The sequence below is a fragment of the Xiphophorus hellerii genome, chromosome 2 (assembly GCF_003331165.1).
Source record: "Xiphophorus hellerii strain 12219 chromosome 2, Xiphophorus_hellerii-4.1, whole genome shotgun sequence".
NCBI lineage: Eukaryota > Metazoa > Chordata > Actinopteri > Cyprinodontiformes > Poeciliidae > Xiphophorus > Xiphophorus hellerii.
Genome location: NC_045673.1, coordinates 26,498,137 through 26,549,330, shown reverse-complemented (window position 1 = coordinate 26,549,330; position 51,194 = coordinate 26,498,137). Strand labels below are relative to the sequence as shown.

The 51,194-nt window shown below is 40.4% G+C and overlaps 2 long non-coding RNA genes across 2 annotated transcripts; one reads left to right on the top strand and one right to left on the bottom strand.

Moving 5' to 3' along the window:
• The first annotated feature begins 22,717 nt into the window (after positions 1–22,717).
• LOC116729752 (uncharacterized) lies at positions 22,718–30,866 on the top strand. Its single transcript, XR_004341200.1, has 3 exons — positions 22,718–24,977; positions 30,145–30,456; positions 30,540–30,866. It is a non-coding gene; the product is annotated as an uncharacterized LOC116729752 (long non-coding RNA).
• LOC116729756 (uncharacterized) lies at positions 30,105–32,682 on the bottom strand. Its single transcript, XR_004341201.1, has 2 exons — positions 31,197–32,682; positions 30,105–30,662 (listed from the first exon to the last, which is right to left on the bottom strand). It is a non-coding gene; the product is annotated as an uncharacterized LOC116729756 (long non-coding RNA).
• Between the last annotated feature and the right edge of the window lie 18,512 nt (positions 32,683–51,194).

Genomic DNA, 51,194 nt, shown 5'->3' with positions numbered 1-51,194 from the left:
CAGTGTAACGTCTCCCGTTTTTAGCTTTTGTTAAACATCTTCCAGCTCCTTTTTGCTGCTTGTTGTGAGTCAAGCGCAAATCATCTGGGATGTGTGACTGATAGGACTGGAGCCGTGGGCATTTATTCTGCAGTGCACTGCGCCTTAGAGTCTAATGAGGTTCTCTGTGCTGCTTGTATTGCAGGCTTATCAATTGTTTCGGCTTGGGCCATAAATCTAAACTCTACCACATACGCACTAACACGCATCTTTGCATTTTCACCAGTGTATTTGTAACTCTCACCTTAACCTAAGCCTACGTTTAACTCAGTTTAACTCACCCAGGGGTGCCCAAAGTCGGTCCTGGAGGTCCAGCATCCTGCATGTTTTAGTTCTCTCCCTGGTGGTGGTAACAACCTTTTCAGCACGTCAATGTTCTTCTTAGACTCTCTAATGAGCCATCATTGGATCCAGGTGAGTTAAACCAGGGAAAGAACTGAAACATGCAGGATGCCGGCCCTCCAGGACCGACTTTGGGCACCACTGGTCTAACCTTAACTCCTAACCCCAGAAGCGGGTTTCTGTCACAAATGGCATAAGTCGCATTGGTCTTCGGTGGTAAGTGAGTCAGAAAAGGTGATAAATAAGCAAGTGTACAGAGACACACACACACCCTCATACACAGAAGGCCAGTGCTGCTTTGCGCATGAGTGAAAACATCTAAAGGCGCATCTGTTTGTGTGCTGGGAGAACTCGAGCATGCCTTTTGATCCCAGTCACTAAACCATGACACAGCTGGCCTGTGAAGCCCTCCGCTCCGTTCTCTAAACCCCTGTCTCACTCAACTTGCTGATCCTGCATGGTCTGCTCGGGCGACACCCTCCTTACCCCAAGCCCCCCCTCCAACTCTCGCCTGGCCCTCATCAGATGTGACCCAGCCGAGTGCGGTGGAGCTTGCCTGGTTTAACGCAGCGGGCACCAGCGGACGCTATTGTGCATAATCTTGCAGCACAGCAGGCAGCCGGCAGACGCCGCATGTCGGGAGCCTTTGAAGAGAAGTCTACAGAGGCCAAGTTTGTGGGGATAGCTGGAGTTTACACAGAAAAGGGGGCAGGCAGAGAGGGGAGAGAGGAGGGATGGGCGTAAGCAGCAGTTTAATAAAGATATTTAATACCTCAGCGAGGTCCCACTTTGAGTCCTTGGGAGTAACAAGGAGATGAAAAAGAAGACCCCGCAGATATGATTGTGTGGGATTTTATGCCCTGAGCAAAGTGGAAAGGGGGGGAGGAACGTGAAAGAAGTAAACGCGGATCTAGAAAACTGTGCATGGGTTAAAAAGAGTAGTCGAGGCTTTTTGTTGACCATGTTGAAATTCCTTCATATTCTTTACTGGAAACACTTGATCGATGCCTGAACGTAAAAGTAACATCATTTGTTTTGTCTTGCAAAATGTTTAATAAACTAATCCGTGTTGACACATTCTCTTAAAAGGTCAGTCTTTTTCCTTAGGGTAGGATGTGGAACTGAAGCTTGATTTAAAAGATTTTTCCTGCTGGTCATGTAGAGATTTTGAAGGTTGGCCTTCAGAGAACTTCCCACAGTATATGTCTATAGAAGGAAATCAGGGAAACTGCTTATTTCCCCCTACCAGGCCAGGTCACATCTTTATGTTGGTGCATTTGGAACTCTATTAATAACAATTAACATTATACTGTACATCCCCTTATCCAAGCTATTTACTGCTGTATTTCCCTGCCTGAAAAAAAATCTGCCGTAACGCTTTATAAAGAGGACCCAGATGCACGCAGGAGATAGGAAGTGTAGATATAAAACAAAAAAAGAATCCATTTACAAAACCAACATGTAAAATTTAAACAAATATCCAAAGAGGATGGGACAGAAGGTTAGTTTGCGATTGGAGACTACCGTTATACTTCACAGTTTGGATGACGATCTGACTTGCAAGCTTTCCCTGTTTTTTAATCCAAACTTAACGACAGTCATTGCTGCTACAGACCTCAGATATTTTCTTAAACCACAAGGCTTGTTTCCAAAAATCTGGGTCTTTGTCCCTTAGTCTGTTTGCTATATGGAGTGTTTTAAGCGATTTGTGGAGTACTGGCTTATTCCTAGCTGAGAGGCCTTTCGGTTCATACTGGCACGGGTCTTGTTTCACTGTGGTTAACGCGTTTCTCTTACCAGCCTCAGCCAACATCTTTACAAGGTCTTTAACATTTTTGCTGGGGTTGATACACACATTTAGGGAGAAAAGTCAAATCAAGTCTGTTTGTATAGCACATTTCAGCAACAATGCAACTCAAAGTATTTAACATGGAGCATCAAGTGTAGGTGCATAAGCAGCCACACAGAGACCGATGTGTGTTTTTGCTTTTGACTGGATCTACAGCAACATCTCTGAGTCCCAGCGGAAATACTTGCAGTGCTGACACGCAACATCCTCTATGCAGACAACAAAGCAGTGAATCTGCTGAGGGACTTTTATCCAGATGTTAAAAACTGACCTAAACAGTCAGGTCATGAGGCCTGAACGGGCAGACGTCTCTAAACAAGAGGGGTCAAACTGATTTCTTAGGCTGGTCGCCCTGCATCAAGTGACACAGGTGCTTCTCACTTACCAAGTAATATTGGACTTCCTGCTTCTGAAATTAGAATCTGCTGAAGTAATACCACCTAATTTAGCACCTTTGTATGTTTCCTAAAGATATGAAGCAATGGTGATTGACTTTCTAGCTGCTGCCTTGAACATTGTGGTTGCAGTCTGCAGCTCTCACACATGGCTGCAATTATTTCATAAACTCCCCTGTGGATGCCAGAAGCTTCTGGACGACCGCTCTGATGATTAACCTGTGAGGTACAGTCACGCGTTGTTGTTCGAGTTGCCTATGATTTATTCCATTTCTCTGCGATGTCTGAACGACTCTTCAGTTCCTCACCCTCCTCACTCTCTATGTCCCTCTCGTTGGAAACCTTTGGGTTCCAAACCAGCCCCGAGTCACCAACCCATCGAGTCGCCGCCTCTCTGTTACGGAAACACCTCACCCCGGAAACCCTTACCAGTTCCACGGTCGTCCTCTGCAGCTCCGCTCCCAACAATCCACACCTGCCTGAACCGCTGTCCGACGCTGTCCTCTGCTTGACCTTGAGAAACACCATCCGCTCTTCATTGCATCATCGCCGCCTCCTCCAAATGGATGTATTACGTTCGTTAGTACTGACTTGGTATGTGCTTACACTGAAACCGGCATTGTGGAAACAGAGACAGCAGTGAATGCTTAGTTCAAGTTTCACACATACTCACACTAGGCTACCTCAGTCTCAGCAATAGATCAGCTTAACCCCTCCAGGCCATAACTGAAAGTGTTGTCTGAAAGGGTTTTCTGAAGATGCCCTAACAGGAAACCTTCAGGCGCTCTCCAATCATTTGACACCATTTAAATATTGTATCTTCTTTCTTGCGTCATTGCTAACAATAAGAAACTTTGCACAGTAACTGAAAATTGTTGTGCTTGTAGTTCACCCCTCATGTTGAAATCCCAAATTTGTCAATGAAAGCAAGAAGCCGAGCTAATTCCGCAAGTCTGATTATGACTTTTGAGTTACACTCACTCTCTACATTCTCTCGAGCGACATAGACACAGAATTTACAAATTTCTGTCAGGGTCTGAGCGGCCCCCCCGGAGCTCAAAGAGCCTCGTTGTCTCGTGTCGTAGCCGTGGGGAGAATTTTCAATGTTCAGCGTGGGACAGGAGCAGGGCATTGTCCAACCCTCCTCCATATTCATAGAAGCAGGGCGGAATCTAATAAACGTGGGCTCGGGCGAAATCGGTTGTCTCACACGGGAAAGGCAGTTAATTGTCCGGCGTCGCTGGCAAACAATGCCTCGGCTATTGCGGTGTGGAAATGCACCACCGTGGCTCTCAGCTGCGACGAACGCGGACGAGGGCGGCTATATCCGTGTGAACGTGCCTGAGGGTATACTTTGCAACATTGTCTTGCTTTCACATTTCCACTTGGCTGTAGTTTTCACTGTAGCAGCGCTCTGATCCAGTAGCTTTGGTCCAATGTGCAAACATAATTTTGTCAAGATGCGATGACAATTTTCAGAGTAAAAGCAGACGAAATCAAATCAAAACGTCTACTTACATGTGGAGGAAGCCAATTTCAGTCCGCTAACATACAGTATTTTCATAAGCTTATTCACTTTTTAGTTTTATTTCTAAAGTAAAAAATCTGAGGCTTTCATTTTGACACAACTTTAAGGTTTATATATACTGTATATATATACAGTGTATATATATATATATATATATATATATACATATATATATATATATAAATGTTCAATGGTCTTTTTATCCACATTTGATCCACCAAAGTACTAATTTATGTTTAATATACGGCCATAGACATTAGGGTTAGGAAAGACCAAAAGTATTTATACCTCTGAAAAATTAGGATTTTAAGTCATCTTTTTAGCATTTTAGCAACACGTTTCTTTTGACATGTTAGTAATATCTGAGTCCTAACGTGAATATGATAAGAGAATCTGTGGATGGTTTGACTTTTTATTCATCCTAGGAAACAAATTTCAAAATATCAACAACTTGGTTTACACAACAAGTGGTGCTTGCGAGCTCCCCGCTATCCCAATCAGTTGGTGTTTGACAAGTTTATACAGTATTTACAAGTCTGCACAGTCTTTTGTGAAGGCATTGTCAGTTCCTGCTTCTGGGTAAATTGTTACATAAAATGTAATGACTAAAAAAAAAGAAAAAAGGACCAAACAGTTTGCTTGAAATGTGCTGCTAAAACACAAAATCTTACCAAGTATTTATTGTCTAGTTTCTAGTGCAAACATCTTAGTACGCTTTTTACTTTTAGCAATAACTGGTCCCCCCGTGTTAAATCAAGTGAATTAAGATATTTGTACAAGAAACTAGACAAAGCATTCTTGGTAAGGTTTTGTGTTTTAGCAATTTGGTTTGTTTAGTCATTTCAATGGCAGACAAATTCAGTCCCTTTTGTTGTGTTACCCACCTCTACAGTAAGCTACATTACATTTTCTCCCTCTAGCTAGCCAGTGTTAACTACCAGCTTCCCAGCTCATTATGCAGGTTTACCACTGGACAGCTCCCAGTTGTGTTTTCAACACTCATTTAAAATACTGAAAATTAAAACGAAACCTCTTTCCACCACCGAAAAAGCACAAAAGGACAGCAAACATTTAATTTTGTAGAAGGGGGGCGGGGAAAGTTGCTCTTATGTCACTGCAGACATCTGATCCACATAACCTGCAGCAGTACACATAATACACACCAAGACAAAGGCGTGATGTGCAATGACTTCAAAAATGTACAGCTTGGGAGTTCAACTCGTTGCGAGTTTCAGCCCACTAGCTATCGCAGGCAAAACTTATTTATCACCTTGTGCATCTAAATGGCCCAGTTAACCAGTGATCCCATTACTGGAGTCACTGAAACTCTCACTCGCTGCTCCTGTCGAGCTTTGACTTGTTACCCGCTAATCCGTCTCCCCGAGGCGGCCGTTGCCCGCCGCCCCCGTATCACATCTCCTGTGTACCCATGATGATGTGTGTTGGCAAGTTTCACTGCTTACAAAGCCAGAAAGAAAAGCGCGCGCGCACACACACAAGATTCAAGAAGTATGAGATATTGCAACGTTTTCTTACAGACGTCAGGACTTCCAGCTTTGTAGCGTTTGAAAAGGTCAAGGTTAGTCAAAAGATTGTGGAGAAGCTCAGTGCCGGTTGCTTGTATCATATTGTTCCCAGTTGGTAGTGTTGTAGTCTTGCATGATAAAGGTCCTGGGTTCAGAGATTTAAATGTTCTCCACATTTCTGGGTACGCAGTCCAAAAACATGACAGCTAGCTTGATTTATGCTAAATACATTTCAGTGATGCTACAACTGTTATTATTATTACTACTATTTAAGCATATCGTTGTGGTTTCTTGGTTCAGTTTTTTCTCTTTCTGCAGATTTAGAGGCAGACTTTAAGAGTCTCTATGCTTCTTTTTCTCCTCTACTCCTGTCTCCTTTGTCCCTTTCTTTCAGGTCTCTGTGTGCATTACATTTGAAATAAAGCAAAAGAAGTTTATTATAAAGTTCATATGTATTTAAGTGGAGCATCAGTAAGAAATCCAGATTTCTTTTCCTCCACTCATGGAAGTAAATCTGTTGGGCCTCACCTTGACATTCTTAGTGCAATACCAGACATGGACATGTTAAACAAAACCAAAAAAATAAAAAAGAAAGAAAAATCTATTGTTTTGAAGATACCTGTTGGAAATAGTAAGACGCATTAGTTTCTGCAATGATACCAGAAATGGTGTGAAACCCGATTCCTAACCACAGAACCTTCAGTGTCATAGTGTCAATTACCTTTAATCCAACACGCAAATCAGACTGCCGTCCCTACGTTTACAAAGTGTGCATGTTCAGCTAACACACACAACAACGACCAGGTGACACAGCTCGCCTGGACGTCACCCAAGCGTCTCTCGAGAAATTGTAAAGCCCCCTAACAGGCTGGACGGCCCTGCGTCCATTGTGATTTTTGTCTTTTCTCTGCTGAATTCTTTCTTTGTGGGACTAATGGAGGAAGAGATAAGATTTTTTAGTGCGGTTTCACACCGCAGTCCCCCCGGTTCCTGCACTTGCGGCTGGCCAATGGCCTGTCTAGTCTGACTGAGGCAGGGAGGTGCAGGGTTACTAGGCGAGGGAGAACAATGGGCCGAGCGCCTGAGTCAGCACTATCACTCTGCCTTGCTCTCCCCGCTACGCACCAGTTTTGCTTTTTTTTTTTTTTTTGTCCCTCCAACTTAGTTGGTCGACCAATTGCAGCGCTGCTGGGAAGGGAGAATACACACACACTTTATGAAGACACACACACACACCCGCCTACAGACGCACACACTCTGAGAAAGAATAAAGTTAGTGGGGGTTGGGTGGTGTTGTTTTTTTTCCCCTGAGACAGGAGAAACGCAGCGCTGCCTGTCCAGATGTGAGGGAGGACAAACACGATCCTCGACTCGAACAGTTTACATGTCAAACTGCTTATTTTATCTTTTTCAACTGTTTCGCATTGCATCGATTTAAAACTGGGTCTTTTCTTTACATTGAAAGGTTTTGCACCTTTCACCATTTGATACTTTTGCATCTTTGCTCATTTTGTTTTCAACTTGCGCTATGAACTTGTGGTACCGCAGGATCTTTCATAACTACCATAAAAGTGACTCTTTACCACAGATCAGTTTCATACTCCCTTTGGACTAAAAGTAACTTTCTGCATTTCACTGATACGGACACGTTAATGGTAGTAAATTGAATTCATTTAGGGCTTTATGAGTCATAACGACCACTCACATTGCTTTATCCTGGAGCCACATCCACACATTCACACACACACACACCCCCACACACACACAACCCAGCAGGCAACCTGGGGTAAAGTTCACCTTGCACAGGGGCAGAAATCTTTCAAGGGGGCGTATAAACTAATTTACTGATTTCAAAGTTGTTAAAAAAAATAGAAATACAATGTCTTATGAGAATAAAGCCAATCATTTCTAAACAGGCTAGTAGTGATTTTCAAGGTTCCACAGATATTTTGAAACCATATATCCATGCATCTGTGTGTGTTTTCCCTGTATTGGCTTTCATGTTTAAAGGCATCTTCCCAAAACAAAAAGTCTGCGCATACCATCTGCTGCTCAGTGCTAGCCAAACTTTGGGACATATCCAGTGTCTTTTGGAGGCAACAACATGTCAACAAAACCTGAACTTGAAACTTATGTACGCAAGTAATGCGATGCAGTTTAACTTGCTTGTCTCACTATGAGTAAGTCTTTTTATAACTGATATTTAGCATCTCAACCCAAAATGATTGCATGAGTAGGGAAATCCAAATGTTTGCTCCATTCTTGGTGGAACCGGATTGGAGCGTTGAACTTCACATAATTCTGAAAAACTAAAAATCAATATTAAATAAATGGTGAAATCAAAAATAATTTCCTCAGAAGGGGTTAAAAGCAACCATTTGTGTTTTTGAAAATAAGCAACACTTCTTTGAAGAAAGTAACCGACCTGCAGTTCAAGGTGTTTTCACACCTGATAGCCCGGTAGACTCAGTTCGAATGCGGCACAAAATTGCAACATTTGCTACATTTTCACACTGCACTGTGTCAAAACAATCCAAACTCTTTAAAAAAAATGTGTTCACCTCCTCGCCTGTGGTGGCGCTGCAGCAACACGCTCTCAAGGAAACGACACAACTCCCCCTGAAGAAACTAAAACGGCGTGGCATCACATTTTAGTGCTTGTAGGATTTCTTTTTTGTCTTTGGTAAAAGATAAAGAGCCATTTCTCCCGCTAGTGATAGACTCTCGCATTTGTTTTGGTTGTATTTACCCAGAATGCCCTGCGCTGTAGTCTGCTTCCTGCTTTTTGAGAAGTCACCAATCCGCTTGGCCGTCACATGTCCATTCAAACTGAGCCAGAGTTCTGGTTGTCTTAGGCGGACCAGAATCTGATTTTTCAGTCTACGTTAAACTTCGATCACAAACAAATCAGACTTCCAAACAAATTCATCTTTGTCAGAGTAGACGTGTGTTTTGAAAATATATTTATTGGTCTGCTGTAATATTCTGATCTTAAATATTGTGTTTTCATTAACTGTAAACAGAAAGTCACCATAGTTAACAGAAACATCGGCTTGAAAACATCAGTTTGTTTGTAACTAATTTATATACTAACAAACACGTTGAATTCAGTTACTTAAGTAAATCAACTACTCAATAATAATCTAAGTTATTATAGGGGGCCTTTAAATCTTATTTTTGTGTGTTACTCAGCCTAAAGTAAGAAAGGGTTTCTCTAAAGTCACATGTCCAAGCTCATTGAAAAAAACCCTCCTTTTGTTAGAATCTGTCTTTCACTCACACAAACGTTGCATCAGTAAGTCCTCTAATTACGACGCAGAGCCTGCATTGGGACATTGTCACTGTTAAAAACTCTTGACCTCATGACGTCCCTCTTCCTGTTCTTGTACTCTTGTTTCCTCTGCTCAGTGGATGTCCTCCACTGAGTTGGGTCACCGATTGAAAACTCTTCCTTCCTGTTCCCTTGGCTTGTGAACACCTCAGAGCGATTACACGCCTTCTCAACACAGAGAGTCATCCGCAAAATTCAACTTATTGCACAAACACATGTTCAGAGCGTGATTATTTACTGCCTGCGCTGATGCGTCAGCCTCACTGGTTTTATCAGTTGTTGATGATTAGCTGACTGTGGAACCACTTAGGCTCCGCCCACTGAGCCTAAATCAGCTCACAAACGCACTTTAGTAGCTTTACGTCCGTCACCTCATGTGAACCCTATAAAGCAGAGGGAGTTTGGCTCCAGAGCCTCCCTCCTGCCCGACCCCGAGGGGCCAATGTTGCCTCTTGGTACAGATTGTAGAATCCCCCTGACAAGGAATGCCCTGTTCAAACTGCGGCCGTTTATTGCAGTTGATAGCAGGGGGAAAGGTCAAGGGTCAGGTCAGACAGAGCGACTGTCTTGGTCAGTAGGAAGTAAAGTTGTGAGTGGGTTAGTAAATATTGTGGGATGGATGCAGGGGGTTGTCTGGGCAGAGGTTGACTTTTTTTTTATTTTTCGGCGATCGAGATGTAAACGTTAAGGCTAAAAGCCAAGATTTTGTTTTTTAAGTGTTTTTTAATATTACAATATTACTACTGCTGCCGATTGGTTACAAATTTAATCAAATTAATCACAATACCACTGTGATTAATCACGATTAATCACTGTGACTAACTTTGTAAAGCTTGAAATATGAGTATACATTGAGTTGTGGTTCTTGCCTCATGCCAACCAATTAAAATTAAATTATTTTATTTTTTTGTAGCAGGTAATGTTGTCAACAGTAACTAAAAATAACTTACTCCACTCCACATGTATACAAGTAGCAGCAAACTTGGGCCAAGTGGCAGAGATATTTATTTTATTCTATTGTCTCCTTGCTGGGTGTCACACCCCTTTCTCATGCCACCCTGGGCACCCACCCAAAAAGCGCCGCTGTACGCACGTTTTCAAATGTTTAATAAAATGTTTTATTGTCTCAAACCAAACATATCTGAAGATTCACAGTTCCGCGGGTTTTTATATTAATTTTGATTTAAATGTTAAAGATTTAAATGTTAAAGTAGAAACGTCCCTCTCCTTTCATTTCCTGTGAAGCTTGTGCGACGAGTCGCTTGTCCTTCTCCAGCCGAACAGCCACTGTAATTTGTGCATATTAAATTTTGAGCTGTTTTAAGCAAATCTAGAAATGCAACACAAGAAAGTCGAAAAAAACGTTCAGCTTCCGTTGCCGTTTTCTGCTGTTGCGGAAAACCTTCGCCTTTGTCGCGCTGCTGCGATCGAGGTGACCTCAGTCACTGCGAGCTGAAGGCTGTTGTGTCAAAACAGGCAGTTTGATTAATATGCGCTACAAGAAATCTCCAAACATTCAATTTGCCCAGTGTAATTTGTATGTTTGTTTGAAAACAGGTAAATCTCCACACTAGCCTTTGCGGTGGGTGGCAATTAAAACCTTGTGAAGCGCACAAAGCAGAGTATAACGAGGCGTGTGTACAGAGTAAAGTCGGTCCTTGTTACGCTCTATTTGCTGAAGTAAAATGGGAAAAAAAATGGATCAAGATTCTGTGCAAAGCCTAAAATGACTGTGGAAGATTTAAGTATTTGATCCCCAGCTGACTCATTTACTGCTCACGTGCAGAGAAACCATCTCGCCCTGATTTCAACGTTATTTTCATTTATTTATAGAACAGAATATCAATTAGGACAAACCTTTGTTGGTAAGGTCTGCCATAAAATGTTCCACATAGTTGGTCAACAGCTTTGTTTGTATAAGCATTTTTGATTCACTCCTCTCTGCAGATTTTTTTTTTGGGGGGGGAGAAATGTACTCCCTCTTTATTTGATCTTTTCTATCTACAGTGTCCTTAATACACTGTCGTATTTTTCTTGCTGTTCATTGATGAATTGACTTTAATTTCCCTGTAGAATCATTGAAGTATTTCTGAATTTGAATTTTCTGTCTCTCATATTAGACTAAATCTACTGCTACAAATCAAGAAGCCATAAATTACTCTATTTAATGTATTTGCAGCGTACTGACGGAGTGGAAATTGAGCTAAAAGTTTTAAACTGTGCTTTCTTTGCAACTAAATGCACTACATATACTGTATATGCATATTTTTGTCTTTTTTGTGCTAAACATGTTACAAAACAAAAACGTTTATTAACACTTGCCTTGCTTTGTAATCTAAAGTCCTTCTCATCATTATTTTGTGTCAGCTAAAGCTAATCGAAGCTTTTCTAACCAAACAACTACCTAAAACACACACAAACAGACTATTCGGTGTAATCAAATTTCTTACTCAAGTTTAGCTTCATAAGCCTCTGGGGAGCTTAGAGGCAACACTTAAACTATGCAGCAAAAATGTCTTGTAATTCATTAAATGTCTTTGTCCTGATCTGAAACTGCTGGTGGTTTGGACAGGAGGCTGGTTGTTAAGTGAGACCGGGGCTCACGTTAAGCATACCGCGTCATTCTTAATGTATTTGCTTTGAGGTGTGTAAACAAAAGTGTTTGAGTCTCTGTTTGGTAAGGATCATCCTGCTTTTTCCTTCTCTTCCCAGGTGTGTGAATATGACACAATACTTACCGCAATATTTATTTTTTTGCCAACAGGCCGAGTTTCATTCCCTCCACTACCAAGAGTTTGAACGCATGACCTTTTTGTTCTTTTTTATTTATTTTATATTTAGTCTACTGTACACTGTCTTTCTTGAAGATTTATCAATTGATTTGACTGGAGGATACATGTGAAAAGTAAATGTAAAGACTGGAAAGCGCATTATATTTACAGATTAAACACCGTTAAATCTCCTCCTCCTATGGAGGAATTTTTCGGCCATAGTCCAAGAGCACACATTTTCATTCTGAAAGCAGGATGTCATGTCTTTTGTACTAAAAGCTTTTAATACTTTTGCTCACATGTTCATTTTGAAAGCAGAACTTGACGTCTTTCTTCTCAAAACTTTTAAAGCTTGTAACTCAAAACTTCTCCTCGCGCTCAGACTTAGTCTCTACTCGGACTCTCTGCTCGCTTACGAAACATGGAACTGCCTTTTGGCACAGTCGCCTGGCAACTTCTCAGCCAATAGAATGAAAGTGTTGTACTGGGTGCGTTTCTTTCCTTGTAGCCGGTGCGACTGTGTGGCTTCTCTACATCTGCCAGCAGTGCCAGAAGTTTTGAGAACAAAAGACATGAAATCCTGCTTTCAGACTGAAAATGTGGGCTTTTGGATTATGGCAGAAAACTTCCTCCATACTCCTCCCACTTTACAATGACGCACCACTCCTTGTTTTGGATCAATCCAAACTATTCCTGCGACAAAAAAAAAGATAAAAGTTTTGACTTATAATGTGACAAAACGTGCAAAGCTTCAAGGGGGGTGAAGACTTTTGCGAGGCCTTGTTTTCATAAGGTCAAACGATAGGAGTCTGTTTGTTAAACAAGTTCAGCTTAACCATCCTCTTTCCAACACAAGAAAAAGAAAAAAAAAAAATCACCTTTTTTCCTCTTCCTTTTCCTCATCTTCACCTTGACTTTGAGCGTCGTCACCGCCCTCGTAACTTCCTGCTGGAAACAACGAGCCTCCTCACAGGACACGTTTGGAACAGATGGGAGGGCATACCAAAATATGACGGCCGTTCAGGTAAAAAACTTTGATTTGGCTGGCCGCATGCCTTACGCACCTGTGCAAAGCCTCCATTCACACTCCCTGGGTTTCCTGCACAGAGTCCGGTCTGTTCTCTGGGGCGTTAGCTGCTTGGAACGCGGGCAGTGTGTATCCAGGCGTAACTCCTCAGCGCTTTCAGACTGGCACACTGACAACACACACACACACGCGCGTCTACGTTCTTACACACTTTGCGTAGAGTCAGGAAACGTGTGGACTGGGATGTTTTGTGGATGGACGTCAGCGAATTGACCTTTACACTGAGTTATGTTTATGTGCTGTTTATATGAAGTCCTAAAATTTGCATAGTGGAACCTAGTTGAGTAAGAAAAAATGGTTATTTGAGGCAATAGGAAGTAATATAGAAGCAATATAGGAAAAAATATTAAAAGAAAAATGTTTTTCAACATTTAAAAAATATTACAGAACAGAAATGAGGAAAACTTTTCCAGGCCCAAGTCTCCACAGGGTCCTAAGCAAAATTTGGTTTTGGGGCCCTTTATTTCTGCTAACAATGTGGACTGGCTGCAATCAGCAGTCTGATCATTAGATCATTCACACACCTGCTATAAACTTATTGCATCTCTGGCAGTGCTGTTTACATTATATACATGTATAATATAGAATACATTTATTGGGCGTGCCGTGGTGGCGTAGGGGTTAGCACGGCCCACATTTGGAGGCCTCAAGTCCTCGACGCGGCTGTCGCGGGTTCGATTCCCGGACCCGGCGACGTTTACCGCATGTCTTCCCCCCTCTCCTTCCCCCTTTCCTGTCAGCCTACTTCATGAAAAGGGACTCTAGAGCCCACAAAAAGACCCCCTGGAGGGGTTAAAAAAAAAAAAAAAAAAAAAAAAAAAGAATACATTTATTGGCCAACTCATTTATCGACCAGTTAATTTCTGGGCCCCAATTTCCTTAATTCTGGGGGATCATAATCTGCTGATACTTACATGTGAAGCCCATCTTATCCCCTAATCTTATCTTCGTCAGCAAAGGTTTAAAAATCAGCCTCTGTCCTCTTCTGCTCTGCAGTGAAAGGTTTGACTGACAGACCGGCCCACCAGGTCGGGTCTGAACGTTGACAGTTGACAATATTCACCCCAATGTTGCCAACTCAGCGACTTTCTTGCTAGATTTAGCGACATTTCAGACAAAAACAAATTCATATCAGCGAAAATCAAAATTGGCAGGTCAGGCTTTCTAAAGATCGGTAACAAAGAATCGGCCAGAAAACTGCAAACGGTGCAGCCCTACACCGTTTGCTGTGTAAACGGTGTAGGGCTGTTTACACAGCATATGGGCCATATACATATGGGCAAAGTTTATGTCATAAACATATGACATACTTTGATTAAATAAATTCCTCTTAAGCGTAACTCCAATAGCTAAAAATTTAATTTATACCAGGTGAGTCTTTCTCCCCTGAGAATGTGGATCGGTACCGGTACTGGACTGATTCTGAGCCTTCAAATGATTTTAACAGAAGTTTCACATAACTTAGAAGTTGATGGAAAAATAATGTTTGTTTTAGCCACAAAATGATTATGCTCGGCAGCAAACAACATGTCCCAACTACAGCAAAGAGCAGTTCAGAGATGTAGCAGCCATGTAGCCTGACGGAAAAACATTTTGCTAAACAAACACTGAGAAGTTTTAATTATTGTTATGAAACGTTATCAAACACGGCGTTTTGAAGCCAAAAATACCTCAGAAATAGACAGAGATGAGAATCAACTCACTTAAAGTTTAAACTCGGCTTAACACAAACTCAAAGAGGCTAGCATAAATGTCTGGCTGTTCAACTGGACCGTTCCAGGTCGCTATCAAGCTAATTTTCTATTAGCAGCTTTACAAATCTTTTACATTACTTTACATTACCAGGGCACATTAAAACAAACCTTTTTCTGGGCTTTTTTTCTATTCTTCCTCTTTTATCCCTCCCTGAAGGATAAGTCCTTTTTTGAAACATTGTTTTGCTTATTTAACTTCTGACCGGAGCTTTGGACGTTGCGATGCTCTCTGCTCGTTGCACGGCAGCTCATGCTACCGGCGAAGCGTGCGGTACCCACCGCGGCCACCAGGAGCCCCCAAGAGCATTATTTTTCTTATTATCAATGAAATAATAATTTCTACATACATTATCAAATATATAATTGTAAAAACAAATCACTTCATAGTGAAATTGTGTGTTTTTGATATTATAATGACATAGAAATTATTACAAAAAAAAAAAAAAATCAGCTCCGCTGAGGGGGTCCCCTTAGTGGCCTTGGGGTCCTAAGCAGCTGCTTAGTGTGCTTATGCCTTGGATCGGCCCTTTTGTACACCAATTCTTCCTTATAAAATGATCAAGTGTTGTATAATCATTCCAGTTTATAAAAAGGACGCCTTGCGCTTTATCGGCAAAGATCATCGGGATTAAAGTGACATTCACGCTCATGATCGCCACTTTTGAGCCTTGGGGCCACAACTGTACATCAAATGCTGCTAATTACACAAACATTTGTTATGCCAGAGGAATCAAACCCTTTGTGTTCCTGCTTTCTTAACGTTCTTCAGTCAATAACCTAAGCAGGGATAATCTCCTGTTAAGAGCATAGAAGATCTGTGGTCAGCTGCAAGATCCCATGACGAGTCGGTTACCATGTACAGGCTATCACACCCGGGTTAGATGGAGACCACGGTACGGGCAGGACCATTCGTCAATGGAAATACCAACGAGAACATTTTTAAAACTTAAAAAGATTTTACTTTTTAGCTTTAAAAGAAAAGCTGATATTTTAAAGGGATTGCAGCTGTTTGTTCATACAGGATGAATTTATAGGTATGTTAGTTTCAGATGGGCGTTGAATGGAGTTATTGTGCCAGCAAACCTATTTTTGTATAGTTAATATATTGTGTGATAGTAAAAAGTACAGAAAGTGCATGGGCCAAAATAAAATAACCATAAAAAAAATAGGAATCAGGTTGCAGACCCCTGATCTAGATTGACACTTTATATTTATATTTAATATTTATCTTTTAGGATGAGATTTTTACTGGTGAATTGAGACATTCTTAAAATGGAAAATACCCAACACAAAATATGTTTTAATTAACCACGACTTTTACTTACATCTTAATTTTATAGTAAACACAAACACAATTCAATGACTTTTGCTTAAACGAAAAACTTTGCTTCACCTGTTCATTACGCTTGGTACAGTATATCAAGAATAGTGATAAGAGTGGCTGATGTCGTTGCTGAGAACAGACAAAAAGAATATAGACTCATAAAATGAAACAAAGCAGTTGGCACAGAAGCCTTCTAATGTGGCAAAAGTGCGAAAACAAATCTATGTTACAGATGTAAAACTTTGACTCATTTTATTAAAATATTTCATTTTTAGTTTAGTAAAAAAATAAATAATAATAATAATTGTCACACCAAGAAATTTTCCATTGTTGATTATTTTAGTCCATGAAAACGTTCACCTGGATGGTTTTTGCCCACGTAGTAAAATGTTACGTCGCCGCCTATTGTTTCAGTTTTTCCCTGTTTTTGCGATAAAGCTGCCATTTTCTGCGAAATTGTGACGACTTCATTTGAACCTGCAGTGTTTCTAAGGACAACGACTCTTTATTGAGGCCCTGTAGCAAATCAGATGGCCCACTGGCTGAACAGATGGCACAGATGATCCATTTTGAACGCACCTCCTCTGACCCGCCAGCAGGTCGTTAGGGCAAGAAGGGAAACTATGGGTGTCACATTTGGCTGTAAAAACGCCGTCGGTGGGTCAAACAAAAAGAGCATCACAACTACTGCTTTTCAAATGTCCATATCCTAACAGAGATCTGGAATAATCTCCTTTGAAGATGGATTAAATTAATTTTGTCATTCTGAGTTAAACCTCTGTCTTCCTAGACGCTGATTGTTGTGTTAGTCGCACAAATGGACAGACTGGAGTGGCAAGGACAACACAAGGCCAGTTTGTAGACCACACACAAAACACACACACCAGTTCATTGCCACACATAGACACACACACACAGTCAAATATCTGGGTGGTCTCTCAAGAGCTACAAGGGTTAATGACGGTCCTGTTAGGAAGGATTGACTCCTAAGCCACAAATACACACATCCACGCATTCACACTCACGCACTATGCACACATCTCATGACTAGCAACAACTGCGTCATGGTGGCAGAGGTGACGAGGTTGTGTTTTGTTTGGTGTTAAGTGCTTTCAGGACGTGTGTGAGCAGCTTGCAATGATGATTCTACAACAGCTTAATGAAATTATGAAATTAAATCATCAATTTATTAATAAGACGGACTAGGAAACAAGCATGACGACAAAAACAGGATCTGACTGAACTGAGAAGTGCGTATAGTGGGAACTTGAACATGAAACAAAAATAAGCAAACTATACGAAAGGATTGTAACACCCGTGCTATTACAGCAAACTCAAAATGAGAGTGGATATTTTCTGCATTACATTAGGTGGTGAACGTCCAGTTCTCAAGAGAGAGCAACACACAATATTCAAGCATTCAATAAAACAAGAGGACATTAGCAAAAATAGTGGGAAAACCATTTTTCTTGTTTGTTTTTAGAAATAAAAGTGAGGAAAAAAGAGTGTTTTTGTACTTCGGTTTATCAGTTTAGACTATTTCAGTCCAAGTTTGTCCAATTTCATGAGTGTCTTAATGGCAAGAGAAGCACAGAGAGATTCGAATCGGACGTTGACGTTATCGCTGTTAGCAGGCTAACAGTTAGCTTCTTCGACAACCTGGTGTTGCCGGTGAATACACTTAATAGACGTTACCAGAGGGGCCGCTTTTCATTGGCTGATGCCCATTCTACGTGGTCACGTGAGTGGCCGTCTCACAAACAGACGCTTCCCGTTAGCTAAGTACAGCATAATGGCAGAACTGATACAACTTCTACACCTTGAAGCCTGTCTGCTACACAGTCTTACGTTAGCTAAACAGATCAATATGCAATGTCTACTGTATCTGACATACACTAAAGATTTTATTTTAGCAGAAAAGGCTTTGAACTAAACTGTTACTCGTGTTAGCCACGCTAGCACCAAGTACAGCTAGTCAATCAACCATCGCTGTGTTCAGGGAAGCGCTGATTAATAATCGAGAAATAAATATCAAGCCTGGAAACTTGACATCGTAACGGACTGAATGTTATGTTTTTAACGTAATCTTTGCTCGTCTTGCGGGGCGCAGGCGGTTGCCACGGTAACAGGTGTGCTTAAACTACAAAGAGAGAGAGAGAGAGTAAAAAGGTAGGAGTAGTTTCGAGTTGATCACCTGTTCGGGTTATTTTACTTTTGTTTCCCTTTGCTGTGGCTCATTACAGCCGCTGTAGTTTCTAAACGTTGGACTAATTACCTCGTTCGTTTGTGAGTTTACGTCATTCACAACAAACATCAAATAGAACAAATATATTTCACAAAATTTTAACAAACAAATGGCTTCTACCGCGATAATTATGTGAAATTAAATGAATTATATCCCAGCTTCAGAAGATTTGCCTTTACCTTTAAAGAGCTCTTTGGTTCCTCCTATCAGTCTGTAGCTTCTCATATTGACGTCATCAAACCAAAGTTCAGATCTACCATAACTGACTGACACCTGCTGGCCTCAGGTTTGCAACCAGCTTGTGACTGAGAAACCAGTAACCTCCTCCCAGATGATGACATGAACTTGTTAGTTCCTCTGTCCATTTAGTAGCTGATATATTGTGAAAATCCTGTAGAAATGATGCACTAATCCAGTCATGTTTACATAGAAACAACTCTGCGAGGCTTTGTTTGTGAGACTTGCGGTCACGTGGGTCGGTTGTGGGCGGAGCTTCGTAAGGTCCATTAGTCGACAAAACAGGGCAGCTCAAGAACTACTTCCTCTCCTACTTCAAAATAAAAGATGAAGGTGTCAAATTTGCACACACTTTTGTTTTTGGGACTCCTAGTAGTACCGAGAATAAAACTTAGCTCATCACATGCTAACGTGGTGTTATCAGATAGAAGAAGAAGAAGAATTACTTTATTCATCCCAGCAGGGAAATTATTTCGCAGTTACAGCACACGACAGGAGCTGCGTCTGCAGGCAGCCAGCTGAGCCGGCGCCATTTAGACTTGAGTTTGTCAAGAAATATATACCGACATTACCGTGATCTGTTGGATTGAAGAAATCTCTCCGTCATTTAATGACGTGATAAAAAACAAAACTTCATGTGGCAGTGCTGAGAGAAAAAAATCCTTCTGTTCATCTGAAAGTAGCCAAAAGCAAGGAGGGGTTTCTAAAATGAGCCGAGATGAATGGTTTTGTGTGCAAGCCTGTAAATAACAGGTGCGGCTTTTTTTTATTTTTGGAGAGGTGGGGGATTGTTTTGTTTTGGGAACCAGCACCATACCCAAACACACGCACGCACGCACGCACGCACTCCTGTGCTAACACCCCATCTGAGCCAAGCGAGCGAGAAAAAAGAGAAAAAGCTCCTTGCCGCCGCACACCTTCTCCTCCCACATCTTTGACAAACAAGAGGCGATCTCTTCGGGTTTGCTTTCACGCACAAACACACTGACCCCTCTCTGACTGGCCCCCCCCTCGTCTCACCGCCCCAAACACTGAGGCATGTTGTAATGCTGACAAATGCACACTCGAGCATCACCCCCGTCCACCGCACCCCGTCACAGGAAAGCCCACTAATAAACACTCACCGTTGTTCTTCCATTCACTCACTCATAACACTTTAGCTCTTAATTTGCAAACACGCCCGATTCAATTGCGTGTTATGGCTCCGGCATACCATATTTTCTTTTTTTCCTTCTTTTGCTACTAATGTTGTTGTTCTTCCCAGAACATTTCATGTGGGCCCTTACACTTTATTGGGCAATGTTACAATTATATTATGCATGCAACGAGCGCTTGTGTGCCGGTGCCAAAGGCCGGACCGACACTCGGTGCCAAAGTGGATAAAGAGCAGATGGCAGCCGCTGACGGGGTGGAAAACCTACAATTCCCACATTCGCTAAATCCATTCAGCTACCACTCCCGTGCTTCCAATTGCAAGAATAGCATGTGTGTGTGACAGAGACAGCTAAGAGCTGGAGTTCAATGCATGCAAGTGAAAAAAAAAGAGGAAAAAAAAGCATCTGTTCGGCGGTGCAGACACTGTCTGTGAATGGGGTTTACAAATGATAACAACTAAACCCTTGTGCCAGGTCAGTGACTGAAATAAGTTGGTTTATGTTGGGCTTTGCATGTGTGGAAGTGGGAGATACATTAGCACCGTAGAGATTCAGGGAAAATCAAACGGCTGGAAACCAAACAGTTAATCTCTTTAAGGGAATTATAGAGAAGGAGAGGTGTCGATTCAGCTTCACGTCATTCACAGCAGAGTGAATTGTTCCTGTGAGATCTTCGCTGCTTTTCGCTCTTGTCACAATCAGGTGTGGTGATCAGGCTGCCTGACCTTCTCTATTTAGTTCAAACCAACTCTAAACAAAATGGTGGGAATCACGCGGTGTCGTGATAAGTGCAGCATTGTTTTGGGGGGTTTTCTTCTCTGACAGACTGAAATACTATTAAAGACACACGGACATATTCATTCAGAACAGTGTAGCACGACTGTTAGGTGGATACGTGTCTCTTGCTAAAGAAAAATAAAAATAATTAAAAAGTCTCTAATTTACGGTAAAATACCGGCAGCTCTACGGTAAAATTGTGGCAACCTCAGATTTGACCGTATAAATACAAATTTGACTGTTTTTATACAAATTTCACCAAATTTATATGGTAATATTCTAATATTCTGGCAACCGCAGCGGCCGGTGTTTTATTCAATAAAAAATATATATATATATGTGTGTGTGTGTGTGTGCCACCTTAAAATTTTTACTGGCCCCCCCGATAAAAATTCTCTGGGAGCGCCACTGCACAAAATTCTACTATTAGGTCAGGGATGTTCAAAGTGTGGCCCTGGGGGCCATTTGTGGCTCGTAAACCAATTGTGTATGGCCCCTGACTTCATTTTAAGAATGATACAAATTTGCAAATGGAGATTTTCTACTACAGACAAAGTAAAATCATCTTGCAATAGAAAATGTTGGCAACATCACCAATTGTTTGTCTTTAATTCACCAGGTCATTTGGGGTTTTTTCCCACATATATGCAGTGATATTTACTCAAAAGCAAACTTTTAAATCTGCTTTTAATTAAGTTATTAAATTCGATTAAATACAGCAAGCATTTTTAAAGAAAGAGTGACCTTCAATCCTGATTCTATTGATCAGGATTGACTAAATTGGGTTTTGTTGTTTCAAGTTGATACCTAGAAAATTTGCCAAATTTCTCTCAATAAGACAAACCTACAAAAACCTTTTAAAGTTTTGGATCACAACCCTGACTACTTTATTTGTTTAATTAAAGTGCTCAATGATTACTTTATTTTCTAAGTAAGTAAAGGACATTTTATTTGGCCCTCCAGTCCTTTTGACTTTATGATTTTGGCCCTCGTGACAAAAGTGGCCAAAATCTTTTGGACACCCCTGTATCTGGTGAATGAGACCAATTGACTTTTTGTTACGTAATCATATCTCAGGAACCTTGACTTTACGTTCTACCTTTTTTTTTCTTTTTACTTTGTTTTTCCACTAAATTGGCTCCGTACGTTCAACCTTGAATTAAATATATTTCTGTTTACCAGGTGTTCAGCCTCAGATGTATTTGTACCTGCTTTAGTTTGGCTTTTTTTTTTTTTTTTTAACCTTTTCTTCTTGTGTTTGCAGGAAAACTAGAGGCCGGTGCTAAAAGATAACATGAAAGAGAGCAAGAACGATATCTGGACGCAAAGGGCGAGGAGCAAGGTTTGCTTATACTCCTTCCCACTCCGTGGACTTTTTCTGCACCGTCTGCCTGCGTCTGATTGCGAGTGAGGGCGGCGGTTTAGCTGTAATGTACACCCAACCGTACAGCAGATAAGCGAAGGGGTTAACCCGCTGCACGCGCCTCGAAAATGTGAAGCGGAACAACGCAAAGTTGAAAAGGCAGACGACGCTGGGAGCGTTTGAAGTGGTGGATGTGAGAGTCCTCAGTAGCTTTCACTCACTGTCTGAACGTGCAGACGGCGGCGCTGCGCGACACAGCTGTTGCCAGTTTTCTGTAAGGTTACGACCGCATGTTGCGTCTCAGAGGAATACATTTTATGTTTCTCTGTAAAAAAATTTTTAAAAAAAAACAAATTCGACTACTAGAGAGCATGTCAGTGTGATAAGACTGCGAGCAGGTTTTCACAGATTGTCTCATGTTAGACTGTCAGGATGTGCTAACGGTTTTAGCAAACATGTAAAAAGCATATTTTTGTAAAAGTATCCCAATGCAGCTTTAAACTAATCCACTACTTTAACACTGGCCTGCCTGCTGTGTTCGCTGGACTTTATTATGCTCTCGCTCGCTAAATGTTCGCTGACACTCCTTTACTCAACTCTGGGTTTTCTTCAGCAGTACGGCAGCGGAATACTAAAAAATGCCTCATTTTCAGATTTTTATTTGTAAAAACTATGATTTGTAAAAACATTCACCAAAAGTCTTCAGTCAGAGGCTTCTTCTGACTTGCTGTAATACAGACTGCTACAGGTGATCCTTACCGCCCACAGCCATCAGCATCTACAGCAAATTTTTGAAGCATTTTTTTTCAGTCAAATTTAAATCTAAGCTTGAGTTTGAACAGAAAACCAATCATTACTTTACAATTTGTCACTTGCAATCCCAATAAAATCTTTTCAAGCTCGTTGTAACCTTTTTTTTTTGGTTTTCTTTTTTGTGGTTGTAACTTGACAAAATGTGCAAAGGCATTAACACTTTCTGCACCACTCTGTAAATGCTTGGCAGTATGGGATCTCCTTAAAGATGTGGTCTTCACTTTGTAAACCCTCCCGTCTGGTCGCCCGGAGCGACAGGTGGCATTGTTCCCACAGAGACAGTTGCCGTGATGTGGCACGCTCCTGAGGGCGTAACCTGTGCGTACAGACGCGGACACACCAGCCTCTTTGCTAAGCTGCTTCCTGTGTGTGTGTGTGTGTGTGTGTGTGTGTGTGTGTGTGTTGCTGCCAGACAGGCGGTGTCGCGTCAGGAAGCGCTCCGTCTCTCTTCAGGTCACGTTGCTGCAGCTCTTCAGGCAGCCAGGTGTTGAACTCTTGAAGTTTCTCACGTGAAGCAGACGCTTGCTGCTGCTACCGTCTAGTCTGAAGAGAACCGCCCAAAAGTGTTTTTACTGTGACCTTCGGGGGGATAAGGATTCAGAGGAGCCAGCAGAGCAGACGGGGTCTTTCCTGAACTTCAAATCCATTCACTTTGGAAGCCATTCAAATATTTTAATAGCTGAGGTTTGAAAACTCATCATTTCTTTTCAACCCCTCTGCTGTCAGTTGCTGCTTCATGTGTAGTAGGGGGAGGTACATCATATTATGTGACCGTCATCGAAAATAAAGCTCAAAAATATAATTTATTTCCAAAATGTTCAATTTGTACTCCTGTAGAGGTGGATTTTCACTATTTCCTCCTCTAGTTACATTCTTAAAGGGGCGGTATCGTGTAGAATTGACTTTTGTAATCGCGTTACATCATGTTATAATGTTATTCAATCATCGTAATAACATCTGGAGTGTTGCTTTGATTCTTTCATGCATGTTTGAGAAATCCTTTAATCTCCATAACACCTTTAATCAGATGAGCAAAACGCCCAGTTGGACCTAGCTCCGCCTTCGAGGACGAAGCTCCTCCACAGTCGCCGATGTTCTGCCTCAAAGAGCATCCCTCCCCCCGCGACTCCCCCACTCGGCTCCTTCAGACTAGCCAGCAGCAATTAGCAGACACCTGGTGGAACTGCTCACCTTCTGAGCTCATTATCAGCTACTTCTCAATTAAATGCTCTTAAGAACGCTGTAAAAGGCTTAATGGAGTAACGGTGTTGTGATGACTCCCTGAAGGCGTAGTGTCGGAAAGAGCAGGAGCTTCTTAAAGAGACAGAGGCCAAATTTCAAGGCGTTAAATTCAAAGTCAAATTTCTTTTGAGTCATGTTTGGTATTATATGCCATGTAGGATATATTTTTATAACAACTGAAGGTAACATAGTTTCTTAGTTGTGCTACAAAATGATTCTATGTGCATAATACTGCCCTTTTAAATCTGCTTCAGTCAGTACAAGTGAAGCTTTATACTGGGACCTCAACGTGAAAAAATATATATTGTTCATGTAATTGGCTGTGTTTCCATTTAAAGAAGCTAAAGATAAGAAAACTTTAATGATGGGGTTGAATTTGTGCTTCATTTATCAAGTTTGGTTTAGATATTACAGACTGGAGAGTCTCACCAGAGGAAGACAGCATCAACTCTCCTTTCATATTTTCACACATCGCCTATATTCGAAAAAAAATGAGATGAGTCCAACATAGATTTCTTTTAATTTGTTCAAATTTTACTCTGTCTTTCAAGCATTGATCAGAGTCGCTGTGGAGGAGCCTCACAGATCCACAGCCAACGTTGAACAATCTGTCTGCCGGTTTACACTCCACAAATCTGGAATTTCTACGAGAAAAAAGTTGGAAAAAAAAAGTCCTGCTTGCAACATTTAAACACCTGTTGATACGTACAAAGAGGTGGCATAGATTTATAACAGTAAGAAAAGTGAAAACCATGTTATTTTTTCTTGTACTTCTCAATGGCGCTCACGTGTTGATCTGTTATACATCATTGCAGTAAAATAGGTTAAAGATTGTTGTTTCAATGTGACAAAATGTAAAAAAAATAAAAAAAACAATTAAAGTTTTCCAAATGTCAGAGAGCTAACACTGATTTCGGCTCCTAAAATAAAAAGTCACGCCTCTTTGTCTTGTCTTTCCGTCATTAAAAACGGGCGTGGTGCAACCTTTGTGTTTTCATTAATCTGGTCCGTGTTGAAAATCCAGTGACTTTCCTCTGACCTTTGACCTGCTGCCACCAGCTTTGTTGACGTTGTGAAATGATATCCAGAAAAAAAAAAAAAAAGTGTTTGTTTTGAAAATCTCCAGGACTCCCCCTGTGCGCTTCCTGTGTCCGACTTCCTACCTGGTTAATCTGCTGTCTGCAGGCAAAGAAAACAAAGGTGCGTATTTTTAGGGGAGCTGATTCGGTAAGTAACGATGTCATGAAAAATAAAACAAGTCTGGCAGATGGCTGCATGCTAAAGGACGTACTGTAACTTCATAATCTTCCAATTCATCTGATTTATGCTGTTTATAACCATCTCACCTGACATGGGTATGTGAGTTTATATGAGTTTGTTAGCAAAATATGCATTCATAAAAATAAATAAAAAAATATATAGAAATGAGTCTTTGGTGCCCCCAGAAACTTGGTGCTCTGGGCTTGTGCCCTATTTAAAGTCTGATCCTGCGTATGTGCCTGGCAGCCGTCATGCCTCCAGTTTGAAAAGCGAATCATGTTAATTATTAAACTTTTTGAAATAGCATTTGAATGTTTCTTTCTGTTTAGGCTCGCATGCTGTTTTAAAATAAAGTTTCCCCTTCCTGTAGACTGTAAACATAAACATAAAGCATATACTGTTGTACTGTTTTTTTTTTTTAAAAAACCAACACAGTGTTAACAAGCAGACAGAACCGTTTATTTTTATTTGGAGAAATGAGTCCAGTAATTCCCAAAACAGCTGTTAACAGTGTTTTGTATTTGCTGGGGACATTGTTTGGTGATCTGTTGTGTATTTATACAAAAAATGAAGAAAAAAAAAAGACCCCAGGTATCCGGGATGTGAGTGTTTGTGTGTGTTGTAGCCAAAGTGAGTTTGGCTGTCAGTGCTCATTATGATAATGACTGTGGGATCTGGCAGGTGCCCAAACGCTGGAGGACGGAAGGAGGCGGAGGGGCAGGGAGAGTTGGTGCGTGTGAGCAAGAAAAGTTATAATAGCTCAGAAGAAGGAGGGGAAGGGTGGCTGCGTGATGGGGATCACATTACAGCTCACCCGTCCACTCCAGACAAACACAAACACAGGCTAACACACATCACCACAAGCACATTTCATGTCTAAAGAGGTGTGAGGGAGGTCATCATTACCGACCCTAAAGTCAAAGGTTTATGTTTCTGCTGCACTTTGACCTGAATGTCTCAGTTTTCTAAGGCTGGATGTGTCACCTTCACTGGTACGGTGAAAATCAGAGACTCCAGTTTCAGATGCGGACTAGAGTTGCATCCTGCAGCTTTTCTGGTGGATTTTGTAGTTCTAGGGACTCACATGGAAGGAGGCTGATTTTGTGTCTGGTGACGACTTTCTGTGTTGCTTTGGCCATGTGTTGTGAATAATTATGCTTCACGATAACGACTGCATTGCCTGTAATAAGCACCGATATGAACATCGGATATCGGCTAATACCGATATCCGATACTAGTGTTACCATTATGGCCGATAACTGTTATTTACCAATATTATATGCATTTCACTACACTTTCAACACCTTAGAAAAATAATAAGAAAAGCCCACAACACTGACTTCAAAACTCCCCACAATGCATCACTATCAGAAGCTGCATTTCCGCTACAAATGTTTGCAAAACTTTGTTGGTATTCTGCTAACGTTGAAAAAACAGAATTTCGCAGTTGCCGTCTTTCGATTAAGCAGGTTTATTTTTGTAATTCCAATTTCCACAGTTATATGGTGAATGAAAACACAGCTACTGTCACATGACCTACCTACCGCCTCTCCAGAACCAGATGCAACAGGATGGAAGTATGAATCGGTTGTTAATATCTGCCCAGTTTTGTTTATCGGAGCCAATACCGACGTGTTAAAAAAAATCGCTGATATCAGCCGATACCAATGTTAGTGCTGATGTATCGTTCATCCCTCTGTACGTTTTACCCTTTTACTGCTTTAACAGATCAATCAATGTAATTTGGCTTTTTTTGACAAAAACAATGAAAACTGATTTTTTTTTTAAATAAACAATGACAGTTAAATAGAAATATGTAACATAATGTAACTAACTGACTGCGTAAGTATTCACCTCTTCATGTCAGTATTTAGTAGATTCACCTTTAGCTTCCATCACAGCATGCAGTCCATGTGGGTCGATCTCAGTCAGACCTGCATATCTGAACGCTGCAGTTTTCTTCCATTCTTTCTCACAAAACTGTTCCAGAGGCCTGGCCTTTGACTAGGCCACTACAGAACATTCACATTGTTGTCTTAAAACTATTTCTGTGTAACTCCAGCTCTATGTGTGAGATTATATCACTAGGGGTTAAAAAAAGAGGAAAGAAACCAATGATCTTCTTGAATTAAAGGTGACATTTCTTACACTGATGTGTTTTGTTTTTTTCCATTCGTTTTTAATTGTTTCCTTTTTACACACGTCTTTACTTTAAGCTCCTGGTTATGTTTCCATAAATTACAGACAAACATCTTCAGTGACAATGAAACTTCATGTAGCTGGTTTGATGTAAACATTTTAGGCGGTGTAGTCTCACCACAGAGCGATAGTATCAGCGATGCTCTGTCTGGCTGTTATAAACAGAGGAAACGTGGCTGTTGGGTGGAAACAAAAATGAAAGAAGACAGAAGAAAAAAATTAAACCAGTCAATATTTTTTATGAGTAAAAAGAAACTTATTGTAGCTGGTTTGATGGCAAAGGTCCCAGAAAAAAAGACAACTAATTTTTGCTTTTTGGTTTCTCATTCCACATTAATAATTTCAATATTCTGGAAACAGAAGCCGCTTATTGGCCATAAAAGACAAGAGAAAATATTTCCTCAGGCTCATAACAAGATGAAAACACATGCCAGTATTAATTTCATCAAGTTCAAATCATCGAAACAAAAGGGATGAAGCGATTGTTTTGGGCTTAAATTAAAAATAATCTCACCTTGAAGCTCACATTTTATAGTGCGCTGCAGCGTTACTTCTATCAATGCTAAACTTCCTGGTATTTCTGTATCCGTGGTAACAGCTCAGGCTTGATAAGTGAGGCAAAACCTCAGACTATCAGTTCTGCTGAGGTACATGTAAACACAAACACGGCCCCAGGGATCAAGTCCAGGTAAAACAGATGAACGAGAGGCTCTGGCCGTCTTATTCTCAGTCTCTGGCGTCGGTGTGAGGCAGCGTGTTTGCAACAAAATCCTTTAACCAGGCAGAAAAAGTACAAAAACACTGCCGAGTGAATTATTATTATTATTTTTTGCTGTTTCCTTGCTATATCTAATGGACATAAAGGGGCAAAATCTGTCCTGGCTTACTTTTCAGATCAAATTATTTGCAAAGCCACCATCTATGGACTTTCTTCATTAAAGACTTTTCTACAGGCTGTGGGTGTGTGGGAATTTCTCCACACACTGCAAAGCAGAAAATACTTCAGCATTAACCTGAAACTCAAAGTACAAAACGGTTGTGCTTTAGATATGCAGCCATAAACAACCCACCAGATATTTACATCCACTGCATAAAAACAGACATAACCATTTCCACACATTGCCCGACGTGAAGTCAGACTAAACCTTTATTGTTTACAATGTGTCTTCTGGCTGTAAGGGGCAGCTTAGCAAATGACCCTAAGGGGGTCGCTAAATCTGTTTGTATTAAAATGTTGGCATCCTGAGCTTCCATACGTATCAGAATCCTAAATCAATGTATTAAATCAAAAAAAAAAAAGTTTGGATTATAAAGAGCTTCAAAATCTATCTCAAAGAAAAAAAAAAGTGCAAATCATATTAGCTCCTAGCCCAAATCTTCCAATAAAATCCAAAATAGATGCACGTCGCTGTGATCAGACCTGACACCGGAACCGCTGTACGGGTCGCCGTACAGTAGCCGACATGAAAGCCTTTGTGATGACGGCCGGTGTGGAGGCTTGACATGTGAAACCACGCAAACCACAGCTGCTGCTCCGGGGCGAAACCTCGAGCCTATACACACCGATGTATATGAAACACTGTTAACCCACTCTGTGACATCGTGACGGGGGCGTGAGGCAACGCAGCTCGCCTGCTGTTGTCTGGTCAAGCCGCAGGAAATTGATCTGCACCACCAAACAAAAGGCAGAAAGCAGAGGGGGGTCCGACCATTGCAAGGTTAATGCCTTGTGTGTGTGTGTGTGTGTGTGTGTGTGAGAGAGAGGCAGAGCATGTTAGAGGTAGCCCATTTTGTCATAACGACGTCCATTTAGGCGGTCATGGATGGGAGTTTTCACTCTTAAGCTATAGGTAAAAAATTATAATAAATCAAAAGCTTTCCTTGCACACTTTCCACCAAGATAACAGTGGAAACGCCTCCCAGGAGAGCTGACCTCTCTCTGCTGCTGGGAATTTATTCGTCTCCTTTGCTTCTTTTCCCTCCTGCCCTTTTAGAGTAAGCAGACTTTAACGTGAGCTAAGCTAACGAGGGCCCATCTTGGGTTTCGCCTTTCTTTTTCCAGGAGTCCCGAGGGAATCCTGCTGTTTTTGTGCGCCAAGAAAAACATGACAACCTTTTTCTTGCGTGAAAGAAGCCAGAAGAAGCGGCTTCGACCCGATGCTTGTCAACCAGCCTGTGGAAATGTTCAGTGCTAAATGCGAAACACTTTTCATCAAAATAATCTTTGCCCCAAACTCTGATTCTTTAATGTCAAGTAATTACTGGAGGATATTTTCTTACTGTAGCACAGTGGTGAGAAGGGAACTATTGTGACTAAATAAATATGTACAAGATAATACAGGCGCATCTCAAAAAAATTACAGTTATTGAAAACTTCATTTAAGTAACTAAATTCACTAAGTGAAACGTTACAGAATAATTACACACAGACTGATGTATTTGAGCCTTTATTTCTGTTATGGTTGTCTAACGAAAACACATTTAAGATTAGAATATTGCATCTGACCAATGACATAATAATCATATCTAATACAGCAAATTGGTGAAAAGAGTTTAATACCTTGTGGTTATTTTCAAAGGGTGCCACTGTGGAATTAAAATGGCAAAACTTGACATAAAATTAAAAACAAACACAAAAAAATGACATTGACTGCAATAAAAAAAAAAATCTTAAATATGCACAATTCAAATAAATTAAGATTTTGCATAGTAACACATTTACTTTATGATACCAGCCCATACAGTAGGCAAAAATAAAGTTCTATTTGCATTTTTGTTTGGAGAAGTATTGAAACATTTGCTGCAACTTAGCTAACAAAACTGAAACAAAACGCCTTCTATCTCCTGAAACGATTGTTGCTTTTTTTCCCTCACGCCTTTGAGCATCATTTCTGACGCTCACCTGCAGGCGTCCCTGGTCCAGAGAAAGAGGACGGGCAAGCCAGAAGGAAAGGAGGGGAAAGCAAAAAAAGCCGAGGACAATAGTCATTCTGTCCCCAGAGAGGGCCTCCAGCCATACTTCTGCCAGAGACAGGAAGTCCAGCATAATGTTTGCCAAACCGGAGGCTACGAGGGGTTCCCTAAAGGAAACCTGAGACAGCGGGACACCGGATCACAGAAGGGACCCGGGCCCCCCTTTCTGCATGTGCAGGTACAATGGAACCTGCTGCTCCGAGGACCATTCATCACCGGCGAGGGACACGGACCCACTGTGTGTACAGTGAGTAAAAATACGACGCCTCTGCTGACCCAGATTCAGGAGCAGATTGTGTAATGGTCCAACTGTGTCACTTCTGCCTTCAGGTGACATCACTGAACAGTAAAATATGTCCTATAATGCGCTTTCCCGAAGACGTAGGAAAAGTAGAGGTCACATCTTCTTCCATCGTAAAGCACGATGAGCGACAGGGTGGAACATGAGACCGCCTTATGGATACATGAAAAAAAGTTTCAATTCAGAAGTTGCTTTGAGTTAAAAAAAACAAAAACAAACAACAAAAAAAAAACACCAACAACTTTGGAGCATTTGATGTTTATGATGTTTAAATGTAAATTAAGTTTTGAACAAATTAGTGATATTTTTTTTTAATGACAGAGTATTAGGAAAACGCTAAGAAAATGAAAATAAGAAAATTCTAATAATGTCCTAACATTGAAATAATATGAGAATAAAGTCATAATATTATGATTTTAATATGTACTATGACTTTACTTTCATATTACTTCAACTTTATTCATGTTATTACGACTTTACTCCCACCATATTATGACTCTATTCTTGTAATTTTCTGACTTTTTTCCTGTATTCTTTCTTAATATGATCCTAATACTCCATCATCATTTTTAGCATGTGGCCAGAGTCCTTTCATTAACTTCAAGAATGTGTGTTTTCAGGTGGCAAATTTGAAAAACATTAAAACGTATCCAAAGAATACCAAAGCTCTTATGAGAAAGGTTTACCTCGCACTGCCACGGAAATGATGCCACAGCATCTGCCTCTTGTTCGGCCTCTGGAAACACTGAACAGGTTTCCCAGCCCAGGAGGAATATATTCCAGAGATATTTCGCTTTAGAAACAGCATGTCTGATTTTTAGGGACAAACGCGTACAAACATTGAACGCTGTTGGGTTTCTCACTCTGGCATAAGAAATGACTCAGCTCGGCTGAAGACGTCTAACCAGTTCATATAAAAATGCCGCTTGATTTCCTGGTTTCTGTTTTGATAAAGCTAATAAAAGCTTGTGGAGTTTTTTTTTCTTTCTTTCTTTCTTCCCCCCCCCCTCCGGTGTGACATGGCTCGGATTGTTGTTTTATTACTCACTGTTTGTTTTTCGTAAGCTCACGCCGCCTCACAGGTATGTCTTTTAATTCAGCCTACCGAACGTGAAAGGCTTCCTCAACCGTCGGGCGATGACACAGACGGAGGACTTGCTGACCATCCCTCCTGACTAACTGTTGCCACGGCAACCGGCGAGGGCGACTGAAACTCATCGAGACGGCGGTTGGTTTCGCGGTCACTGGTGGTGTGAGACTCGCCTGGGTTTTTGTCGGAAGAGCTTCCCACCTTGACCTGACGCTCTGCACTGTGAGGGTAAATCGGTTTAGAAGCTGCGGTCAAGCGTAATGCAATAAATAAGAAGCAAAAACACAAGAGGATATTGCCAAATATCAGTGATCTTTATAATTACCACAACTGAAAGGAGAAAGTCAGCCCTGTCAGAAACATGCAGATGGATAATTTTTTTACATTTTCTGAATGTGTGCTCCGGCCTTTGTAGGTAGTATTAGTTATCAAAAGCCTGTATTTATAAGTCTTTTCACTTACTGAATAGCTTAATTATGAATTCATGAAGTATTTGCAGTTATTAAACAGTCTCTATATCTTTTGTCACCAAATAATATTTGTTCTTTTATGTCTTTTTAAATCAGTTTTTGTAGTTTGATTTGGGGTTTTTTTAAGCAGTTTGTAGTTGTTAGTTTAACTATGGAGTCCATCAAAAAGAAACGTTTTAGGAATAGTCTTAAGAGTAGACAGGGTGTCTGCCCGCTCTAAATTAGACCCAATTTACTTTTCCAAACCTTTTCGAGAGGGTAGTGCTCTGATAGGAACATTTTGAACAATCAGATGTACGATGGAGCTTGATTGTTCAGAGCTTTACATGTAGAAAGCACATTAATAAGAAATTTTTTTAAAAAGTAAAACAAATGTGGTTAGAGACGCCATTCAGCTGCTGATTACTGTTAACCTTGGGTCTCAAAAGGTTTCTGACACAAGTGGGGATTTTTACTAAAAGAAACAGACAACAACAAAAAAAACAAAAGCACCCAACCCAAGCAAGCTACAGTACATTACACCGTGTACCAAATTATGGTGCAAGTGATATTTTCTCAGATTTTCTTAAATGGTCAATGCAAATGATGGTCAGTATAATTTTCAAGTCATGAACTATTACAGTATAAATCAGATTTTACTGAACAAAGCTCCCCATGAGAACAGTATTTTTTTCAAAAATAAAAAACTCAAAATGCACAAAATTATTATGCACAGCAGATTTTCTAAACATTTTATGGATTATAAGGAACTGCAAACGGTCATTCTTTGAATGTGCAGCATTAAATGGTCACTTGTACTAAAATCAAAAGCTGTTTCAATCAAAAACATCTTAACAGACCAAGTTACATGTTAACATTGGACCTTCTTTGATATCACAGCACAATTCTTGATCCATTGAACTTGTGAGTTTGTGGAAAGTTTCTGCTTGAATTTCTTTGCAGGATGTCAGAAAACCTTCCCAGAGCTGCTGGTTTGATATGAACTGCATTCCACCCTCAGATCTTCTGCTTGAGGAAACTCCAAAGGTTCTCAATAGGTCAGAGGTCATGGTGTGGTCACCACACCATGAGTTTCTCCCCTTTTATGCCCATAGCAGCCAGTGACACAGTGCTATTCCTTGCGGCATGAGATGGTGCATTGTCATGCATGAAGATGATTTTGAAAAAAGTGTGATCAACCAAAAATTTTTTATTAAGTTTTACCTGCAAAAGCCGGCCCTGATTTATGCCGGGTTTTGCATAAAACCCGGCAATATGATTTAGCTCATGCTTATTACTTTACTTTATCGGGATAAAGTGTCTGTCAACACTTTAATAGATTCCTGTGGCTCAGTAGGAAGTGTAGTCATGTTGCAATTGGGAAATTATGGGCTTATTTTTAGCTTCCTCCCTTTCCCAGATCAATACGGCCTTGGGCAAGACACTTAGCCAGGATGAGCCTTTAAAGTGCCTTTTAAGCACGTTGAGGGTTTGGTGCGACTAGAGAAGCAGTATGGAAGTTCAGCTAATGTTATCTAACCTGTCTGACAGCACAAAGTATGCTCAAAGATCTCAAATAGAAAACATGAAATGGTTTGTAAAACTTCCCAGGAGTGACCAGTCCACCACAATTAGTCCAACCAATTCCTGAGTCTAGGAACTTCGTTTTATGGTACGAAACATTCAAGTGTGTCAACAAAATAAAATACAATAACGCAAGAAATCTGTAAAGGGGCAAATACTTTTACACAGCCTCTATGAAGATTATTTTTTATTGTAAAGATCAATTAAATAGAGTTCTGGAAATCGGCCATCTTAATTTCATCAAACTTCAAAGTAGCAATGGGTCTACATTGAATTATTCATTTAAATGCTATGTTTAAATTGGATTTTTGCAGTCTGTGCTCTGACTAATGTTTTCATACACATAAATCTTAATCTGTTTTTCTTCTTTTTTTTCTTCTCACTTCTAATCTGAGACTGCTTCTGGCTCTCTCTGTTCTTTTTTTCTTCTTCTTTGTGTGCCTTGGATCACATTCAACACCCTACAGTCAACTTTAGAGCGGGGCCTTGTTTGTTCTTGTAGAGCCTCGGGTCCTACAGGTGTCCTCGATATCAAGTGAGCGCCTGTTTTTAACCGTTTGATGAATCAGATCAAAAATGGCTGCGGCTACCGGCAGATCTTAAAAGTGCAGCTCCAAAAAACTGGGAAATTACTTCAAAAGGTGAAACTAACAGAGTGAAATGCTCCCTGCTTTTGTCTCGTGTAGTTTTGATGATTATGTTTTAGAGATAAGGAGAATCCAAATTATGCCTCAGAAACAAACAACTGGGTTTGACAAAATGGGTGAACCAGATTTCTTGATTTAGCTCATGCTTATTACTTTACTTTATCGGGATAAAGTAAAGTAAAAAAAGAATGTTTTTCTTTTTCCCGGGTTACGTTTTGCACTTTTTTTTACAGATTTTTAAAAATAAAACGTCTTATTGTAGACGAACTCTGGCTTTCTAATCACTTACCTTACCTTTGCTCCAGTAACAAAATGGAGGAAATGCTACCTCACTTCCTGCATTTATTATTTACTGCCTGCGTGTTACTGAGGAATGGACCGCGGGAAAGACGGGGAGAAGAGAAAGTGTTGCGATTTCACAAAAGTCAAAATTCAGCGTTTTTACTGGCCTTAGCTTTGAATATGTTGCTGTCAAATGTAATGAAATCTAAATGTGTTTTGTTGCTTGCAGAAAGTGGCATCGATAAGTTGATCATTGTAATGTGTGGTCTTACCTGTTATACGGAGTATCTTTTTGGAGATCATTTTGTTGGAACAAATGGTAAGTGGTGCGTACTTGTATGGCGCTTTATCAAGTTCAGAGGACTCCAAAGTGCTTTACACTACATTCAGTTGTTCACCCCTTTACACACACACATTCACATGCTATCTGGAAAAAAACAGCAAAAAAATTATATATATATATATGTTTTCATGCAGATCAGCTTGCTAAAACGCTAGGCTAATGCTAGCATCGCTATGCTGTTTTGCTATGGCTCACTAAAAATTAATCCATTAATTAATTGTGCATAAACAAGCATTACACAAACCACTGTGCCTTGCTTCAAATACGCTACAATGTATGCAAGTCTGAAGTTTTAGGCGTATCTGGTGTCAAAATGCCCGAAGGTTAACATATTGTCAAGGAGGCTTTCCTCCTCACTGAACACAAAACCGGTTCGTGTTCTTGTTTACTTTTGTTGGAACTGTTTCTAAACGGTTTTGTTTGTGTCTCTTAGTACCAGCGCGTGTCCTACCAGTGACCTTGCAAGAATCAAAGTCAAATTATGAAAGAGGTTTTCCAAAATTTTCTTTAAGACATTGCATATTTCGTTACTCTCCGTTTCCGCCGCTGTGTCTGACTCACAAGATAAAACATGGCCTCGATCGAAACACAAAATGAAGTGTGCGTCTGATGAAATACTGTGGTTTGACCCTGCAGGGAGACACTTTTGGTGGAAGCAAAGTGAGCTCTGATTGGCACAGTTCAAGTTTGTAAGAGAAGCACCACATGCAACATGCCACCATGTTGCGTGTGATGCTAACATTGTATGAGGAAAAAATAGTGAAAACTCAGAGAGAGCAGCCAAAAGGGTTTGGAGCCGTTTTTTGATTGGTTACTTTTTAATCTTGATTCTAGATTGAATCTAGATGCACAGACCTATGAGTGATTTATTTATCAATTAGATTTAAAAAAAAAAAAATCTATTTGCAAGTCAGAAACAGAACTGCCTCGAGCTTCACCTAGCAGGTTGACTGCAGGTGAAAAGGTCCAATCAAGTTGGCGCGTGATGAGTTGGATTTCTCACAAGGTTAGTCATGTTTCTGCTGTCTGTCACTGAAGAGCAAAGGTGATTTTTTATTTTTTTTTATCATTAAACCTTATAAAATCTTGGCAAACGCTTTGCAAGTCTTCCATGCTGAGTACAGATTTACACAGACAACAGAGAAAATCCCCCCCTGTGTAACTGCCATCTCTAGTCATAACTCTAATCGAAACCTTATGCCAGGAACTGCTGCATTTGCTTTTACGGGCCAAATTTAGCAAATGATTTTAATGAGAAGGAGGGCAGAGGCTGTTCGCTTTTTTTAAGAATAAAACTTGAGTCGGCCCTCGATTGAAAACAAGTGCTTTGACTCAGCAGGTTCTGCAGCTTCTGCAGCTAGGGACTCATTATCCTTAACTTGGGCTGAAACGATTCCTCGAGTGATTCGAGTACCTCGATTATTAAAATTCCTCGAGGAAAATGTATCTTTTAAGTTACACGTTATTATTAACACACCGTGTTCCGGCCGGGTTACTACTTGCGTTGCACAGCGCTCTCACTTCCGCCTGCGTTGTTGACGAAAGCTAAGTGTTAGCAGCACGGCGTCCAGTTTTCAAGTTCGGCCTGAGAGGATTTTATTGATACATAATAAGTTTCCGGGGTTTTATTGATTTTCGGGGGGGACTAATAAGCGTCCTTGAAGTGATTGGCGCGATGCCTGGAGTCTTTTCTCCTGCCGGAGCTGCTGCCTGGTGGCGGTTCGGAGCGAACAGCGGGGAAGAGCCGCAGGTGTGTTTATACAGGTGAGCGGATAAACTGGACACGGCGGGCGGCCGCGCATTAGATGATACATGTAAGTGTAGCTTTAAGAATGAACCGAAAAATACATTTCACACCATCCCGGTCTCGATAAATGGGTGGCGATGCGCGTCGTGGCGGCACGTAGCGGGTCAATGAGTTTCTGTGACGAGCTAAGGCGTCAAATCCCGTCGCTGACATGAACACAGGAGCTATAATGTCTGGGCAAGGTGAGAGTTCATCTGTTACACTGACTGAAGATGAAAACCTGGAGCATAGACATTTTTTATAGCTAAGCGTATTTGTGAGCCTGCCTTTTTATTATTAAATTGATTATAACTTCAGATTCTTGTAACTTTTCTTCAGGTTAACTTAGAAAGTGAGCTATTGTTGTTACACTTTTAATTTTCTAAACTACAGAAAAGTTATTGTTAGGGATGCTCAAATGTGAAAAATTGGGCTGATGTTGACAGGAGTGTAACTTTGTGTTGCAAGTTAGTTGGGACTATAAGAGGGGGGGGGGGGGTCCTGATGCACCCAGTTACTGGAAGAGCTTTTCTTTTTTTAGTGCTAAGAATAACGCCAAAAATTCACATTTAACAAAACATTAATGCTTTGAATACAGCGCGGCTGCTGCCGAGTTACTGTCCGCACATAGATGCAGGCACATAAAGAAAAAAAAAGGAAATATTGGTGGGGACATGTCCACACCAGGCCACAGGTGGCGGGGACATGTCCACACCAGGCCACAGGTGGCGGGGACATGTCCACACCAGGCCACAGGTGGCGGGGACATGTCCCCGTCAGGCCACGGGTGGCGGGGACAGGCCACAGGTGGCGGGGACATGTCCACACCAGTCCTTCGGGAAGTTACGCCTATGGATGTTGATATCGACATGCGATAGTAATACTGCTGTTCTGTTAGTTTTACCAATGTTTTATTTGATCTTTTTTTAAAAATTCGATTAATCGTAAGAATAATCGATAGATATTACTAAAATATTCGTTTACAACAGCCCTATTCTTAATGTTTTTCATTCATATAACTTTTTTTTTTTCTTTTAAATGACAACTCACAATATAAATTCTGAGTCTTATTTTTTATCGCGACATGAAGCCGCTTGAGATATTTCTACTCTTCATGTGAGCCAAAAAAATAAAATAAAATAATAAAAAGCAACTCTAGACACGCTTGGATTTTTTTTTTTTTTTTTTCGGGGTCTTTTAAGTCTACATATCTGTCAAGGCAACCCTGAACAAAATGTCTGTTTTGGGGTAACTGGTGCAACATGAAACACATTTGCCCCCAGGGCAGCTCCTTGTAGGGAGGGCTCCGCCATGGCTCCAGCGGTTTACAGTTCGCTGGGGAGTCTTTAGAGTCATGTCATCAGTGTCACTTTGATTTTAAGTCGTCGTGTGGTTGCAGACGCGGCTGACGGGTGCAAGTCTGGCAGTAGGAAACCCAGACAGAGGTGTTCTGCTTGACTACCGTTCCGCTCCCTGTCTTTTTCTGTCACAGATAATCCAGCATTTGACTAAACATGCAATCACAGTTGGTCAGCCTTTCAGTTTTTTTCCCCCCTGCTTGATGTTATATGAAAGAAATAGATGTTTAAGACCTAATTCATCCCACAATCTAGAGAAGCAATGCTAGTTTATGAGAAAAGCATTCTGAATTGGAAGTTGCCTCTTAATTAAGGATGCGAGAAAATTAATTCACTTGTATTTATAATAAATTGTCGACGAATTTTTAATTAGATGAAATGTTAAATCGATTAAATAATGAAGTCCATTCGAGCTTCCTTAAGTGTTGTAGTTTGGCCGCCATCCAGCAGAGGGCGCCGCTGGTCATCCTTAAGTAAAGCAGAAACAAAGATGGCAGAAATATCCCGGTGAAACGGTTTAAACGGAGTCACAAATTTAAAAGAAAAAAAAGATCATTTGGAGTTGAGTTTGAAATCGTTATGTGCAACTTTTATTAATGATTCTCTGTTTAGAGAACAAAGGAGAATTTATGTTAGCTCTAAGATTACCAGATCCAGCAGGTGCCAGTGATTGCATGTCCAAAAGATGTAAACAGCACAAGTTTGTTGTCAAATCTCCAGTCTTCATTCTATGTGCTGATATTGACCCTATTTCAATCTTCTCCTTTGACTGGTTGATAGAAGGTAAGTAAGAATTGACGGCATTCGGATCTTTTTCGCTCCCGAAAACGTTGGGTAGTCATATCAAAAAATTGGCACATTCCGAACCTCTATTCTTTAGATTAATGAAAGCATGTTCCTTGCAAATGTGAGAAAATTCAAACTGAAGCAGTACATTAAATGTTTTCCCAAACGGCTGCCCCCTCTGAGCTAAAAAGAACATCCCTGTTTTCTATAAAGCTTATAGCTTCAACGTGGCAATAAAGCATTTAAAGGCTTCGTTTTCAGTAGACACCCAGGGGAAAATTATAGACTTTTAAAGGAGCACAATACCAGTGTTGTATAGTAACGAAGTAAAAATACTTCACTACTTTACTTAAGTATATTTTGGAGTACTTCATACTTTCCTCGAGTATGAAAATTTTTGATGACTTTCACTTTTACTTCACTACATTTCCGAACTTAATTGCGTACTTTTACTCCGATACATTTTCAATGTGTGGTTTAGTTACTCGTTACAAAAAAGCGAGAGAGAGAAACAAAGTGTTTTGACCCCACCTACTGATTAGCAAGTAGGCTACCGAACAAAGTCCGTAGCCTGCTTGCCTGGGCTTGTTCATCACCTCCAATAGGATACACCTGTTTCGCTTCTCCCATTGTTGGGGAAATCAGAAATCAGAACACCGTCCAGCGGGTGGGAGGGACGAACACAGAAGAGTGCTGCCCGCACTGACGCGGCTCAGGGATTACGTGACACGCAGCGCCGTGCCCTATAATGCACTGTAAGCTATGTAATGTGTTTGAGGCAGTTGACCAAAATCCCGGACAATTTTTAAATTCCCCCCGGACATCTTTTTAGGTCTGAAAAGTAGGACATGTCCGGGAAAAAGAGGACGTCTGGTCACCCTAGTTCAATGGGGGACAGAAGCCATAGCGATAGCAATTTAGACTAAATTTAACGAATATAGGAAAGGCATGCAAGTTCAAAACCACAAACCATTAACATGTGCTACTCTTTAAAACTGGAACAATTTATTAGCAGGTTTAATTTTGTCTGCACTTGGTTGGGTACATTATTTTAAGTTTATTTGACAAGTTTACCAAAATATAAGAAATGTCATTCACACTTGCCTTGTTTTACTTTTTACTTGTACTTTTCATTACATTACTTGAGTACATCCATTTTTACAGTAATTTCCATACTTAAGTACAAGACGTTTCAGATACTTTAAGACTTTTACTCAAGTAACATTTCAGTCAGTGACTTCGACTTTTACCAAAGTCGTATTTTGGAGAGGTACTTGTACTTTTACTTGACTCTGAGATTTCAGTACTTTATACAACACTGCACAATACAGACTCTTTAAATTTGTGCCCGCACCACCCACACAACCCTCTCCCTCAGCACCCGTCTGAAGGTTGGAGAGGGTGCGCTGGAAAACAAAGAGTGGGGAGCCCTTGACCCGGAGCCGTGTTGCTTACATAATGACAAGGCCCTAGACATTGAGTGGGAGGGCATAAGTTGACCATGAAGCGGTATACTGTCAAGGTCCATCTATAATTAGCAGCTTTTGGCAGGTCAAAGTGGGGGGGGGGAAACGGAAGTCCGGCTGCTGTCTAATCAGCTTTACATCAGGAGGAGGAAGGAGGCGTTCTGAGTGTATGAAGTCAATTGTATGTTGCGTTTACACTAAACTACACACACAAAGGTGTGGTTCCAGGCCTTCAAGGAACACTATTAACCCACGTTCATTTATTGGGACTCAACGTCGTCATGACAAGTTCGCCTCTTGAGCAAGTGCGTAGTCTGTTTGATCTTACCACTGTCATCCTTTCAAGTTCTAACCCCCAGGGTACCAATCTTTCTTTAAATGTTTTCCAAATTTCACACCTGAAATGGTAAACTAACCCACTTCAAACCTGTTGTTTATTGTACGGCCTTAGCTGTGGTGAAAAAGTTTAGACAGTTTCATCCATTGTCCTCATTTTCTGTTTCTTTGACGACGAATTAATATCGCGTCCTTACACAAGTCAGGTTTCACTACAAAAACACCTAGACCCTGTGAGAAATGGACTCTGGTAGACACCTGAAGGTGTGCTTTGCTATCCGACACCAGCACTCATGGTCTTGAATGTTCAGAACATCCCATAGATGATTGATTGGATTAAGATTTGAGGAATTTGGAGGCCGAATCATCACCTCAGACTCATTGTGCTCCTCAAACCATTCCTGAAGCAAGTTTTGCTTTGTGGTAGATCATGCTTTCCTGCTTAAAGAGACCAGGTCCAAATGGGAACAGATGATTGGACTAGAAAAGTTCGCTGTTGGACAAATGTGTTTCCATCGCCTCTTTAAAGTATTAACTCTTTTTCGGAGAAGTCAGAAACCGCCTCAGGTGGGGGGTTTTTGTGCAAAATCGGGGAAGTTATTTAAAATTTTGCAGCTTCCATCAACCTTTTGTTAAACAACAGTTCAAAATGCACATAAAAAATAATGTTGATGGAAACACAGATACAGATTCCCTATTGCGCCAGCTTTTAGTGACTTCCAAACAATACTCATCGTTAGAAAGAATGAATTATGCCAGACCACCTCACCGTAATGTCGGAACGAGGCGCTTGCAAAATAAAAATAATCATTTACACACCACTGTGCGTATTCTTTAAGTTTATCGTGGATGCAAGACATGAGGCTGTGGACATTTCCAAGGTCGGCTGATTCGTCTGAACGTTTGCATTGATAACTTTTTTGCTGTAGTTATTGCACATGAAACCTCAGGTGCTCGGTATGATTCACATATTGTTTCGTTAATACAACTAGACTCAGCCATATACTGGTTTCACCAAATTTGAACTGGTTCTCCATGATTTGTTGCAAAGGATCAGAACCCCCCCCCCCCCCCAACAAGCTGAGTCTACACCACGTCTTTTTGCATTTTTACAGTCTGCACACATTTCATCACCTTCGAGCCGCGTTTTCTCTCCAAGGCCGTAACTCATGATCTCACAAAGTGTATCTTTTCCCGGTGCATTTCTTTTCCGCTTTCTCTATTACACATAATCCTCTTACGGCGTTTGTGTCTCCACCCCCACATCTGAAATGACAGGGAAACATCAATGTTGGCTTGTCTTATTGCAACAGAAGTCAGCCCAGACAGATTGTTGGCCCGGTGCCCGAGCGTAAAAAGTGATTACAAAACCCCAGCTGTGTGTCTAGAAAAGGTGCTTGTGTTTGGAGTGTGGGTTTTATGGCGGTCTGTGCAGAGGCTGAAGTGGGACTTTGTTTTTTTCTTCTTTTTTTTTTTTTGAGGGGTACATTGAAGTCTGTGATTTAGGAGGTGTTTGAGCTTTGTGCATAGATTACAAAATGTTTCTGGCTTTACCTGACAAATACACCAAGGTTTCGAGGGTTTTGATTTCACGTGACGCGTGCAAAGTTGATGGCAACAAAAGCTTCTCGTGATAAAACTGTTCTGTTTAATGACCATCAATAACAATTGGTTTTGAACTATTAAAACATTGACAAGGCCAGGAAACAACATGGATTTCTAACTGTTCAGCTTTTACTGAATTGGAGAAATGATCTTTCGCAGTTCAGTTCAATTCAGTTTTGTTAGTTTTTTTTATTCGGTGCCAACAAATCTTTAAAGAAAACAGTCCTCAACAAATTTGTTCCTCAAAAGTAAAATAATAATAAAAAAAAAATTCAATTAAGCCAACTCATTCCTATTCTGCCTCTCCACACAGATCAAAAAATATTGTTCAATCTAATTCAGTTTATTTAATCTGTTTATTTCCAATTAATAAAAAAAAATATACAAGGAATTCTGCTGTAGATTATTAGATTTGGCGCAGTCCGTCATACTGCCCACTGGTGACAGTGGGAAAGAATGACTCTCTTTTATCAGTAACATCGTCAAGCAGAACCGGGCTCAGTGTGAGAGGCTATGTTTTGAGTCCAACTGGACATTGTTAGAGCTCCATAAGTGTCTCCACTATGGAAAGCAAAGAGTGACACAATAAAAAAAATCAAAATAAAAAAAAAAACACAAACCCAAAGATAAAGACAGATCTTCACATGTTCGGACTTTAAAACGAACATGTAAGGAGCGAAAACATTAAATGTTTTTCCACTTAAATTTTTTTTAATTATTATTATTAATGAACCTTAATCATCACACAACCACTTAAGCTGTTTCCAAAATAGTCTAAACTCTGTTTCCAGATTCGTAGATAACAGCCATTGTTTCCACGTACTTGATGATGTTTCTTCTTCTTAACATTGCAATACTTCCTGCTTAGTATTTATACTGCTTCATGTTGAGATTCTGCATGTTGGTTTAGGTTTTGTTAAGTAAATAGGAATTCTTTGACACTTTGGTTTGAAAAGAAAAAGTCATCTTTGAGTCTTTGTATTTCCCTTTGGCAGTTCTCACAGAGAAAACAGAGGCGACTCTACAACACATCGGCGTGCGCTTACACACAGCCAAGCTGCTTAGTTAAATCAACTGAGTGACAAAAACATTGTTGGTCCAAGTGGTGAGCAGACCCGGATGCCTCACACTTTGTACGTACAGTAGACGCTGTTGGCTTTTCTTTCACTGTTGTCCGTAAAATTCCAATTAAATGACATCCAAATGTTCCAACACACGTATTTTGTGAAAGTTTACCAAGAGTTCCATGAAATACAAAATGCACTCTTGAAATTTAAAAAGTATTTGCTTTCTAGACATAATGACTGCTTGTGATACCTTTGTCAGCAACAACTTCCACCCTGTGATGGCTATATTTTAATCTTTTACATCATTGCGGAGGAATTTTATTTGAATCTTTGAAGAATTGTCGTAACATGTATTGCTTATTCATTCCCCTTCAGGATTTCCTGCTTTTACTTGTGGCAATTAGGGATGCACAATATTGCCGGCATGATATTGGCATCGGCCCATATTAGCTGTAAAATGTAATATCGGACAATGGACAACGTCAAAATAGCTCATCGATGTAAAAGGCATTGATTTTATAAGACAAACCAGTGACAATGGTGCCTGCAGCACAGCATGACGTCAAATTCACGCTGTTTGAGTGTCATTGTCTTAGAGAGAGCAAATGTCATGAATAAATTTAACATGAAACATAATGCAAGTTGAAAGTTTTACATCATTTTCAGCTTTCTTTTTAGCATTTCCATTTGGTAGCAGGCTAAATTGACAAAGATAGTGCTGTGTTTTAATTCCACAGTGGAGAAAGTCATATAGTTTCAGTAAGTAGGTGTAGGAAAAAAATATCGGTACTAGTGTCTGTTACCAGCCAAATGAGTTTTGATATATCAGATATCGACTAAAAACCAAATGTTGTGCATTCCTAATGGCATTTCATTTAGGTCTTGAAGAAAGCAAAGCAGCTCCAGACCATCACACCACCCCCACCGTGTTTTACAATGGATATGATGTTCCTTTTCTGAAATACTCTAGTTTTTGTTCTTGGTTGTTTTGGCGATTTGCTCTTGGAGTGATTTGTAAGTCCATGCTGGGAAGGTCCTCCCCTTTTTCAGTGTGTTGAAGTCCTAAAGCCCTAGAAATGGCATTTTAAACCTTTCCAGATTGATTGGGTATCAATAATATTACTGTTTTTTATCTATTTTTGAAATCTTCGGATCAAAGCATAATATGTGATTTTGTAAAGATTTTTTTTTAGCCTTCTTTGTCTAGTCAGAGAGGTTCAGGTCTGGCAGTAATCAGTTGTGCTTATGGTCAGTGAAATGGAAGCAAAACGTTTCGGTTAATCGCAGATCTTTTATAATTCAACAAGGTAAACATTTTATTTTTACATAGGACCAAGTTGGTTTGGAAAAATTTTTTCCTTCAAGATTTGAAATTACAATTTGAAAACTGTTGTTTTATTGGGGTTTTTTTTTGTATTTTCTCATGTTCTCTGTATCTGATATAAATATCTACTTTATGGTCTGAAACATTTAAGTCTTGCAAATTCCAAAAAACAGAAAAAATTTGTAACCTTGTAGTGACACTGTACGCTGTTTAAGAAGATTAAATAACAAATGTGCATCTTACTTCTCCACCGACTATAATTTCAATAATTGTGCATAATATATCTAAAGGTAACGCATATCTACAATTAGACAACATATAATAGCGGAGAAGAGGAAAAGCCGAGTCAAAGACGCCATCTGCTACAGCTTCTACTCCAGCCTCTGACTCGTAGCCAGCCGATAATCCTCCACCCGTACACCTGCAGACCAGCTCCCATGCACACTCATCTTCTGTTCCTTCCTCAGGAGGCTGACCTTTAACCCGGGTTTGGGCTCGGTCCGGGCGGCACAAAGGAGATTGGATCAGGTCGGAAACCCCCACACCTTTCCGCACGTTGGGTAGGGCAGGGGGCGTCCTGTGTCTACTATTTGCCTCGAGGCCATGTGCAGACCAACAGAGGCATGTCTAGACGTCTGGATGCTGCGTGATTCACTCCCAAAGCTCCAGCGGAGGAAAACACTGAGGGGGATTGTCCTCTGACTTCATCCAGAAGTTTACTTTAGGGGCTTTGTTCTGAGTCAGATATGTTGTACAGCTGCGGAGGAAACAGATGGAAGAATTGTGCTCTCCCAAAGTTCTGAAGTGATAAAATATATATATATATATATATATATATATATATATATATATATATATCACCGAACATGGATTTGTTGAAGCTGTACGGTCACTGCACAACTTTTTGTACAATCATTGACTGAGGAAACATTTCTGATTGCTCGATCTATTCCCATCCGGAGTTGGGATAACAAGTTTAGACCGATTCTCACTTCTACTCTATGTATCCTGCGGTTTTCTGCTTTGTACTGCACTGTAAGAAAATATGTTTACGTGACACATGTAAAAGAATATGTACGAGTTAAGGGTCACTTACAATTATTTTCTTTTGAGACAAGGAGTGGAGAAAAAAAGATAAAGTGGAAGTTAATGCGGTTTAGAACCGCCTTGTTGGATCTGTACTATCGTTCTCTGCTGCTCAGGCAGGACATATTGGTGGCTCGAATCCCATAACCAGTGAACTACAAACACCCTTGCACATCTGCAAGGAGTGTGTGTGTTGTTCAAAAAGCTGCATTCACTCACCTTGGCTTCAGTGTAACATGTCCGAACAAGCTACAGTCACACAGAGCTCACACTTTGCTGGAAGGATTCCTCAAATGTTGACTCCAAAAAAACCCCCAAAAAACCCAGCAGTTCCTTGAATTGCAATTTGTAGAAAGAATGGACCTCCCTGAAACTGTATTTGTGCACCTTATTAGGTTATGATGTGCCGCTGATCAGCCAAGGATGCATCACAGCTACGAACATTTAGCAACAAGCTTGGCAAGTCTGAACCTGCTTTGTGTTTTATTGCTTGGCTCTGTGTTTCTCAAACTTTGGATGACAGGTACTACCTCGGTTAATACTCCATTTATCACTTATGCCAGCCTAAAGACCTTTTATGACAGCAGTTTTCAGTTTTTTGGGGGTTGTGTCAGAAGAAAAACATTTTGACATAGAAGAAGAAGATGGAAAATGTCTTGGTTGGTCGAGGGTTGTGAGTGCAAGTTTAATGTTTGCTCCAAAATGTATTTGTTTCAAATTTAAAGTGGAAGATGAACAGGAAGGCACCTTAGAGTGGGTTCTCAAAATCAAATATGGCTGCCTTCCATGAAGCTGGAGTTCAAAAAAAAAAAACTATTTATTTGCAGTCTTGTCTCATTAAATCAGTCAAATGCATTACAACAACTTTTAATGTGTTGCTTCTTAGTTTGAATGCATAACATAGAGAAAATCACTGTTGTTAGCAATTTTGTTGCTAATATTAGTTAGCCTAGTCACTGAACAAATCCAGTGGGATTTAGCAAATCCCACTTGATTTTATTTTTTTATATATAAGCCTGGTTTAAGAGGGAGTTTAGATTTGTTGAGGTTTTGTGAGGCTATAATTGGTAATAGTTCATTTACCTGAAGCAGAAAAACATCAAAGTCCTTCATCATGAGGATGTTGGAAAAGTAGCTAGCCTACATACTTTGAGTTGCTGAAGCTAACGAGTGAAGCAGATGTACAGTGGCTCAATCCTCTTCATTAGGGATTATTTCCAAACTCCTGCTGCACAAACAGATCTATACAGCAGGTACACTCAAAATTTGTTTACTTTACATAGAAACGTGGGCAGTGTTCAGCTGACCAAAACATCAAATTTAACATCAGACCTATATTCCTAAAGCTAGCTAAACAGGCTGCGTGTGTCTGATTTGCTTATCCTCCAAAATCCAGAAGGTTCATATACATTTTCAACAAACTCACTGTGGTATGAAATATTTACAAGCTACAGGGAACGTATTAACTACACAGAGACGGACTTAAAGAAAAAAACACAGTTAACCCTTAAAGTAAGTAGCTTTGCTTGCTATACTGCTACGTTAAATCAACAGCATTATATATATATATATATATATAAAACTAAACTGAATTTTTCAATAGGTGGGTTGCATTAAACAGCAGGAAGCAGTGGTTTGGTAAACGACACCACGAATTCAACAGTAGCCAGTGGTTTATAGAACGTTACTCATTAACCCGAACCTAATTATTCGGCTGGCTTTGCTGTCGGTTGTGGAGCCGGGCTGCACATACACGTAGATGTGAATGAATCCAGCCATAGAACGGCGGCGGCCCCATGGGTACGTCCACCTACCCGTGGTTGTCTAAAAGCTGCTATTTACTACTTCCTCCACCACTTGAGGTGATTACTGTGGAAGGAGGCCGAGCCGGAGCTGCTGGTCCATCGGCACATAATCAAGCTCCTTGTTGAGGTGGCCGCATTTCACAAAGCGGGTCTCAGACCCTGACTGCTTTTTTTTTATCTGACTGAAAAAGGGGGGGGGGGGGGTGACTGTGATTGTAATTATTTGATAGCCCAGTCATTTAGCCAACTTAGAGCCCTCTGTGGAGCTAAGGGTTAGACCTGAGGTCCACAGCTGGTCCACTCCACAGTCAGTCATTTGTTTTCAACAGTGTCTGGGGGTCCCGACATTATTTATGATGCTTGCTGGTATTTAAGTGACATGTGCTTTATTGTGGATTTATAACGTAGGGAAGAAAAGGCTCCTCTGTGTTTTGAGCTGTGTTAATGAAGAAATTCAACAGCATAAGTGGGGGGTAATTTCAGAAAAAATAATCAAAAAAGAGAAATTCACTGCAAAAATACAAACTATTACCAAGTAATTTTGGTCGAGTTTCTTGTGCAAATATCTTGGTTTACCTGAAATAAGACAAACTGACTTAAAAGTTACTTTTTAGCAAAATACATAGGCTTGTTTTAAGTAAACATTTCCTTAATATTGGTGAAAAAAATACTAGATCCATTGGCAGATAATTAACTTACAACATGGGATATGACATAAATGATCTGCCAATGTAACGAGTACTTTTCATTAATATTAAGGCATTATTTACTTAAAACGAGCCTGTGTATCTTGCTAAAAAGCTACTGGCAAGTTAGTTTTGTCTTATTTCAAGTGTTTGCACTAGAAAATAGACCAGATATGGAAGAGTTTGTGTTTTTGCAGTGCTGGGATAATTATCTTTTTGTGGTGTACATATTAATTATTTGTAAAGCTTAGTTAAAATTCTAGAAACTCTAATAAGCTACATTACTCTCCTTGACATTTCTAGTTAAACGTTTTGAAGCAGATTCCAGTCTGAGTGGAATATGTAATAATTAATCTGTCAGTGTAACATGGGCTCTGGTAGCAGATTTCTACTATAAACACAAATTGTGTCCCTGTAAAATTTCTGATTTCATAAGGTGTAATGGGTAAAAACATACTATTGATTGATTTATATTACAATTTAACACTGCAATGGCCGAAGGTAGTCCACCTGAACAACACTCCTATTCCGGCTAGAGATGGCCAAATGGCCTAAGTACCCTTAAGTACCCTTAAGTACCCTGGTAATGGCCTCAACGCATCTCACAGTTGCACAATTGTTCCTTAGACTTCGACTTCAACACAATTAATTTGGTTGGTTTATTTCTAAACTGTCATTTTATACCCTCTTAGCTTTATTTCAACACTTCATGTATGCTTCAAAACTAGACTGAAGAGCATTACCTACAGGAGATCTGATCTCCTGTTGGTATCATAGATACCCACCCCCAACATGGACTATTCAGACTCCTACCTTCTGGCCTGACGGTCAACGACCACATTTACAATTGAAGAATAGAAGCATAGAAAAATGGATGAATGGAGTCTAATTTGAGCGATCAGTCGTCAGTTTGGACAGGGTCTTTTGGCCCTGTTTCAGCCATTCTGGGGAGAAATCGAAAACCTGGCCATTGCAGTGTTTTAATAAGCAGTACGACTGTTCTTTGGCCTGATCAGGATTTTATAAAAGTTCAACATGATTCTTTATTACACCCAGACAATGAAAGAGAAGAAAAATATATGCTTAATTTTGAAAAAGTCATCTTTCCATCTTCCACGTATGTTTTTTTTGTTTTTTTTTTTAAGATCCTGCTGTTTGAAATCGTGTTTTTTTCCCCCTCCATTTATAACCAGCATGTCCATTTTGCTGTAACTCTAAACTGCTTCTGTCACCGCAAACAAGTTAGCAGAGTTAAAATGTCAAAGTGTTACACCACCACAGCAATGATTTATCATACTTATTGAACAAGTCAGATTCTGATTGATCATCCATTCCATTCGCTGCATTTTGGTTTAATTTGACCAGAATTAAGGCAGCGTAAGGTAAAGTACGAGACCTTATACAACATTTGTCTTTTCTAAATCCTCCTTTTAGCTAAAGATTATTTCGGAAATGCATTGTAATTTAAGGGTTAACCTTTATAAGCTGTTGTGGCAAAAAACGACATTTGCTGTTGATTGAAATGAGAAGATTGGCATCGTTTTAGATTCTCTTGCTCTGTTTGTCGGCCCTATTGGTGGCTCCTTTGCTCACACCAGGTTGCTCAGCCTATCTCAATAAAGTACAGTAAGCTAGTGTCACCTCCCACAGTGTCTTGTGACCACTGCTTGGATATTCTAAGCCCCTAAAAGCACCTTTGAGCTTAGATTTTTTATTTTTTTTAATATTATTTTTAAAGGGGGGCTGTTGAGATGGTTATTTTCAGCCACCAGGTGTTTATCAAGTGTAAATATAGGTTGTGTGAGCCGTGTGATTCCGTATTTACCTCACGTCCACATTTGGGTTTGTGTATTTAAATTGTGCGTGTTAGCTGCATACTTTGACTCTGTGCATTCAGCTTGCTCTGTGGTCACCTCAGGCGCATATTTTACAGCCGTTCTCAAAATAGCCACGGCTCCAGTGTGATTGCGTGTTTACGTGTGACGGACACTTCTAGAAGAAGGGGGCTAGCCTGGCAGCACCAGTTGTCCCGGAGCCAAACCCCCTTATGCCCATGTGTGGTTAGCTTGCTGCGCTGCTACACTCAAGGTAACCCGCTCTGTGAGCAGTTGTGTGTGTGAGTCCGTGACAGACAAGGAGATGCCTGTGTCCGACCCGACCAATTAACTCTCTTGGGGCTGGAGGGGGGCTGTGGCTAACGGTTGATGCTAACCACAGCTAAATTGAGCTGTGTGTAAAGCCAGGCCTAGGCGGGCTTAGCGGAGGACGTGCATGTGAAGCAGTCTGCTTTGTCACGTCGGGTTTTGGTGTTATTCAATATGGGCGTGGGTCCTGTGTGTGTGGGTGTGTTTGTGTTACGCATGTTGTGAGGTAGTTAGGACACAAGTCTGTTGACTAAATCACTTTGAAATGACTATGTGATTCTTCCATGGGAAAAAGTCATGTCGAGAGTGACGTGACTTTCAAAGTCATAAATTTCAAATTTATCCTTGAAATTTGAAGGATAAAAAGTTAATTAAGATTGGGGTGAATTTTGGTCTTTAGTGTAAGGGTTGACCAAGTACTACTACTGCTACTATAGAAGGCTTTAAATTGACATATGGTGCAATAATGGGACAGTTACTAATGACCTGTAGCAGAGACCTTAATTGGATGTTAATTTGCATATAGTGTTGGGATATTCAAAAGTAATATCAATATCAAAAAGGATATTGGATATTTCAATGCATACAGTTACGCAGCACAGGAAGTAGGGGGCAGTAGAGGCCACTCCCAGCTTTATGATGACGGATTTAGCAACTTAATTTAAATCTTAACACCTTAAAATAACACAATACCAAAGAAGTTTTCTTTTTAAATAAAAGATGCTATCAAAAAAATGAATAATAATAATAATAATAATAATGCAAAGGCAAATTTGACTTTGGAACCCTGGAACCATCCCTCCACAGACCCCTGAGGAGACGCAGCGTCGCAGGCTGCTG